Source organism: Ascaphus truei, chromosome 3, assembly GCF_040206685.1.
Source record: "Ascaphus truei isolate aAscTru1 chromosome 3, aAscTru1.hap1, whole genome shotgun sequence".
NCBI classification, from domain to species: domain Eukaryota; kingdom Metazoa; phylum Chordata; class Amphibia; order Anura; family Ascaphidae; genus Ascaphus; species Ascaphus truei.
This window is the reverse complement of record NC_134485.1, coordinates 421,397,436-421,469,524: the sequence shown is the minus strand read 5'-3', so window position 1 is coordinate 421,469,524 and position 72,089 is coordinate 421,397,436. Positions and strand designations below refer to the sequence as shown.

At 44.4% G+C, this 72,089-nt stretch overlaps 1 protein-coding gene across 1 annotated transcript; it reads right to left on the bottom strand.

Annotated features, from left to right (window-relative positions):
* Positions 1–26,045: 26,045 nt before the first annotated feature.
* LIPT2 (lipoyl(octanoyl) transferase 2) lies at positions 26,046–31,371 on the bottom strand. Its single transcript, XM_075592772.1, has 2 exons — positions 30,903–31,371; positions 26,046–27,184 (listed from the first exon to the last, which is right to left on the bottom strand). The coding sequence occupies exons 1-2, from the start codon at positions 31,369–31,371 to the stop codon at positions 26,913–26,915; spliced, it is 741 nt and encodes a 246-aa protein (XP_075448887.1). The 3' UTR covers positions 26,046–26,912.
* Between the last annotated feature and the right edge of the window lie 40,718 nt (positions 31,372–72,089).

The following is a 72,089-nucleotide window of genomic DNA, read 5'->3' as shown; positions in this document are numbered from 1 at the left end:
GTGTGTGGGATTATTCAGTCTTTGAGAGTGTGTGTCTGTGTGTGGGATTATTCAGTCTGTGAGAGTGTATGCCTGTGTGTGAAGTTATTCAGTCGGTGAGCGTGTGTGCCTGTGTGTGAAGTTATTCAGTCGGTGAGAGTGTGTGCCTGTGTGTGGAGTTATTCAGTCTATGAGAATTTGTGCCTGTGTGTGGAGTTATTCAGTATGTGAGAGTGAGTGCCTGTGTGTGGAGTTATTCGGTCTGTGAGAGTGTGTGCCTGTGTGTGGAGTTATTGTGACGGTGAAGGGTACCAAGGCCAGTAAATTAAGGTATTATGCCCGGCTGGGTGCCCCTGAGCCTTAATGGAGAAATGTAGATTGTCAGCTCTGCAACCCAGTTATGGCAGTAACACAGTGATTATAATAAAAATGTCTGTGTGTCTTCCACCAGGTATAAGGTGGCGAGAATAATATTATTTCTACTGTAAAATGTATTTCAATAGCAGTGTGTTCCTGTAACCAAGCAAAGGAAAAATGTTTTTAAAACCCAGCACCTCGCCGCACAGCACCCGGCATTTAGCTAACTTCTGCTAGGAAGGTCCTAGCGTGCTGAGATTTGCTGTGAGCGCTGGGGTAGTGAAATCATGGAAAAGGTTATAACGCAATTTTTATAATGTTTTATAAAAATTGGTGAATGAAAGTCCCCCTATTTTAATTGTTCCAAAATTATAGGCGTAATGGGATTTTCATTCAGACAGCCGGAACAGAGGGAAACACTCAAGTTGTAATTGCGGTTCTTTAGAAATGTATGGCAGGAAAACCCTGAGAGGTGAGCAATGCATATGCAACTAGGACTTCTAACCCACCCCGCTGGTTTGGTTCCCCGATGTCTGGAAAAGTCTGTAGTATAAAGCATTAGCTGACTAAAAGTGTGAAGTGGGGAGGGAAATGCAAGTATCCCCATCTTAGTAAATGTCCGGCCAGCTCAAACAAAATGTCGCCAGGTAAAGGGGCTTGGTCTGGTATGTTAAGCGGCAAAGGTGCAAGGTTAGCGCATGCCCTTAGCAAACTTAGAAAGCCCCTCTGCCATGTTTTGCCAAGTATGGGCAACGTGGGGATAGGTGGGAATATTATTCCCACAAATGCGATTGGCTGCAGAGGTTACAGATAGGGATTCTTACTGCATAAGAATCCCTGCATCCAATCGGGATTGAGATTCATCTAACCTGGATTTTAAACTTTGCAACATCGTAACCCAAGTCAAGAGTTCGTAAGAACTAAGGAATCCACAACCAATTCTACGGCGGTAGAACGAAGTAAGCAGCTTCGGAGGAGAAACAGGGATTGCGAGAGGCGCCCCGATCCAAAGACTGTTGTCGGCTCTATTTGTGCACAACTCCCGCTCCTGGGCAATTGTGCCTAAAGTCTCTATTTCTAAAGATTTTGTTTTGAGAATAGAAGATTTTGTTTTGCCCTGTCCCAGTAAGTGTATTTCAAGTTTTTTTTGCAAATAATCGTGTGTGTGTTAATTCTGTAATTAAATGACAATTTATTTTATCTCTTGCTTTGCTCAATCAAAGGATCGGCGTATTTTGGTGTTAAAATCACTGGTCTCCCTTGACGGACTTTTTTTCTGGTGGCAGCAGCGGAATCTGATTGAGCCTATGGTATGTCATCCTGCGGGATGACATAGCAGGAGACTCGAAAGTTGCAAGTTCCCAAAGCAAGAGGTAGCATTCACACAGTTTGCAATTGCGTGAGAAATACAGTCCCCTTTTGTTCCCATAACTGTTTGCCTGCGGGTGAAACATGGACAAGCGAGCAGGACAATTCCGGGCTTGGGATCGTGCTTGGATCGTTGTCTGTTGTGAGAGTTATGGACTACCGATAGCTGGTCGGTCAAAGGTGCAACTGGAGGAGTATTTGGAAGGGCATGAGAAGGCATTGCTTGTCCTGAGGGCATGGAGCCCATAGCTGCAGCCACAGTGATTACACGCCAGCCCAGGGTGCAGGAACTAAATCCAGCCCCAGGAGGAGATGGACAAGGGGAGGGAGGGGGTGCTCACCGGGTTAATGGTGAAGGAATGGGTCTGGGAGATACGGGAGAATTTGTCCCAACAGTTCCAATTGTCCCCGTGGCTACTGGACTGGCTAACTCTGGACTCACAGCACTTCTTGCCTCATGGGGGGGAAGGAGCTACAGCCGATGAGAGAATTCGCATGCTGGCAGCTCTACACAGACAAATGTCTCCTCACTCTATCTTGGTCAACGGAGAGCATGCTGTCCCTCAAGTTAATCACCAAAGCTTCAACAAGTTTGTCTGTGGCACAGACAAAATCGACGGTTTTCTATCAGACTTTGAAACTCAGTGTCTGAGATACCGGGTGCCACAATGGGACTGGGTGCTGCGGATGCACCCCTTGTTGCCTGGGATTGCACGAGAAGATCGGGATGACTATGAACACATAAATGTTTTGCTGCTGTTGCAGTATGTCCTCACCCCAGAAGCCTACCGGGGCAAGTTCAGGACAGGGGAATGTTATCCCAAGGAGTCTTATGTCAACTATGGTGCCCGCTTGGCAAGGCAGGGCACTCAGTGGGTGGAGGGTTGTGGTGCTACAAAATACCACACTTTACTAGACTTGAAAAGCTGCAGAGTTTAAGCACGAGAGGAGATGCTATCTCTGCAACAAAGTGGGTCACATCAGACCTGATTGTCCGGATCGTACCAAGTCCGGTGGACCCCATCAGGGGCAAGGTTCTCCAGCTGTGAGGCTGGTCGCCCGTGTGCGACTGGCACACACAGAAGAACCAAGTACAGCCGCGGAATCAACCCACAGAGGGACGTCCGTGGAGAGGTCTGCACTTGCCACCCCGGGACGAGTAGCGAAGACAGAGGGACATCAGGTTGCACCAGTCGGGTTCCAATCAAATGATGTCTGGCAGAAGCATCTGCGGAAGGTGACCATCAGAGACCGCCAAACAGACGTCTTGCTGGACTCCGGTGCCACTGTTACCTTGATCCGACCTAATATGGTCCGACCAGAGGATTTGCTCCCGGGCACCGGGATGCAAGTGACCATGCCAGATGGAGGACCGTGGTCACTCCAGGTTGCCCGGGTCTTTTTGGATTGGGGTGCCGGACGTGGCATGAGGGAGGTGGGGGTATTGCCTCGGTTAGATGCTGAAGTTTTGATCGGTAATGACCTGGGGCATGTAACCTGTGTGTTCAGAGCAGAGCTGGCTCCTGTTGCAGCGATTACTAGGAGCCAGTCAGCAAGGATCACAGCAGAATCATCCCGTCACCCTGCATTTGGGACAAACAGTTCCAGCAGTCTCTGCGGAGACCAGACAGGTAAGCCAGACTGAGTCACGACCAGGGACTGACTTACTTTCTTCTTTACCTGTTCCTGTTCTCCCTGAGTTAGAGACTAAGGGTGGGTGGCTAGTGTTAGGGACAGAGTTTAAGGATGCGGTGAAAGCTGACCCCATCCCAGTAAGTGTATTTCAAGTGGGTTTTTTTTGCAAATAATCATGTGTGTGTTAATTCTGTAAATAAATTAAAATTTATTTTATCTCTTGCTTTGCTCAATCAAAGGATCGGGGTATTTGGGTGTTAAAAGCGCTGGTCTCCCGTGACAGTTATTCAGTCTGGGAGATTGTGTGTCTGTGTGTGGAGTCATTCCGGCAAGGATGGTATAAGCCTCAAAGGAACTTGCAACAGTTGCGTAACATTTCCTGTTAAGCAATTGTAAGGCCAACTCTTCACTTATTGCTTGAATGATCGTTTCCTGTCACAATATGATCAGTCTGCTGATTCCCATATGAGAGCGGAGAGTTAGAGGCTCTCATAAAAGCTGAACCTTTGACCACTTTCTACAAAATGACCACATTTTTACCCTTTTCTTTTGCGATGTACTACAATGTGACAGTGAAAGGGTTCAAAGCATTGTGGTTAAATTCTAACGACATTTACATTGTTGGGTAATCTGACTCTGGTGGTCCTACACTTATGTTATTCTCTTCATTTGCATTGGGAGGTTATGTTAAATAAAGATGTAGGAAGACTTACTGCCTCTGGAGCCACCGCTGAAAAAGCGTAAACACGCGGGTCCAGAGATAGTGTGGTCGCGGTTGCACTGCGAGGGGGGGGGGGGGGTACATGTTTCGAGATCGGAAGTCCATGGTAAATCTAAAACGGATGTTGACTCGACGGCTCCTTAAGCTCAAATGAGACGGAACAGGCCTTATTAAAGGCCTGTGATGTCACATCTTAGAGTTAGATGGTCCCGGTCCAATCCGATTGGACGCTGTACCATGTGACAGGCTTTTAAAAAAAAAAATATGAATGTGACGTCATCTCCAAGGGATGGAAGTCACATCCTTAAAACCACATGTGTGCCATCACATAGTACAGAAGCCAATGGGATTGAATATCATTCCATAGGTTCATGTACCATGTGACATGTTCCATTTTTACAAAGGATGTGACATCATCCCGATGTTGGAGTATGGCATTGCGGATGGCGTCTTTGGTCGAGAGCTTCCAGATACCCCGGGATATCGAGGGTGAAGACTTCTAAAAGTAAGAAATGCTGCTAATGTATTAATCTATCCCCCTTAGGGTATAGATAAATACAGTGACAGATACTGCATTTTTTGGCAAATGGTCGTTTTGAATTAATTGTTATTTTTTCTATTTCTGTTTATTGTATTTGCAGGGCTTTGTTTATAAAAATTTTGGATTATTTAGACGTTTAATTTAATTATGTTTGTTAGGGGTTACATTTCTTTTATTGTTGTGTATTTTTGGGCCTGTTGATTTTTTTTTATGTTGCCCATTGACTGCTATAGTGGTTTATTATGCCCATATTATATGGGCATGATGTACCAATGTACCTATCAATGGGTAGAGGGTGGGGTACTTGTGCCGGGGTGGGTGGTTAGGCCTCCCGGGCGGGTAGTGGGGGAGGGTGGCTAACCCCTTAATTACTATAGCGGTTACTAATCGCTAAGGTGATTAAGGGGATAGGGGCCATTAGACTGTATTTTTTCTTCTTGTGTTCCTACCAAAAAACAACAACAGCCCATGTCTTTTACAACATTTTGCAGTGGTTTCTGAAAACAAAGACAACCCATCATTGAAGAATCGGTGCTACCAAAGCGTGGCCAGAAATAGCAAAGAGTTTTAAATTGTACTAGAATGATGAGGATGCCCTTCATCCTTACAGTGGTAAGTAGAAGTTTTATTTACTTTATCCTGCTGTATATTATTTTATTTAGAATGGGCAAATGCACTATTATCCATATCTGGATAACAGTAATTTTGCCTATTACTGTACTGTATGTGTTGGGGGGGGGGGTTGTTGGTGGTAGAAGAAGTGGGTATTAGGGTTGTTGTGTTTTTGAATGTTTATTGGGGGTTGAGGGATTGGGTGAAGGTGGTATTTGGCCCTTGGTGGGTGTTTATACCTACCGAGTGGGTAGCGGGAGGGGTTAACCCCTTCATTACCTTAGCGGTATGAACTGCTAAGGTAATGAAGGTGTTAACTCCTCCCGCAACACTCCCGCGAGGCCTAAACACCCACCATGGGCCAAATACCACCTTCACCCTCACCCACACCCGATACCCACAACAAACATGGCACTGGTATGTAACCCCTTCATTGCCATAGCGGGTAGCCGCTAAGGTAATGAAGCTGCCTGTAAATGCATTCTTATTGTATCTGGGATACACATTAATATCAGCTCCTGAGACTCCCAGCTTCAATCCGATGCAGGAAAAATGCATTTTTTTTTTTTCAAAGTCCTGCTCGCAGATCCCATTTGTCCACCCTTGGGCTGGCGAGATGAATCTTTGATAAACCCGCAATTCCAGAGCTCCAATTATCTAATCAGTGATACTAGAATAGTGTGATTTCTGAAAAAATGCCATTTGCAGAAGTTTTGCAGCTCCCGGTCGGTGACTTTGGGCAGGAGCAAGAAATCGCTAAAAAAAAGCCTTACCTGCATGATTTAACCAACTCATCGAAGCTTTCTAAACAGCTACCTAGCAAAATTTTGCGATAGTTGCTCAAAATCCTTGATGAGTTGGTTATCGAAGCTACTAGAATGAGTCCCTAAGTCTTACTACATCTGTGCACAATAAAAGAATGGAATCAGAATGCAAAATCATTAGAAAATCTTCTCTGAATTATTACTGGGTTTCTCCAAAGTTCTGAGATGTACCGGGCTACACTCCTCAGGCTGCTGGTCTGGAAATAAAACCCTGCCTTGAATATTGCCCCAAATCAAGAATGCTGGCTGTTTACAATGTATTTGTAATATCTGTGGCATTTCCTCCTTTATGCAAGGACATTCTTTGACAGAATTTGTCTTTCTGAGGATTGACTTATTGGTTAGACAGTTTCCTGCAAGGCATGACCAGCTAAACTCACTGTAACAAGCACAAACAGCATCACGATTCACTTTTGTGTGAGCAAATGTGCATTCTCAGTTAGTAAATATAGGAATACAAAACGGTTTGACACTTGAGACAAAGCTCACAGATCAGACCATTAGCAAAGTACAAGAGAAAATACATCATTACAAAGACCATTCTAGTGATCACTATGAATTGTTTGTGACACAAAGCTTGCATGGTTATTGTACCATTGAAGACTTAATAAACATGTTGGGAGAAATGTAATATCTGCCCAGTCTTCCAGGACACTCTCTCTTCCTATTGGCAACCTAAAAGGGGTGATGCAAATCTGCATGATATTATCAATCGATTAGAGGATGATGTGGGTTGCTGTCTGATATCAGATGTTTCTATGGCTATTGGATGTAATCGGTACTTAGTGAATATGAATACATCATTTTTAAATAACTGTTCATTTACATGGTCACAAATTGGAAAGACGTGAGTGATACAAAAAATATTAATATACTTGCTCCAGTATAGTTTCAACACTGGCTTCAGTAAATGCAGTGATGGTGTACAGTACATGCTCAATTTCACGTGTGGAGTAAGGTCCATCTGGAAATCCCTTGCTGCCTCGGATAATACAACATGGCAGATTGTATCACATGAAGCATAAATCCTGTCTGATGAAGTCCCTGCCCCTCACTCGGCGGGATAGGCGATAAAACGCTACCTGTTTTCATAAATACATCAACTCCTGCTTCATTAGCCAATCAAATACATTCGCATGGACCGCGCATAAAACATTTATGGGGAAGTCCATCTTGCACTTTTACATACGACGTTAATTGGCAGGTGTGTGATATTGTGTCCCGCTGGTTTAAATAACTGAGACCCTGCTTTAGAGTGAGATAGCCGGATTTGCAGGATCTAATTCTAATGCATTGATGTCTCTCTTAATGGAATGAAAGAATCCAGTTCTCACTTTGTCCTCTTCATTTTCAGGAATCCATCATGTTGGGGACTCCCTCCCACTAACACCATCTGTGTTCCACTAACACTATTCACTGATGCAGGGTTTGTAGCGCCATCTGGTGCTCTAATCTGGAAGTCACAGCTCGTCACTAGCATGGTGGGCACTGGACAGTATTTATTCTCTGGTATAAAGCTAATAGGATCATGGCCCCCGTAGCTTTCAGTTCAACTCTTTTAGTATGGCGACGTGGTGATCAAAGGGAAGCGCAAACATGTGGAAATATAAAAAATAAAACTGATGGTGCAGTATTGTGACAAATAAATGCGTATTCTTCTTTAAGTCTGCTGTTATTTATACTCACAAGTGTGAGGATGATGCTGTGTACATAAAGGTATCTTTGGGTATATGTCTGCAGTGATGATAAACTGGCTGGAACCTCGGTGTGGGAATGTATTCCTTAAATAGTTAAACACAGAAAAGCCAACATAGCGCGATCTGTTTAAAAACTGTATTTAAGTGGTTTAAAATATAACAATACACTCACATGATGTATGCTATTTAAAAGCATTTAGATACACAATGCATCTCGCCTCCGGTGTCTTAGTGCAGTTTTTCCTTCCCTCTTCTCGGCGTGCGTCTCACTCCTGCGTTCCAGCAGGGCGGATGTGACGTCAGTGAGACTTCGGGAGTTCCGGTTTGGCGGGCTGGCTGTGAATCACCTTCACTCTACGCGTTTCTTCCCTTAGGATTTCTTCAGGAGTGTTGGTGATGATACTGTGGCTAGATTATATACCCTAACATGTGTGCTGATAGGATCAACACTTAATTAGTGTCTTAAAGGGATATTCATTTATTTCTGGCTAAAGTGCAAACCGTGCTATTAAAAGTCTCAAGTGTCAGATATTCTAATTAGTTCTTGATTTAGATGTTATGCAAATTGTTATGAGTAAATGTGTATATATTGTTACAACATATTTCATAATTACATATATATTAATGTTATCTCCATATTACAACATATATGGAGTCCAAAACAGAAAAATTTATAAACTACAATTTATTTAAAACTTAGAACTTAGCGTCGCAGTAAAATTAATTAGAGTATAAATCTATAATAACATTCTACATAGCTTTCTAAAATTTAAAAACCTTGGTATATTGAGGATGGTCTAAATGGAGACAAGAAATGTATAATTAAAATCATGATAAATGACAAATGATATAAATTAACATTATGCATGAACGTTATAAAAAAGGCTTCACATCAAAGTCTAAATTTAAACCTAGAGGGGACATTGTTTGCAGTTCATACATCCAGTATGATTCTCTTTTTATTAATGCTAAATCTCTATTTCCCCCTCTCCAATGAGGCATAACTTGTTCAATGGCTTTATAGGTTAGACCTTGAGGATTGGAATTGTGAGCTATTAAAAAATGATTAGAGACACTGTGTGTGGTAAGTTTCCTTTTGATGTTACCAATATGCTCTAATATGCGCACTTTCAGGGGGCGTATTGTTTCTCCTATGTATTGGTATCCGCAACTGCATTCCAAAAGATAGATCACAAAATTGGACCTGCAGTTGAGATGTTGTTTTATTTTATAGGACTTCTGAGTGGCAGAAGAGATAAAACTATCTGTTGAGGCAGAACTAAAGTGACATGCTGTGCAAACTTTACAGTTGAAGAAACCTTTGGGTAAATTTAGCCAAGTGGAATGATTGGTTTGTTTTTTCTTTAATGCGCTAGGAGCCAATTTATTTTTAATATTTGGTGCTTTTTTAAAAATCATCTGTGCTCTGTCAGGTAAGTATGATCCTAAAATTGGATCATTTTTTAATATAGCCCAGTGTGTATTAATAATAGCTCCTATTTTTTTGGCATCCTTACTGTATTGTGTAATAAATGGCACTTTAATTTTTGTGTCTGCGTTTTTCTTAGATGCTGGTGTTAATAAAGATTCTCGAGTTTCCAGATTAATTCTTTCCAAAGCTTGCTCAATATTCTTAGACTTATAATTTCTTTCTTTAAATTTTTTGGTTAGAATAGTAGACTGTTCTATAAAAGCAGAATTGTCTGTACAATTGCGTTTAATTCTGCGATATTGGCCATATGGTATATTTGATATCCATTTGTCAAGATGGCAGCTGGACTGAAGAATAAAATTATTAGCGTCCACTTCTTTAAAATAATTTTTTGTTTTAATACAGTCATTTTCTAAATAAATTGTCAAGTCTAAGAAGTTGATACTGGATTTGCTTATATTAGACGTAAATTTAAGATTTAAATCATTGTGGTCCAAATATATGAGAAACATATTAAGGTCATCCTCTGTGCCCTTCCAAATAAAAATAATATCATCTATGAATCTCCGCCATGTGACCAAGTTCGCGTCCAGACCCTCCCATGACCATATGTATTGATCTTCCCACATGGCCATGAGAAGATTGGTGTAACTGGGCGTGAACTTCGTCCCCATGGCGGTTCCACATAACTGTAGGTAATTATACATTTCTTGTCTCCATTTAGACCATCCTCAATATACCAAGGTTTTTAAATTTTAGAAAGCTATGTAGAATGTTATTATAGATTTATACATAATTTAATACTCTAATTAATTTGACTGCGACGCTAAGTTCTAAGTTTTAAATAAATTGTAGTTTATAAATTTTTCTGTTTTGGACTCCATATATGTTGTAATATGGAGATAACATTAATATATATGTAATTATGAAATATGTTGTAACAATATATACACATTTACTCATAACAATTTGCATAACATCTAAATCAAGAACTAATTAGAATATCTGACACTTGAGACTTTTAATAGCACGGTTTGCACTTTAGCCAGAAATAAATGAATATCCCTTTAAGACACTAATTAAGTGTTGATCCTATCAGCACACATGTTAGGGTATATAATCTAGCCACAGTATCATCACCAACACTCCTGAAGAAATCCTAAGGGAAGAAACGCGTAGAGTGAAGGTGATTCACAGCCAGCCCGCCAAACCGGAACTCCCGAAGTCTCACTGACGTCACATCCGCCCTGCTGGAACGCAGGAGTGAGACGCACGCCGAGAAGAGGGAAGGAAAAACTGCACTAAGACACCGGAGGCGAGATGCATTGCGTATCTAAATGCTTTAAAATAGCATACATCATGTGAGTGTATTGTTATATTTTAAACCACTTAAATACAGTTTTTAAACAGATCGCGCTATGTTGGCTTTTCTGTGTTTAACTATTTAAGGAATACATTCCCACACCGAGGTTCCAGCCAGTTTATCATCACTGCAGACATATACCCAAAGATACCTTTATGTACACAGCATCATCCTCACACTTGTGAGTATAAATAACAGCAGACTTAAAGAAGAATACGCATTTATTTGTCACAATACTGCACCATCAGTTTTATTTTTTATATTTCCACATGTTTGCGCTTCCCTTTGATCTCCACGTCGCCATATTCACCTGGGATTGAGAGAGCAGTCCTGCACTGGGTCACAGCAGCATTCAAGGATTTGTTTGTATCACTTATATTTATTCAATTTAAGGTTTATATGTTAATATTGGATTAACACGTGTTTAAAGCTTATAATAGAGCGCCACTTTTGATATATCACGTTATGCAACTCTTTTAGTATGCCAGCTCTCAAAGAAGCAATCCATGCAATTATCCTACCTGTGTTTTTTTTTTAAAATAAATCAGTTCTGTAGTATTAAATAATACTTACAACAAAAGACAGGGCTGCCCAATGCTACATCAAATTGACAAAACATATATGGCAGGCCTGCACAACTTGTAAAGCGAGAAGGGCCGAACTGCTCCAAGGAAAACAGATTTGGGCCGCACGAGTAAAATCATCATCATCATCATCATCATATCTCCCCCAGCACCTCTCATCATCATCATCATCATCCTCATATCTCCTCCAGCACCCCTCATCAATCTCTCCCAGCACCCCTCATCATCCTCATATATCTGCCCCAGCAGCCCATCATCCTCATATCTCCTCCAGCACCCCTCATCATCCTCAAATCTCCCCAGGCACTCATCTTCATATATCTCCCCCAGAACCCCTCATCCTCATATCTCCCCCTGCACCCCTCATCATCAACCATTGCGAGACTCACCCTTTATCTCACACCCCCATCTCTCCCACTCACCCATATACAATACTCCCCCTCCACATAACACACAATACCCCCCTGCAGACCACACACATTCCACCCCCCTGCACCTCACATAACTCTCCCCCCTGCATATCACATCACTCCCCTGCACCTCACATCACCCCACTACACCTCCTCCCCTGCACCTCACCTCCCCCCTGCACCTCACCCCCCCCCTGCACCTCACCTCACTCACTCCCCTGCACCTCACCTCCCCCCCTGCACCTCACCTCACATCTCATCACTCCCCTGCACCTTACCTCCACCCCTCTGCACCTCACCTCCACCCCTGCACCTCACTCACTCCCCTGCACCTCACATCACATCACTATCCTGCATCTCACCCCTCTGCACCTCACCTCCACCCCTGCACCTCACCTCCCCCCCCCCTGCACCTCAGATAACTACCCCGCAACACACCTTCCCCCCCCCCCCCCGCACCTCGCGGCGGAGGAGCAGGCAGGACTAGCACACTTGTGCAGTCCTGAGAGCAGGCTCGAGGAGGGGGAGAGTGGGCTCGTGGCTCGCGGGGGGGGGAGAGCGGTTCGGGGGTGTCAGAGGAGGGGGAGAGCGGCTCGCGGGCATCAGAGGAGGGGGAGAGCAGCTCGCGGGCGTCAGAGGAGGGGGAGAGCGGCTCGCGGGCGTCAGAGGAGGGGGAGAGCAGCTCACGGGCATCAGAGGAGGGGGAGAGCGGCTTGCGGGTGGGAGAGGGGAGAGCGGCTTGCGGGCGTCAGAGGAGGGGGCGTGTTGGGCAGGCCTGATATATGGTAATGAGTATAAAGTTTAAATACTTCAATAATAATAATAATTACTTGTTTTTTTAGTTAAACCCTTTGGCCAAAGCGTCGTAAGCCTGCATACCAAACGTCAAGGTAAACCAAAAATGCAGGTCTTACACTGAAACTGTGAACCCTTCCTTTTACCTCTGGGAATGTGTGTGTGTTAAATAATACTTACTACATTTAATAAAAAAAAATTCAACTCAACACTATTTTTAATAAGTTTTAATAGTCTGAGCATCCTTTGATTTCTATAGCAGGTTTTAGCATACTTCCCCAGCAGTGCAAGTTCTTTATAACACTTTCCCATTTGTGATAATTTGTTGCCAATATTCTCTGCAGTTATTCTCTGCAGTTTTAGCTGCAAACGGTAAGAATAGATCATATTACCTTAGTAATATAAGAATACATTGTAGCTACTCTATTTTTCACGTAACATACGTCGTGGAGCTGGGAGCAGAGTGACGCGCCCGAGGACATTTCCCCTTTTCTACCTGTAGCTACTGAATTACACTGACTGAAAGATTGACTTGAAACTGAAAGGCAGCCATTTAGTGAACACTGGGAAGCAGGATATGTGCTGATGGATCATGGAAGAACAAATCAATGGGCAGCTTAGGTAATTCGTTTTCGATAAAGGTAATTAAACCCTTCTCACTGACTGCCCCACACCTCTGGAATGCCCGTCCCTCAATATTCGACTAGCACCCTCTCTATCCACATTTAAGACACACCTCAAAACACACCTGCTTAAGGAAGCATATGAGTAGCTCCATGACTGATAATTAACACCTCATACATAAACCTTGGAGCCCTGCAGACGCACTTACCAGTTTATATTATTTGTTATTTATATGATTGTCACGTGTATTACTGCTGTGAAGCGCTATGTACATTAATGGCGCTATATAAATAGACATAGACATATATACATACATACATACATACAAACATACATACATACATCAAAGGCTGCATATATTAAAAAAGAAAAGGAGCCTTTTTTGTTTTTTTTTAAGTGCCATTTGGATTGCCTCTTTAAGCACAAAGTTACATTGCAACTAAAAGTGTTGACAGGTTCCGTCCTAAACTGACATTTGGGAAGAGATTTCATTTCCTTAGCTCCTACCTAGAGGGATGTCAGTGTGTGTGGAGATATTAGCCTCTCCTTCTTCTGCATAGCTACTTGACTAAGAAGATATAGGCCGTCGGTGGAGGAAGCACGGGGGGTCATGTGATGTCACGTGCCATGGAGACGCGTCGCTGGAAGCCAAGGTAAGTACATTTACAGAGGCCTCGCGCGGTCCCCCGGCATTTAATTTAAATGCCTTCAGGGAAGCGCTGGGCCTCTGTAAATGCCTGTGCCCCCCCCCCTAGAACATCACACGCCCCCCAGTTTGCGCACCCCTACTCTATATCGTATGCCAGGTGTCCGGTATTGAACTGGACTGTCCGGTATTCGGACACTCTGTCCAGTAAAAAAAATTAGAGGTAATATTTGTATGTGTCCGGAATTACCTCTCTGGGCTTGTATGTGTATACCGGTATTACCTCTCTGTACATGTATGTGTATACCGGTATTACCTCTCTGTACATGTATGTGTATACCGGTATTACCTCTCTGTACATGTATGTGTATACCGGTATTACCTCTCTGTATATGTATGTGTATACCGGTATTACCGCTCTGTACATGTATGTGTGTACCGGTATTACCTCTCTGTACATGTATGTGTATACCGGTATTACCTCTCTGTACATGTATGTGTATACCCGTATTACCTCTATGGGCATGCATGTGTATATCGGTATTACCTCTCTGTACATGTATGTGTATACCGGTATTACCTCTCTGTACATGTATGTGTATACCGGTATTACCTCTCTGTACATGTATGTGTATACCGGTATTACCTCTCTGTACATGTATGTGTATACCGGTATTACCTCTCTGTACATTTATGTGAATTCCGGTATTACCTCTCTGTACATGTATGTGTATACCCGTATTACCTCTCTGTACATGTATGTGTATACCGGTGATTAGGCTAACTAAAATACACCTAAACTAACAGCGCTTGACCTATAACTAAAACTAGTGCTCTATAAGTGACAACAAAATTATCTAAACAATGTGACATTAATAAGCATATAAAATGTGCCGCAACACAAAATTGGAGCTACCAAGGTTTCCCACAGTGCAAGTTATCTCAACAACCTACACATAAGACATGGTAAGGGAAATAGAAGGATATCTGGCGCTCAATAAATAATTAGTCCATATGGTGCAGTTCTTGAATAGTCCAAATCAATAATCCAAATCAATAAACTGGGATGCTGATGATTCTGAAAGTTCCCCCTATATTGGGTTAAACAGAAACACACAAATTGCGCAGTATATCTGGACTGATGTGGTTTGGACAATGTGAACACAGTGCACCTACTTACACGATTTCTCTTGTTGCTTTCAATTGAGAGGATCTGTGCTTTAACCTCTTCTTCCCTGCTGCAGTCACGAATCCCACGTGAAATTCCTCAATCTTCCTTTTCTTTTGCCACTCCCGGATACCGGATGGTGGATGGCCCAAAAGGGGAGAGAATACAGCAAGGATAGTGTAGAGAGTATAACAATTTATTAAAAAACAACTAAAACAGCCAAATGGTAACTCACATGCGGATGTGGTATAAAATCAATATTAGGATGCCATCCGCTACTTGTTCTGGAGTCCCCTTCCTTGCCGCAACACAGACAGGGCGATATTGCCTCCTCTCTGCAGTAAACTCCAATTCGCAAACTCCCCTCACTGTCTGTGGTGTGCTCCAGCGCTAGTCCTGCCGACGTCACAACCTGTGCGTCGTCTGCATGACTGGGGACTTCCTCTGCCGACGGTTCCTCTAAGCTCCTCCCCCTAACGCGTTTCGTGACGTGGGGACGTCACTTTCTCAAAGGATAAGGAGCTGATGTGGATGATCACTATTTATACCCCAAGGAAGCTTTAACCCCTTAAAGTATATTACAGTGCATAATGACATATATAAAACATGTTAAAATTAATAATCTCCTGTTCCAAATGCATACCATTTAAACATGCCTCAAGAGACTAAGCCCTGGGATTAAGTGACACGTTAAATTGATGGCATAAATAAAATTCTTAAAGACATTAAATGCGCAGTAGATTAGATGTTATTAACCACTCAAGAAGGAGGCTAGATCAAATTCTATATTTAAGCCTTTAGGTGTCAGTGTCCTCAGTGTGTATATCCAGAAGCTTTCTCTTCTGGATAAACCTCTGAGTCTGTCACCTCCCCTCCAGTTGGTTTTAGGGCATTCTATCCCTTTGCATACTAGTCCTTCAGGGTTTTGACTATGAACTAATTTAAAATGGTTAGAAACACTATGATTTTCAAACCCTCTTGTTATATTATACACGTGCTCAGCTAGCCTATATTTGAGGGGTCTCCCTGTCCTGCCCACATATTGAAGTCCGCATGGACATTGTAGTAAATAAACAAAGTAGGTGCTTCTACAGCTAATGAATGTGTTAATCTCATAAATTTTGTTGGTAACCGTAGACTGGAATTTATCGCATTTTTTACTATAATTACATCCGATACACTTGCCACATAGAAAGTAGCCTTTTAAATTACCCAGCCATGTATTATTGCCCTGTTTGGGCCCACCAATGGGACAGCTAGGTGCTAAGGTCCTTTAGGTTCCTAGCTTTCTTGTACACAATTTGTGGATTCGAAGGTAAAACGGATTTTAAAATGGGGTCTCGTTGGAGAATTCCCCAATGCTTTTTAAAGGTTCTTAATATTTCGGGGCCATACTATTATACCTTGTGATGAAGGGTATAAACTCTCCCTCTTTATCTTTTTTGTTTTTCTTAACCATATTGACTAGTGTGGCTCTATCTAAATCATTAAGCCTTGCAATAGCTGTATTGACCTTTATCTGATTATAGTCACTGTAACAGGGGACTTACCCTGTTCAGAAAACTTGCCTCTAATTCAGCAGTGTGCTGGTTAATTGACCAGCACCTGGCTGATTAGAGGTGTTAGAAAAAGCCTGCCTTTGAGACATGAAGTAAGACTCCTTAGCTCACACCTGAGCTGAACTAGGAGACAGAGCAGAGATTCCTGAGTCGCACAATTGGGGAGACTGACCAGAGGAACTGCTGTCATGAGCTGCAAAAGGACTGGACTGTATACTGATAGTAAGACAAGGGGACCAGACCTCAAAACCTGGACAGACATTGCTATAGCACACAAAGGTGCTTACCCAGGAGAGCAGAGAGGACTTCCCCTACAGCTTCAAGAGAACAGATAAGACTTTCTTTTGGAACTGTAATATATCTGTATATATGTTTATATTTTGGGACTGGTAATTAGCTTAGCTAAGCAACCCAGTCAGAGAGGGCTGAGCTACATGTGTAGATAGTCTCCAAAGCAGAAATAGGTTTTTTGTTTGGCTTATTTTCATATATTTTTGCTGTGTTTAAAGCTACAGGCACAATAAAGCCTTGTTTTATTTTCACCTTAAAACAGTCTCCATTGTGTACCTCTGCACATGTCCTCCTACATATGGTGTCAGAAGTGGGATGAGAGGTGGCCTTTGAAGTTAAAAGGGCCCAGAGATTGCCTGTGGAATTTTTTTTAATGCTTTTTGCCTACAAACAGCCTGAGCAACATAAACAATCACATGCAGCAGAAATCACAGTTAAAGCGACACACCCAGGTAGGAAATCTACACTGCATTGAAACTCACAAAACCACAGATGGACTCTTTTTCCGAATCCCAAGAGGAGAGAGACTGCTGAAGCAGGTAAACCTTATTTGCCTATCACAATTAAGTGTAATATGGTCATTGAAATAGGGGTTTTGCCTTCCAGCCGTAGTCAGGGTTCAAGAAGTGAATTAGCCCTTAAAAGGGATAGGTGTTTGTTGTTTTCAAATGTTTCGCTGAAGCAGTGAATACAGATGGTGACCCACGAGCGGTACTGATTCTGCAAATAAAGGTTGCCACATGGCATAGGACTACCAGCTGTGAATGGAGTATATGCAGAAAAGTGTGAAAATTGATGCAAGACTGTGCTGAAGCAGGGGAATTTTCAGCAAACAAATGCTGAGTGTAAAATTGCCCTACCGGGGAAAAAGGAATTGCTGAACTGTGTAAAGGTATCCCAAAGCCAATTGCTGAGTGTTAAGTCACCCTGCCGGGAGTGAAAGAAATATTCCACTGCAAAGAAATAGAACCCTGGGAATTTAAAATGGCCACCCAGCTGACGTCAAATACAGACTCTGTAAAAATACGGAAAAAAAATTGTTCCTGGTGTAAAGAACCCCACCACACGGAGCAGTGTCCCTTCAGGCCTTATTCAGACGATGAGAGTGAATGCATGCACAGCACTGCTAATATTGTCAAACTTACCCAAGGGAAGAAAAAGTCTACAGAGAAGCCTGTGAGAGCTACAACCTCTACAAGCAAAATATGCCCACCTGTAGGACTACAACCATTTGGGGTTCTAGCAAATACAGTGGCAACAGCTACAATAGCGCCTCCTGAGGTCAGGAAGAAATTTACACCTGATAGCCCTAAAATGGAAGACAAGATGCAGCGTTCCTGTAATGAACCCTACCCCACGGAATAGTGGCCCTTCCAGTCCGATGAGGAGGAAGACATCTCTTATGGGGAACCCAAACTGAGTCACACCCACAAAACACCCCAAGAATGGTGGAGGTGCCTGAACTCGGTACGAACCGAAAAGACCGCTCCATATGATGACAAATATGATCAGCAGGAGAAAGAGCGGGAGCAGTGGATCACCGAATATTTCTGTCAGCTGTTACAGTTGCAAGAAAAGCCAGGTGGATCCAGTGACGCTGCTAAAATTTTAAATGAAGATGGAGACCCCAGTATCCCTGAGGGGACGGTGTCATCCAAAACAAAAAGGCGAAACAAGAAAAAGAAAAGCGGTTCTTCACTTACCGTGGAAGGAACAGACACATCTGCAGATCTTGCGGAGGAAAAGGGGGTCCGAAATGCCCTGCAGCCTAGAGAAAATGGAGAAGTCATCCCGCGGATGACCGAATATCCAGAGGACCCAAGGCAGAAGTCGTGTACCCCAAATAAGTGTCTGTCTGGTGCTAATAGTGAGAAACCCTCAACCAACCATCCCAGGGAAGCGGAGCTGGAACCGCTGAGTGACGATCCCTTAACCAGCCCTGGGGATGCCCTGAAGGTTGCCAGGCGTGACTGGGATCGGCTCCGGGAAAATAACGTGAAGCTACAGAAAGATGTGCTCACAATGTACTCTTTGGCCAGGACAGAATTGGACGATCTCAAGACTGAGCTAGATACTGCAAACGCTACGATTACCGCCATGGATGAAAAGCAGAGCCAATCTGATAAAATGATGGCTAAGCTGAAGCGGAATTATGAGGAGGCACTGAAGGAGATGACAGTCTTCCAGCAAGAGGTTCACACTCTTTGCATAGAGCTGAATGCCTCACAACAGGAGGTCAACAGTGTCCGGACAGACGTAGACGTATCTCAGAAGGAGGTTCATACACTCTGCAGAGCACTGGATGCCTCACATCATGAGATCAACAGCTGCTGCACAGAACTGGAAGTCTCCAGAAAGGAACTTCACAGTCTCAGTGAGGAGCTGGACATTTCAAAGAAAACTATCCTACATCTTAACTTAGATTTCAAAGTCTCTCAGAAGGAGCTTCAGAACCTAAACCTGGAGATGGAAGTCTCATGCCAGGAGACAGCCCACCTCCAAGCAGATGTGCAAAAATGGAAGGTGGACTGCAAGGAGGCCCTGAATAGTACAAAGACTGAAAAAGAAGAAAATTTAAGATTAAAAAAAGAAAATTCGGAGTTGACAAACCATGTCAATGGAAAGAATGAAAAGCTGCATGAGCTTGAAAAAATAAAGAAACGGTTGGAAGAAGAGAAATTTGAAGCGGAGCACAGACTGCAGAACCAACTGCAAGGTCTGCGTACACACCTCAAGAATGTCGAAGAGAAGCAGCGAACTCTGCAGGAAGAAAATCTGCAGGCTGCTAAGGAAATACAAGTGCTGCAGGAACGTCTGATTACCCAGTGCATCCTCGCAAAGCAGCAGGATAAACTGAAGGCTACCCTGACCATCACCAAAGCATCGCTAGAGGCTAAGCTTAGAGACCATGTGACTTGTTACAAGGGTGAGCGCAAAAAGGTCCAGAAACTGAGATGAGTATCTGCAGCCCAAGCGAAGAAGTTCACAGTGCTCCACAAAATAAAGAATGATAGGTGGAAGCAAGCTCGGAGAAAGCACAGGGAAGAAATATAGAGCCTGAAAGGAGAATGGCAGGAAACACTCAGAAAACAGAGTGAGACTCTGCAGTCCACTAACTTACAGATGCCTCCAATACAGGAAAAGGTATTGGCTCTGTCCAAGCGTCGGTATCCCACAGTAACTAAGGCCCGTGAGGACAAGTGTACAGTGAGAGCTGGGGACACCACTCACCTTCAAAACAAGATTACGAAGTTTGAGCCACCTAAGAAAGCACTAGCCAAACCTGCAATCGCCCAACAGGCAACAAACAGAGGCTGGACTACAGGATCTAAGCCAGAAGAATCCTTAGCTGAGGAAGCTGAAAAGATAGGACATTCTCTGGAAATGGAGCTGGAATCGCAACTCAATCCCAAAGAAGCTGAAATGGCGACTACATTGTATGGGAAAAGTGCAGGAAGACAGCTTCAAGAACTGAGGGCTCAAATGGCTGTTATAGGGTGCTCTGGACATTTTGTGCTAAAGTGGAGCACATGGGAAGGATGGCGAGAGAGAGCGATTTGCATAGGCGCTCTGCGACTGTCGCCATACAGTCTGCCTACAAAAAGAGGAGTGCCCGACACAGGGGAAAGCTCAGGACCACATGGTCAGTAGAAAGACTGTACTTGGGAAAAGTTCTCCTTGAGCGACTGAGGACTGCTGAACTCAAACACCTTCTGGAGGAGACACTACTAAACTGGAGGAAGGGCTCCAATCCCAGCAGGACTGAGGGTTCTCCTCCATCCACTCGCATTCAAGTCCCAGAGATATCTCGAGTGAGAGTGGAAGGATGGGCTTTGGCCGTGGCAAGCCCGAGCTTCCCACAAACAGGGGAGGTATGTAACAGGGGTCTTCCCCTGTTCAGAAAACTTGCCTATAATCCAGCAGTGTGCTGGTTAATTGACCAGCACCTTGCTGATTAGAGGTGTTAGAAAAAGCCTGCCTTTGAGACGGGAAGTAAGACTCCTTAGCTCACACCTGAGCTGAACTAGGAGACAGAGCAGAGATTCCTGAGTCACACAATTGGGGAGACTGACCAGAGGAACTGCTGTCATGAGCTGCAGAAGGACTGGACTGTATGCTGATAGAAAGACAAGGGGACCAGACCTCAAAACCTGGACAGACATTGCTGTAGCACACAAAGTTGCTTACCCAGGAGAGCAGAGAGGACTTCCCCTACAGCTTCAGGAGAACAGATAAGACTTTCTTTTGGAACTGTAATATATCTGTATATATGTTTATATTTTGGGGCTGGTAATTAGCTTAGCTAAGCAACCCAGTCAGAGAGGGCTGAGCTACATGTGTAGATAGTCTCCAAAGCAGAAATAGGTTTTTTGTTTGGCTTATTTTCATATATTTTTGCTGTGTTTAAAGCTACAGGCACAATAAAGCCTTGTTTTAATTTCACCTTAAAACAGTCTCCATTGTGTACCACTGCACATGTCCTCCTACAGTCACGCTCTTGGAACTTGTCTTTTAGTTCAAGTATTTGTTGGTCATAAATGTGCTTTTGGGAACTGTTCCTTTTTATCCTTAATGCCTGGCCTTGTGGGATATTTTTAATCCACATGGGATGGTGGTGGCTAGACCCAAGAGGTACGTGTTGGTGTCTACCTCTTTATAATACGTTTTAGTATGCACCATCCCATTTTCTACATACAAGATAAGGTCAAGGAAATTTATGGATGTTGTATCACTATTCGAAGTGAACCTAATATTGTACGGATTATTATTAAGATATAATAGGAAAAGGGCTTGTTCCTCTGGAGTTCCTCTTCAGACGCACAGCACATCGTCACTCCTTATGGCTCTGCAGCTTGATAGTCCTGAATATCTCCAGACACCTTGGCAACAAAGCCACTGGATGCCCTTTGAAGTCAGGGACTCCCAAAGCTCCCAGCTCATCCTCAATGCACATTTATCTGCAGGACCTTCACCTGATTAAATCAGAGGCCCCTCCATACAAATGTAACACACATGCAAATCCCATTACAAGTCTGCTATCTGAAAAATTAGTACATACAGTCACATAATCCAATGAACACTTTACAGGGCTGACTCCCAAATTACATCACAGTGCTTACCCATAGATCACAAAACACTTTACCTCATTTGCCTGCTTAACTAGACTTGGGAATTGAATTCACAGGGAATAAAAGTGCTTTGGAATACACATACATAGTACATTATACATTAACCCTTTCTCTCCCCACACGAATTAGGGGTAACTAGCCGGGTATAACCCCTTTATTACAGGCCAGATTACCCCTTATCATCATAATTGCATACCCTGTTGGCACTATATAAATTTAAAAAAATAGAAACATATATACATCTGTTTAAGAAAGACAAATTATTGTTGTGGTTATTTGTGTACCGGTCCCTTTCATTCTGTAGCCCCTTCAAAAAGGTTGGTCTACTTGCGCCTTGATTCTCTCACAAAGTAAAACAATCAGGCCCCTTTATTTCCCTGCTTGCTGGCATCTACCTGGGGTTATATTATATTCACAGTATAGCGTATGTAAGAATGCATGAGGAATAGTCCGTTATTCATGGAATGGGACCATTAGCCACGACTAAAGAACCGCCGGCGGTCCGCCCGCCACTACAACTCACCACCCGACAGGTCACCCGTTGTACAATTCACCGCAATTCTTCCGACCGTCACTCTTAGTCCCATGGCCGCTGCTCTGTTAAACTAGGAATGCCGGGTGGCCGAACTTCAGCGAATTGTACAGCGGCGATCTGCCTGGCGGTGAGTGTCACGATGACATCAACTTTTATCAACACATTTATATTTCTGGGTACTTGATTGAACAGAATAAGTTGCAAAATAAATTGTGATTTATTTCCTTCATAGATAAACTCACAACATCTGCAGAATACACTTAAAACCACACTCACTGGGATCAGGAAACGAAATAAATTGTCCTTGGAACGAAAGAAATGGTCCTTTGCTTGCCAGTGCAAGAAATGCAACCTTGGTTTTAAAAGTCCTGTGGTTATGTGGTTATTAACCCCTTCACTCCTGGACTGGTTGCTGCTGTACTGGAACAAAGTCTTGCATCTTTACATCATGGATTAAAATTCAGGAATCACACTGGGAAATACCTAGGAGTCCACAGTTATAGACTGGCCAAAGCTATCTTTAACATGTGGATCCAATTCCCTCGTGGGAACAAAAAAAACCACGAATAGCCAAGTGACCCACAGTTCATAAGACCGGTCAAAAGGGCTGTCCGGTGGGCAGGGCGCATGGGTCAGGTTGACGCCCATGCCACTTAGCATACCTGGGCTACACCCATTTCTTGAGGCCACTGTGGCTGGTCTCTTGACTTAAAGGTGTCATTAGCCTGACATCTGCTGTGCATCAGTATGCCAGTATTGTATACATTATGGGCCTCTGGGTCTTGTCATAATTGACACTCTTTTAGACAGGGGGACTCTAAATCTGTGGGAGCATTTTGAGGCTCCATCATAAAAATAATTACAACCCTTTGAGGCTTGGTCATAAAAATACCGAAGCTCATTCACCCATATCACAGCTGGAGGTCCAAGTAATTCCTGCTTTACATTTAAGATCTGCTATCATGTGTTGGTTAGAGGGTATGACAAGCCATGCATCTTGTCTTTTACCCTCGCAGACAGGGAATGGCCTGCACATGGGGGAATAGAAATGGCGGGGACAGGCCAACAACAGTAATGCGTGGCAAATCAGGTATTAACCCTTTCCTCCCTGTCACAGTGAGTTGTAGTGGCGGAGGGCCACCGGCGGTGCTTTGGACGCTGCCAATTAGCCGCGGCCAAAGGTCCTAGACCAGTTTATTCAGTGCACACCGGGGGAGTGGTCAAGTCTATAATATGGAAGGATTCCTTCAAAGACTAAAGAGTTGTTGAAATGGAAATGATATCTTTGTGTTGACCACCGCCGGGCTGACAGCGAAGTACCTGAAGCTTCATATGACTGTGAAACAACCAGGGGAGCTATGCAGCCTTTTGATATTAGTTGCATAGTACTTACTTTCATTTTTATAATATTTTCAATGTTTTTTTCTTATCAAAGTGCTACAAGAGAAAAACACATGTCCCTATCTTTGCTTAACTGTCACAGCAGTCCGCTACATCAGAGTCGTAAGGAAGTGCCGCTTGGATGCTTTATATAGCAGCCGGCACAAAGCAAACTGCACAAGATGTTCTGTGCTTTCCGTCTCACTGTCATATTTCATTCCCCCTGACAGCAGGTAAGGGTGAGTCATGGAGACGTGGGAATTTAATCTGCTGCATCAGGTCTGAAACCATGCCACAGAATTTAGGGACGTGACGGCACAGAAAGTCAGCGAGGATTATTTTTCTCTGGAGAGTCGTGAATTGCTGAACGTCCGGTCACCGTTGGTCAACGTCTCAACGGCTAGTCAAAGCAGAGCAAGATAGGAGATTTATCGAGCCTATTCTAGAGCAGAACTGGACCACGGATCATGAGTTCCTTTGTATCAGTGTCTCAGTGCACATGGCCCTAATATTTATCTGTGTGTGCTCGTTCCTTGAGATGGGGCGTGTTACCAGAGTGAGTTATCGGTATAACGTTTTGCATCGCTGTGCACCATTGTTTCCAATTTATGTGCTAAAAAAATGGTTTGTTCTGTGGTTCTTCCTAACAATGTTTCTGTATTTAGGAAACTCTAATAACAAAGATACGCCCTTTCCTCTGTTGCTCGACTGCTAAAACTCTGACTCAGGCCCTCATTCTCTCACATCTTGATTACTGTAACCTCCTGCTGTCCGGCCTTCCTGCCTCTCACCTGTCTCCCCTACAATCTATCCTAAATGCTGCTGCCAGAATCACTCTACTCTTTCCTAGATCTGTCTCAGCATCTCCCCTCATGAAATCCCTCTCCTGGCTTCTGATCAAATCCCGCATCTCACACTCCATTCTTCTCCTCACTTTTAAAGCTTCACACTCTTCTGCCCCTCCTTACATCTCAGCCCTAATTTCTCGTTATGCACCATCCCGACTCTTGCGTTCTTCTCAAGGATGTCTTCTTTCTACCCCCTTTGTATCTAAAGCCCTCTCCCGCCTTAAACCTTTTTCACTGACTGCCCCACACCTCTGGAATGCCCTTCCCCTCAGTACCCGCCTAGCACCCTCTCTATCCACCTTTAAGACCCACCTTAAGACACACTTGCTTAAAGAAGCATATGAATAGCACTGTGGATATTCTGAACACATGATACATAAAGCTTGGCCCCCTGCAGACGCACTTACCAGAGCTCCCTCCTACTGTCTCTGTACGTTCTCCCTACCTACCAATTAGACTGTAAGCTCTTCGGGGCAGGGACTCCACGTCCTTAATGTTACTTTTATGTCTAAAGCACTTATTCCCATGATCTGTTATTTATATTATCTGTTATTTATTCGTGTATTACTACTGGGAAGCGCTATGTACATTAATGGCACTATATAAATAAAGACATACAATACAATACAACCACTTCAGCACACTTGGTGCAATCAGGGCCTGATTGATTTTCTGAGCAATGTCAAATGTATGATGCCCCAAAAATTAGAAATAGATTTATTATTCTGACTGAAAAGATCATTGAAAATCTAAACATGAAACTGAAACGAAGGAAAGGATTTAGAGATAGATGAATTTTGGGGGCGGATTTGGATCCGCGGCGGATCGGCCGGTTCCTTTGGTCTGCGGATTTCAGCGGATCAATCTCAAAAAGGGCGACTCACGTTTTATTTTATTATTATTGCCAATCCGCTCCTCGGATTCTGCAACCCGTTGATGCATTTGTGGAATGGATTGTAGTCAGTGGCGGTTTCAGAGGAATCCGTGCGGATTAAAACTGACCAAATCCGTTTTTGCGGATTTTACAATGCAAAACGGATTATGGGGGGGATGCAAGAAAATCCAGGAAACGGTTTTGGGCGGATTCGTCCATCTCTAAAAGCATTATACAGCTCAACCCCCTTATAACACTGTGCTTGGGGTCTAAAGAATCGCATCGCGTTATAAGCGGATCGCGTTAGAAATAATGTACAATTGTATGCATTGTACAATAAAGTATTTAAGATACCAATAATCGTGTTGTAAAGTATTCATAAATATAAAAATTGGGAGCCACGCTTACATCTGGTTATAAGCGGATTCGCGTTGTAACGGATCGCGTTATAACAGGTTTCGAGCTGTACTAGCATTGTTATATATAAAGATGACGGTGGCAAGATAAAATGAACAGTGTTTGCACATCCCATTCATTTTAATATTAAAACATTTTCTTTCGGGATTTTGGGAGTCATTGATGATGTCTTCAGGTGATAAGCTACAAAGTTTGTCACTTCCGATGCACGTGATGGTTAGATTCATATTTAAACCAAAATGCCAATAATTATAGAGAATCTTCTTTTTCCCATATTTTCTTTATTTATCATCCGATTTTAAATCTTAAAATGCATAAATGTTGTTCTATTTTGGAGGCCTTAAGCTGTAGCTTTGTTAGCTGATGTGTAAATCCGGTACTGGGTGCAATGCTTCAAAGCAAATTAGCACTGATGCATCTCCTCATATTGTTTAATGAAATCTTCCATGAAACAGCAGCATGTAGGAAAACTAGAAGGCTAATAACAAGGAAATACAGTTTGTGCTGTGGTTACTCCTATTTCCCCTCTGAGAGTACCGTTTGGCAAGGAAATTAGTCAAAGCTTCTTGGTCAACCATTTTAAATATTTTCTTTTGCCAAACTTATGGTATAACAAATAAAAAACAGAATTAAAGTGCTTTGGCTGCAAAGGTTTTTATCAAGTGCTTCAGTAAGTGACAGAAAAAAAAGTATATTTTTATATATATATATATATATATCATATATGGATCACATTCACTTAGAGTCAAATCCCCTGAGATCTGACTCCAAAAGACTGTTCACGGTCCCAAGGTTCAACAAGGAATCATATTCTCTAAGAAGAGGTGGAAGAGTGGCAACTTATGTTGAGTTTCCCCCCCTATTTCTATCTAAATAGAAACTATGGTTTAGCCAAATCTTACTTAACAAAACCAAATTAGCAAAGTTAATTCAATTGTAAGCTTTTTGGCTCAGGAATTCCGTCAAAACTTATTTTTTTATAATGCAATTCTTCCTGCCTTGTACGTGTACGTCATAGTATTTACATTTCCTGAATTTGCCTGCTATAAAGCACTCAGTACATTGTGGGAGCTATCAGAAAATAATACATTTGGTAGAAAACAAAAGGCAAAATCCTGCATTTTTATTGAAATAACGATGTTGATGCTAAGATAGTCTTTCTCTGCTCTGCTTTTCCTTCTTCTACGACTAAAGTGCATTTAAATTCCTCTTCAAAGGCTTCCAGAAAGAGGGGGATGACTTCCTCTACAGTGACATCTCTGCCCAGTTCCTGAGTCAGAGAAGTGACTCCTTTGCCCACGATTCCGCATGGGACGATGTGATCAAACCACGCGAGGTCCGTGTTACAGTTCAGAGCCAGGCCGTGGGAGGTAACGTGTCTCGCACAATGAACTCCTGCAACACAGAGCACAGCCCACCGCAGTGAAACTCAAAGCTTAGGGGGGTTATCTGTCAACTCCCTACAACATGTTTCTTAAGGAAATATAGGGGATCGGAACATCAGGTTTGCATCGTTTTAACCCATTCACTGCTAAAGTGTTGCAAAGAGCACTTAGTATGCACTCTATTAAATTACCCTGTACATATATTGGGGTATACGCATCAGAATTTCCCAGCAGAAAAAACATACTAATTGCAGTATTGGATCTGGTGGTTGATACATTTCAGCGGATCAACAGTCTATAGTTCTGTATATAACTATGAAGAGTTCTTCATACACAGTGCCCTTAGTTGGCACATATTGTACACATTATACAATGTATTCAATAAAGTGCAATAGTGCTGATTCGGCACTAAGACAAGGAAGACTTAATCGGGAGTGTGGTGGTGCAAAGTGCATGATCACACTATTAAATAAGCCCGTGAAATCGCTGAGCAACTGTCTTGTTGGTCCATTAAAACGTTTCACAACCTGCAACACATCTACACTAAACCTGGTGCTGTTTTAGGCGGCAGTTTTGCAGCCCGGAGCATTCTATAAATGGCATCTATTGTGTAGAAGCTGTATACTCTCAGGCACCTCAAACCTGGTTTCCCACACACTGGCCCTGGTGAGTTATTGTGTATATAAAATGACACTCCTGTCATTGTATGTACCCTATCCTGACTCCGGTATGTCAATGTATATAAGTTTCGTTCAGGGCTATCAGAGCCTGCTTGGCATTATTGGCTTGAATATCAGTTATCATGTTCGAGCTGTGACATTCCTTATCGGAGCTCAGTAAATCCGCCCACCAGTGCCTAATTGCATTTATATGTGGTATAGATTTATTTCTCTAGCTTGAAAGCTGGGGCAGGGATCTTGTTCCTATTGTCTCAGTTTGTCTTAACTTACATGCGCTATTATTGTTACATATTGTTACTGTCTTCCCTCTCACATTGGAGCCATACAGATGAAATATAATCAGAATAATACCACGCGTCACACCTTTAGCAGGATTGTCCCAAAGCTGCCCTACTTAAGGCCTCATTCAGGGTGCCAGAGGCATGAGTTGGAGGGCGGGCGTTCGCGAGGGCGGCAGTCTGCTGGGCGATGTGTGTTCATCCTCCCCAGGAGACTTTTTCAGGAGTTGAGGAGGGGGCGGGGCTACAGACAGCAGCTTAGGGATCCAAGTTGCAGTCTTGAAATCATTCTCAAGAATGATTTCATTGGCTGCCGAGGTTCCAGTGACGCTGCTGCAGCTTCAAAAAACGACTTGGGTTGTTTATTGAAACTGTAGAAAGCGTCAACTCCTGGCTTCGGAGACAGGGCAGCTGCTACCCTGACAACCAGTATTCAATTTGAATACATTGTGTCCCACGGCAGCTCGCACGTCAGCACGCCCTCCCTCCGAAGCCAGCACCCTGAACGAGGCCTTAATTTGGCTGCACGACAAACTGTCTCAAATATATAGAGTCTGTTTTTCTGCACTTTTGACCAGACGTAGAAGTGACTCGCTGTGCCCCATTTAAAAAAAGAAAGATCTACATTTCTTAAAACATTTAGCCAAAGGTTTTGAGATTGTATGTTAGAATGTTGCAATACTTATATTATTTATGCTTTCAAAATAGGAATGGGGTAGGGGGGGTTCCCCTTTTCTACAAGAGAAAGTAGAATGTTTAGCTTACAAAAAAAGTGGTGTGAAAATAAAAATAATATAGTGGTAACCCAGTACCCGTGTAACGTCACAGTTTGAGCACGGCTTCACACAATGTTTCAAAACATATGGACTGCAGGTCTACTGCACACAGGACAGGGTGAGAGGGGAGACATGCAAAGGAATGCAGGTGCCCTGCTGCTGAAGTCAGTGACCTACAGTATGCTACTCTGCACAGTGATGGCTGCAACGAAGAAGTGCCTGGTCATTCACAGCCATCAATAGTAGTCGTGTTTTACAGTGGACATCAGTATTGAGGAGTGGTCCTAAATCCCTTAAGTGAAAGGTGGTAACCCCAGATGTATTAGCTGTGTGTAACAGTAATGCAGAACTTATTCCACAACAAGACCTGAGGACTGCAGTTGAACACCCCTGTTCTAACTGGCACGGCAGATTCGTGTGTCCCAGTGTTCACTATACATACAGTATGTTGTGTGTATGTTGTATTATTTTGTGGCTTATTGTGATATATTCTCCTGATTGTTGAACAATGAGATCTGCACTCTCAGGGGAATATGTATAAATATAAAACCGGTGTATCAAAGAAATAATGCTACTGATTTAAAGTTTTATTTTCTGCTATGATACACGTGGTGCTTTAGGTTATCCCAATATTGCATAATTTCCGCCTTAATTCTGTATATGGGTCCTCAGTATTATCGGGTAAATTGTGGCACTGCATATACTGCATTGTGTGTAATTATATCAATGTGTATTTCATATATACACAGTACTCTGTGTGTTTTATCACTCTGTCATTCTGCATATACAGTGTGTACTGTATCATAGTGTCATTCTGCATATACTGTGTGTTGTATCATTGTGTCACTGCATATACTGTGTGTGTGTGTGTGTTGCATAAAAGCATATACTGTTTGTGTGTTGTATCATCATTTGTTACTTTTCATATATTGTATGCATTGTATTGTGTCACTTTTCATACTGTGTGTATGTTGTATCATTGTGTGTCACTGACTCACTACATATAGTGTATGCTGTATCATTGTATTTTACTTTTCATATACTGTGTGTTGTATCCTTGTGTGTCACTTCATATACTGTGTGTTGTATCTTCATGTGTCACTGCATATACTGTGTTGTATCATTGTGTGCCACTGCATATACTGTGTGTTGTATCCTTGTGTGTCACTGCATATATTGTGTATATCTTGTATCCTTGTCTGTTAGTGCACATACTTTATCCCTGTGTGTTACTGCTTATACTGTATCATTGTGTGTGTGTGTGTGTGTGTGTGTGTGTGTGTGTGTGTGTGTGTGTGTGTGTGTCACAGTCACTGCATATAGTGAGTGTGTGTGTGTGTGTGTGTGTGTGTGTGTGTGTGTGTGTGTGTGCCTGCCGGTCACTGCATATAGTGTGTCTGTCTGTCACTGCATATAGTGTGTGTGTGTCTGTGTGTGTGTCGCTGCATATAGTGTGTGTGTGTGTGTGTGTCACTGCATATAGTGTGTGTGTGTGTGTGTGTGACTGCATATAGTGTGTGTGTGTGTGTGTGTGTGTGTGTGTGTGTGTGTGTGTGTGTGTGTGTGTGTGTGTGTGTGTGTGTGTGTGTGTGTGTGTGTGCCCGTCTGTCACTGCATATAGTGTGTGTGTCACTGTCACTGCATATAGTGTGTGTGTTACTGCATATAGTGTGTGTGTGTGTGTGTGTGTGTGTGTGTGTGTGTGTGTGTGTGTGTGTGTGTGTGTGTGTGTGTGTGTGTGTGTCGCTGCATAGTGTGTGTGTGTGTGTGTGTGTGTGTGTGTGTGTGTGTGTGTGTGTCGCTGCATAGTGTGTGTGTGTGTGTGTGTGTGTGTGTGTGTGTGTGTGTGTGTGTGTCGCTGCATATAGTGTGTGTGTGTGTGTGTGTGTGTGTGTGTGTGTGTGTGTGTGTGTGTGTGTCGCTGCATATAGTGTGTGTGTGTGTGTGTGTGTGTGTGTGTGTGTCCCTGCATATAGTGTGTGTACTGGTCTCACCGATGGCGCAGATCTTGTTGCCCAGGACCCACACCCCGGTCTCCGGCGCTGTGCTGGCGGTGACTCCCAGCCTCCGGCACAGCCCGATCCCCGCGGCCTCCAGGCCGCTCACATACCCGCGCAGGGAGCGGCGCAGGTGGCGCAGGTCCAGCACCGGGTAACACAGCAGCTGCCCGGGCCCATGGAAGGTGACCAGCCCCCCGCGGTCTGTGCGCTGGAAGCCGGCCCCGAGCTCCCGCAGCCGGGCCTCCTCCTCCGCCGGGGCCGGGGGCCGCCGGATCCCCACGGTGTATACCGCCTGGTGCTCGCACAGCAGCAGCGTGTCCCGAGGCAATGCCTGTACCCCCGCGGCGGCCTGTCCCCCCTGCACTGCCCGCACACAGCGCTGCTGCTCCCGCAGGGCCTCGGCGTAAGGCAGGAGACCGAGCCGGACAACTCTCAACATGGGCCGGCTGCCCGTACCGGACATCCCGGGGACTGAGACCCGGAGCTGGGGACTGAGGCCCAGCACCGGGAGGGGGAGCCGGGGACTGAGGCCCAGCACCGGGAGGGAGAGTCGGGGACTGAGGCCCAGCACCGGGGACTGAGGCCCAGCACCGGGAGGGGGAGCCGGGGACTGAGGCCCAGCACCGGGAGGGGGAGCCGGGAACTGAGGCCCAGCGCCGGGAGGGGGAGCCGGGAACTGAGGCCCAGCGCCGGGAGGGGGAGCCGGGGACTGAGGCCCAGCACCGGGAGGGGGAGCCGGGGACTGAGGCCCAGCACCGGGAGGGGGAGCCGGGGACTGAGGCCCAGCGCCGGGAGGGGGAGCCGGGGACTGAGGCCCAGCACCGGGACGGGGAGCCGGGGACTGAGGCCCAGCACCGGGAGGGAGAGTCGGGGACTGAGGCCCAGCACCGGGAGGGGGAGCCGGGGACTGAGGCCCAGCACCGAGAGGAGGAGCCGGGGACTGAGGCCCAGCACCGGGAGGGGGAGCCGGGGACTGAGGCCCAGCACCGGGAGGGGGAGCCGGGGCCTGGAGTTCGAGCTCTTCCCGGGGATGTGGAAGCTGCTCTCTGCCCGGAGAGGTGATGTGGGTCGGAGTGTGGAGCTGGTCTCTGGCCTGGGAGGGGATTTGGGGGAGTGGAGCTGCTCTCTGGCCAGGGAGGGGATGTGGGTCGGAGAATGGAGCTGCTCTCTGCCCGGGGAGGGGATGTGGGTCGGAGAGTGGAGCTGCTCTCTGCCCGGGGAGGGGATGTGGGGTAGTGGAGCTGCTCTGCCCGGGGAGGGGATGTGGTTTGGAGAGTGGAGCTAATGTCTGCCCGGTGAGGGGGTGTGGGATCGGAGAGTGGAGCTGATCTCTGTCTGGGGAGGGGATGTGGGTCAGAGAGTGGCGCTGATCTCTGCCCGGGGAGAGGATGTGGGTTCGGGGAGTGGAGCTGCTCTCTGCCCGGGGAGGGGATGTGGGGTCGGGAGTGGATGTGGGGTCGGGGAGTGGAGCTGCTCTCTGCCCGGGGAGGGGATGTGGGGTCGGGGAGTGGATGTGGGGTCGGGGAGTGGAGCTGCTCTCTGCCTGGGGAGGGGATGTTGGGTCGGGGAGTGGAGCTGCTCTCTGGCCAGGGAGGGGATGTGGGGTAGGGGAGTGGAGCTGCTCTCGGCCCGGGGAGGGGATGTGGGTCGGAGAGTGGAGCTGCTCTCTGGCCAGGGAGTGATGTGGGGTAGGGGAGTGGAGCAGCTCTCAGCCCAGGGAAGGGATGTGGGTCGGAGAGTGGAGCTGCTCTCAGCCCGGGGAAGGGATGTGGGTCGGAGAGTGGAGCTGCTCTCTGCCCAGGGAGGGTATGTGGGACTGGGGAGTGGAGCTCCTCTCTGGCCAGGGAGGGGATGTGGGGTATGGGAGTGGAGCTGCTCTCTGCCCGGGGAGGGGATGTGGGTCGGAGAGTGGAGCTACTCTCTGCCCGGGGAGGGGATGTGGGGTAGTGGAGCTGCTCTCTGCCCGGGGAGGGGATATGGTTTGGAGAGTGGAGCTAATCTCTGCCCGGGGAGGGGATGTGGGGGTGGAGAGTGGAGCTGATCTCTGCCCAGGGAGGGGATGTGGAGCTGCTCTCTGCCCGGGGAGGAGATGTGGGTCGGAGAGTGGAGCTGATCTTTGTCAAGGGAGGGGATGTGGGTCAGAGAGTGGCGCTGATCTCTGCCCGGGGAGAGGATGTGGGTTCGGGGAGTTGAGCTGCTCTCTGCCCGGGGAGGGGATGTGGGGTCGGGGAGTGGATGTGGGGTCGGGGAGTGGAGCTGCTCTCTGCCTGGGGAGAATATGTGAGGCTCAGGGAGTGGAGCTGCTCTCTGCCTGGGGAGGGGATGTTGGGTCGGGGAGTGGAGCTGCTCGGTGCCCGGGGAGGGGATGTGGGTTAGGGGAGTTGAGCTGCTCTCTGCCCGGAGGGGATGTGGGTTCGGGGAGTGGAGCTTCTCTCTGCCTATGGAGGGGGATGTGGGGTTCGGAGAGTGGGGTTGCTCTCTGCCCGGGGAGGGGATGTGGGTTCGGGGAGTTGAGCTGCTCTCTGCCTGGGGAGAATATGTGAGGCTCAGGGAGTGGAGCTGCTCTCTGCCTGGGGAGGGGATGTTGGGTTGGGGAGTGGAGCTGCTCGGTGCCCGGGGAGGGGATGTGGGTTAGGGGAGTTGAGCTGCTCTCTGCCCGGAGGGGATGTGGGTTCGGGGAGTGGAGCTTCTCTCTGCCTATGGAGGGGATGTGGGGTTCGGAGAGTGGAGTTGCTCTCTGCCCGGGGAGGGGATGTGGGTTCGGGGAGTTGAGCTGCTCTCTGCCCGGGGAGTGGATGTGGGGTTGGAGAGTGGAGCTGCTCTCTGGCCGGGGAGGGGATGTGGGTCGGGGTGTTGGTTACCTGTCTGTGCTGCTGTAGGTTAATGCCAGAGCTGTAAGACAACAGGTAAAAAAAATAACAATATGTTTTCTTTACCATCTTAGATTGTAAGCTCTTCGGGGCAGGGTCATGTCTAAAGCGCGTATTCCCATTATGCGATATAATATTGCCACGTGTATTGTTAATGTACCTGGATGGCGCTATATAAAGATATACATACAATAAGAAGACGTCAAGCTCATGTCACTGCCGCCCGATCAACTCAACTTGTTATTTGCTTTTTAGTTTTGTACTCCCACAAAACCCCGTGGTACATGGAAATATTAGCTGTCAGTAAAGGATAGAGGCGGGGCCCAAGGCAGCATGCCGGCAGCGGGCCCCTCCTCCTGCGTAACGACATGACGCTTTCATGGCAACACGGCGCTGCAGAAGGAAGGCCACTCCGCATAAGGCCAAGTTCAGGGGGGCTGCTACGAATGCTTGCGCAAAAGTGTCACGGAGCTGGTTCACTGAACAAGCTCACGTGACGCAACTGCCGCCCCAAATATAATTTCGGGTTGTAGCGGCAAAGTGTAGCAGCGTCAACGCTGCACTTTGCCGCCGGTGGAGTTTTCAGTTTGAACACTCCCACCAAAAAACCCGAACTTGCTACGTACGTGCACGCTCAAGTGCGTAGCAGCCACCCTGAACTCGGCCTAAGGCAAGACCTTTCCCAGCTATATACACATGGACGCACACGCACACACCTTCCTCCCCCGTCCCTACCATGAGGTAAGCAGCGGTACGGTCCTGCGCCATATTTGGGACTCTCCAGCTCTCCCCTCTGCTGTCGGGCGGAATTTGGATCCTAGCACCGATAGGAGGAGGGAGCGCGGGGTCCAAGGCAATCACCTGGCTCGCCTTGCTCTAAGGCCGGCCCTATTTAGCTGAAATTGGCAGAAATAGGTGCAGTACCGCTGGTTATAATACAGCTACAGGACATCAAAACCAGGTCTGGTACCTGCTAAAAAGATGATCCAGTTGGAGGGTATGGTACTACATTTATCACAGGTTATAAACCACAAGAATTTGATGTTTTTCCTGTAATTTGGTTTTGTTCTCTAACCATTGGCAGAAACGTACAAAACAGTATAACGTTATTATTATTATGAACCAATTTTGCAGCCAGGAGATTGATAAATAGACCTCACGTTATGCTGTATTTAACCTGAGCACTAACCTCTGTGAAATGAATGTTGCAGTTTGTTCAGATCACCCCTTCAGGGGCAGAACGTGTTGTTTTTTTTTTAGCAGTAAAATGTGAAAACCTGAAACTGGGGGTCTCATTACAGAGCGGTGACCCACCGGTCAAGAGATTTACAGTATAACACAGAAGAGGGGTTTGCTGCAGCTCACTTCTTTGTTTATGTTTTGCCCCCCACTGCATTGTACAGTTAGTTTGCAAAATGTCTTACATCTGCCACAGATTAAACGTGGAGGTTTTTATGCAACCTCGGACCCGATTAATTTTTTTGTATGCACATAAAATGTAACAAAAAAGGCACAGGGGAGTTATACACGCCATTAATATGCGGACCTGGACGCTTATCATGTTGACACTCCCCAAATCCTATACAGGAGCAGCAGGGTAGTATGGATGCAAATGAAACATTTCTCTTTCCCCTACCTTTGCTATGGAATTATCTTGATACATCTCCCCCATGTTGTTATCTGACATTTATATTATAGAGGACTAATATGAAGGGTTATAATAATAGGGTTGTTATTTAATAACACAAGTACTGTAAGTGGTATGTCATCAACCCATAACTGCATTGCCTTGTGTCATGCCTCAGGGAGACCTTCGGTATATAATTTCTCTGACACATTTTATAAGTACAGGCACACCCCGCATTAACGTACGTAATGGGTCCAGAGCATGTATGTAAAGTGAAAATGTACTTAAAGTGAAGCACTACCTTTTTTCCACTTATCAATGCATGTACTGTACTGCAATCATCATATACGTGCATAACTGATGTAAATAAGGCATTTGTAACAGCCTCTATAGTCTCCCCGCTTGCGCACTGCGATGGTACAGGTAGGGAGCCGGTATTGCAGTTCAGGACGTGCAGACCGGCACATGCGTGAGTTGCCGTTTGCCTATTGGGCGATATGTCCTTACTCACGAGTGCACTTAAAGTGAGTGTCCGTAAACCGGTGTATGTCTGTACCTCCAGTGCATTATACAGTATATAAAAAGTTAGTTTGCAAAGCACTGTATTGCTTTGCAGGCCCATATACAGTATGTGTCATTCAGGCCTCAATCCCGAAAAACAACTGGCTCCACTTTATGCCAGCTCCTTCTACCCAATCCAGCTATTGTGCACCCTCAGTCTTCCCCTATTCTATCATGATGTGCTTGGGGGATACGATGTACTGTACTTAAATTTCAATCCCCACCCAGATAAACAGGTACACACACACACACACACACACACATATACACACACACACACACACTGAGAGAAATAAGAGAAATCTTTCAAATGTCAGCACATACAGTAACATGGTCAATAATAATCAGAAAATATATCAATGTACTATGTAGCAAACCAGAAAACCATGACTGCGCAAATGTTGAACTAGAAGTAAATCACACTATGACGAGGACGAGGTATCTGGTAATAATCACATCCTATGTAAAGGGCAATCTATAATAAGGGGAAGAGATAACATAGGGACACTGACTCCATAACTGAACCAAAACTAATACCCGGTGTTAGGGACATTAGGGAAGGCTAGAAGCTGCATTTGTGTTAAACCATCCATTTTGTCTGTACTGGCCTGCTAAGATTATGTAGTCAGCCTTTTGCTGAAATATAATTTCTTGTGTATTCAGCTTCTGCTAAGATACATTTTCTCTTTACTCAGCTTTTTGCTGAGATACATTTTTCTATGCTGTCAGCTTTCTGCTGTTTTAATCAAGTAAGCAATAGACTAGTTGTCTGGGAAAGGCAATATCACCTCACATATTTGCTAGAGAAATTCAAGGTTTTTGATAACGTGGACAATGAAAGGGCTATGTCTCTCAGACAGTGCCTGTCTTGGGAGAATTACGCCCCAAGATCATTCCATTAATATGTCCTGCCCCTAAATCACACTTCTAATCTAAATTATGCCCAGGTTACGCCACTAACCAATACTTTCTTTTTTCTGTATAAAAATCTTTACCCTATGCTTAATAAACTGAGGCGGAAGGATTGAAACACTGTGTGTCGGTTCTATCGTTTTCCCGGGCCCGAATGTTTTACCAGACCGGAGATCAACAGTGCCAGGGTGTGGTGCCAAAGCTACCCGGGAAGTCAGCAGTGTGGTACTGCTCTGTATGTGTCCAGTCCAGTCACAAGGCCTCCAGCCCTTTTTCCAATTGGCAGGGCAAGTTCTTACACCCGGGTACATAATAAATGGAGCATTTCTATTCTTAACATAATTAAGTACACTCTAAGCATAGCGTCATACAGTAAGTACATATATCTAAAAAATGGTGTAAACCACACACAAATTTTTATATATATATATATATATACATACACACACACACGTAGAGGTATCAGTACCGTGTTAGCCGAGCTTCAATAATCAAAAATGAATAGACAATACCGTTCTATATATTATATGTGTAAAAAAGCAGCAAGCACTCCAATATAGATAGCCAGAAAGGCCTGGTGCTAGTTCCATAAATAATGTAAAGAGTATGTTACCATCCAGCAAGGCAGCAGAACAGCAAAGAGAGACAGCACTCAGAGGTAAGCGAGTTGCAGGGGGAGACACAGGAGTTTGAGGGAGAGACGCAAGAGAATGCCGGGAGACTTGACAGTGGGTAAAATGCACTCGCCACCAGGCGAGTGGGCAAGTGCATTTGTCGAGCCCTGCATATTACTAAATGTAACACATTGTTGTCGCAGCTTTCAGAGCAATCTGTTTGTGATACTTTGTTGCCAAAGGGCAGAGCTAAAAAAAAGATGTGTGTGAAACTGTTTCAAAAGAGGAAGTGGATATGATTTTCTAAATGGTTGCTGTAAAAACCAAAGGAAGACCAGTACATTAAAAAAAAGAATTAAAAATGGCATTAGGAGTTAAACAAAATGCAGACAGTGTTATCTACAGTAATACTACCGAACTAACTGATTTATTTTAAAAAAAATAGGATTTTTCACGTTTTGCTGCTTTAAGGAGTAATTCAGTATGCACCAAAGTGACAGATCAACCCCTATTGACTTGAATAAGCCTTTTAGAAGACAATAACTTATAAGTCCAGTGTCCACATGAAGAAAAAAAGACCGTACACATGAAGAAGAGACCGGTGAAGTTCGAGAAGCTTTCTAGGGCAGTGGTTAACAACTCCAGTCCTCAAGAACGCCCAACAGGTCAGGGTTTAAGGATATCCCGGCTTCAGCACTGGTGTTTCAGTCATTTTGACTGAGCCACCGGTGCTCAACCAGGGATATCATTAAAACCTGGCTAGTTGGGGGTTCTTGAGGACTGGAGTTGGGAACCACTGCTCCCAGAGTTTGAACACCTCTTACATTGTTATTAAGTCCTTTAAACTATCTACACTTCTCCTGAACCAGTATGGCTACTAGAACCTTTAACTAGATTCGCCTGTTCTTTATTTTTCATAGTGCATATTGTAGGACCATTACAGCCACTTGAGTTTTTCAGTTAAATCTCATCAGCCCATAAATAAATTAAATAACACATATCCAGTTGATATTTAAGATTAACTTTTTTGTGCTGCTCTCTGCCGAAATTAACCCTTGTAATGCCAGAGGGGCAGCAAACACAGCTAGTGAAACACAAGCGAGTGTACAACAAGCTTGTTTCAAAATAACACACATAATATCCTCCCAAGTATTTGTAAGATTAAACCCTCTGAAATGCAAGACTACCAAACCTTGTAATAAGTTATTTCCCTCAGTCACGTCATGGCCACTTGCTTTTGTGCTAACATTTCCGCGGATGCTGTTGGCTTTATCAGCTGTTTTTGCTTTGTCTTTGTGCCTCGAAAAACAAAATATATCAAACTAGAAGTAGCTCAAAACAGGATGTATTCCTGCATTTTGACATCAATAGAAATGTTTTTAAAGCAGCATCCATTTGGTAAAAGATTTCTTGTTTTGGAAACCAAGTAAACTGCTTTGTCGAAAAAGGTTTATGGAGGGCAGTCCACGAAACGAGGCAGGTTTAACAGACAATGGGCTATTCTAATCAGATCAATTTGATGTCAATAAGGCAGTGTAACGCTCGGCCTGCCCACAAGCCCCCGGGACTGAGGTGGAAAGGGTAAAACCACACACCTAGCAGCAAACGGGGTCACGGCCGGAGTGTGGAAGTAGCGTAGGTGGTCCGGTTAACTAGAATGTAAATGATACCGTACTTGACAGCTCCGGCGTAGAAGGGTTAAGTTCGTATGCCAAGGGTCGTGGGTTGGAGAGGGCAGCGTAATCGATTGTCCGTAAGCCTGGGTCGTGGAGTGGAGAGAGCAGTGTAGTAGATTGTCAGTGAGCCGTGTCCAAGGGTTGTAGAAGTCTGCAGCGTAGAAAGTCTAAAGCGAGGTCCAAAGGGTTCCAGAGAGCAGCGTAGTAGAGTCCAAAGCAAAAGGTCAAATCCAGGGAGGTCAGCAAGGATTCCAGGGACAGGAGCAGCACTGAAAAGACAAGAGAGGCCAGGCAACAGCAGACAGCCCCAAGGTACAGAAGCTATGCAGAGCAAAGAGGAAATGGTGAAAGGGAATTATATAGGGAGCTAGGACCAATCAGAGAAAGGGGAGTGACGGAGGATGGGCCCGAAGAAGGACTTAATAGGAGAGCAGAGTGTGAAAGTCTGGGACCAATGGGAGTGAGGGGAGGAACAGAGGAGTGACCTAGGTAAGACCCAGAAAGAGGAGAATTGCTAGAGGCAAAGGGAGTGGTTAGAGTAAGGGGAGGAGCAGAGGGACGGACAAGGGAAGGGACAGAAAGGGAATGAGAACCTGAGAGGCAAGGCTGATGGTGAAGGGGCATGCAGGGCATGTGCGTGACGTTCGAGGAGGCGGAGAATGGGGAAGGCACACCGGAGGGTCCAGGAGCAGACAGAAGATGGGGAGGAGCAGAGGGACGGACAGGGGAAGGGTCAGGTAAGGAAGAAGAAGCGGGGAGGTGGAGCTGACGGGACCAAGACGGAGACACGCAAGGAATGTGTGCCGCGCCAGCGGAGGCAGAGTCAGGTGCCCGGCGCCAACTAATGGCGGCTTGGGTGTGCGCGCGCCCGTAGGGCTGACGCGCGTGAGCTGGAGGTGCGGGGACAGCAGCCAGGAGCGGGGAATGCCGCCGGGGAGCCTGAATGGCCTGGAAAAAGGTAAGGATGCGCTGGACGCGGGTATACCCGCAGCGCGGATCCTTACAGTACCCCCCCCTCCTCAAGGGTCGGACTCCGGACAAACCAATCACGTTTTGTGGGGAAATTTTTGGTGGAAACGTCTGAGTAGGGAAGGAGCATGAAAATCCGTATGTGAAACCCATGAACGATCTTGAAGTTCGTATCCCTTCCAGTGGACCAAAAATTGGAGTTTGCCCCTGGAGATGCGAGAGTCAATGATAGACTGAATTTCAAAGTCCTGTTGTCCAGGTACAATGGGAGGAGGAGGTCGAAGGGAGGGGTGAGCGAACCGTTTGCCTTGAATAAACGGTTTCAAAAGGGAAATGTGGAAGACGGGTGAAATCTTCATAGAGGGAGGCAGTTGAAGTTGATAGGCCACAGGGTTAATCTGTCTCAGGATAGAAAAAGGGCCCAAGAACCTGGGAGACAATTTAAGGGTTGGGGCCTTCAATTTGATATTTTTTGAAGAAAGCCAGACCTTCTCTCCAGGGATGAACTTATGTCCCTCCTGATGGAGCCTATCTGCTTGTTTCTTCTGCCTTAACACGGATTTTTGAAGAACTGATTTAATCCTTGTCCATGACTCCTGTAAGGAAGATACCCTCATCTGCTGCCGGAACTCCGGACTTGGAAGGATGCATGGGAAGACGAGTAGGGTGAAATCCGTAGTTTATAAAAAACGGTGATTTTTGGGTAGACTCGTTTTTTAGAGAGTTGATCGCGAATTCAGCACAAGGGAGTAACTCAGCCCAATTATCCTGAGAGTCCGAAGAAAAACAACGTAAATACTGTTCCAGGGACTGGTTCATACATTCGGTCTGCCCATTTGTTTGGGGGTGGAAGCCTGAGGAAAAAAGAAGGGTAATACCCAACATCTGGGAAAATGCACGCCAGAATTTAGAAACAAATTGCGTACCCCGATCTGAAACAAACAATGGACCACAGGACACCATGAATACGGAAGATTTCCTTTACAAAAATGTCGGCCAAAGTACTGGAATTGGGTAGGCCCTTGAGGGGGAAAAAATGAGCTTGCTTAGAAAATCTGACGACAATTACAAGAATGGTAGTCATTACATTAGATGGGGGAAGATCCACGATGAAGTCCATAGAAATGTGACTCCACGGACGATCCGGTACCGGGAGAGGTTGAAGAAGACTGAAAGGTTTTTGACGGACAGATTTATTTTGTGCACAGACTGGGCACGAAGAGGTGAAAGCTCTGATGTCCTTCGACATGTTGGGCCACCAGAACGTTCGCCGAATCAAATCATTGGTCTTCTTAAAGCCGGGATGGCCAGCAGATCTGGAGGAATGGCCCCATTCCAGAATTTTGAGATGAAAACGTGGAGCCTCGTAAAGACGACCATCAGGAACTTCCAACCCTTCGGGAACCTGAGTCTGAGATTCCAAAATTTTGTCTAGAATGTCAAAGGAAGCGGCAGAAATAAACAATTGGGGAGATAGAATATTCTCCGGGATATCTTGTGACTTTTCCTCAGTGATGAACTGGCGGAAAAGTGCATCCGCTTTGATACTCTTTGTCCCAGGAATATAAGAGATGGTGAAGTTAAACCTAGAAAAGAACAGCGCGCTTGAAAAGAAACGAGCTTGACTAGGACCAAGGCGACGAGCACCTTCAATGTAAGAGAGATTTTTGTGGTCCGTCAGGATCGAAATGGGTTCTTTGGTTCCTTCCAGGAGATGTCTCCACTCTTGTAAAGCCATCTTGATGGCTAACAATTCCCTATTCCCTACGTCATAATTTCTTTCTGCAGAAGAATTTTTTTTAGAAAAAAACCCACAGGGGTGTAATTTGTCTTCGGGAATAGTCCTTTGAGAGAGAACCGCATCAGCTCCTACGTCGGAGGCGTCAACTTCCAAAGTAAAGGGGGCGGTGGGGACGGGATGTCGCAGGATAGGAGCTGAGACAAAGGCTTTTTTAAGAGATTCAAAGGCCCGGGTGGCTTCCAATAGCCATGAGGACAGATCGGCCCCCTTTTTGGTAAGAGCCGTAATGGGTGCCACAAAGTAGAAAAGCCAGCAATAAACTTCCTATAATAGTTTGCGAAGCCGAGGAAACGCTGAATTGCTTTAAAGGAGTTAGGTTGAGGCCATTCGAGTACGGAATTGAGCTTCTCCGGATCCATGGTGAAGCCTTGATCCGAGACAATGTAGCCCAGGAAGGTAGTAGAGGATTGATGAAAGACACACTTCTCCATCTTGGCATAGATTTTGATGGCTCGTAAACGAGAGAGCACAATCTTGGTATGAAGAATGTGTTCTTCGAGGGTCTTTGAAAAAATGACGATATCATCCAAGTAGATAATTACACAAGAGTTCAATAGGTCACAGAAAACCTCGTTCATAAAGTCTTGGAAGACTGCAGGGGCATTGCACAACCCAAACGGCATCACCAGGTACTCATAATGACTGCTGCGTGTGTTGAACGCGCTCTTCCATTCATCTCCACTGCGAATGCGAATAAGGTTGTATGCTCCTCGTAGGTCAAGTTTGGAGAAAATGATCACGCCTTGGAGCCTATCGAAGAGTTCAGGGATAAGAGGCAAAGGGTAACGATTTTTTATGGTAATTTTGTTCAAGCCACGGAAATCGATGCAGGGGCGAAGTGTCCCATCCTATTTCTTTACAAAAAAGAATCCTGCTCCAGCGGGAGAACTAGATTTCCGAATGAAGCCCTTTGCAAGGTTTTCTAAGATATACTCGGACATGGCCTCAGTCTCAGGTAATGACAACAGATAGGACCTGGCTTTGGGAAATCGAGCACCCGGAATTAAGTCTATCGGGCAGTCGAAAGGGCGATGAGGGGGAAGCTCCTCGGATTTGGCCTTACTGAAGACACCCAGGAACTCCGAGTAGACGTCCGGAAGGGTGACGTCTTGTGGGGATGTGGTCTCTAGGACGGCAAATACCGCTGCGGATGGAGCAGACACTCCTACTTGAGAGGATCTCCATAGAACAGGAACCTCGGCCGTCCAATTGATGATGGGATTGTGTAATTGCAGCCTTGGTAAGCCCAGAATGATATGAACCGAGGAGAGTGAATGACAAACAAGATAATTTCAAAATGTCCATCATCCATAGAAAGTTCATGACAACTGCCAAATTGGATGCCACTGGCAGCATTATTCAACTATCAGTTCACGTTAAAATACAAACCCGGGCCTCTAAACATAGGAGCGGACGCGCTATCCAGAAGACCGGGGCTAAACCCCATGTCGGATGACGGGCAGTGGGAGGAAATCTCTGTACCCGGAATGAAGGCGATGTGCTCTACCGCAGCGGTAGTGGAGAATAAGGTGGCGTTCTCAGAGTTGCGAGTGATATATTCATTGGGATGCCGACCCCACGAATGCATACTGCCACCTGGGTGGCATAGGTCTTACTCAAAATGTCATCTTCACTTGGAAAGAACTGGTCCTAGCTCAAACCGGTGAGTCAGTGGTTAATGCGGTTCGCAAGGCTCACCACAAGAATGATCCCTCTATGATGAGAATGTTCCCCAAAGACATATTTGCAATTCTTATGAGAGAATGGGAAAAATTTGAAATGGACAACGGCCTCCTTTATCAGATTGTCTCATATCACAACCACCCGGATCGACGTCAATTGTTCTTGCCTAAACATCTACAACGACTTGTCTTACGATCCTTGCATGATGATCACGGGCACCTAGGAGTAGATAAGACTCTAGGATTAGTAAGAGATCAGTTCTTCTGGCCTAAAATGCGAGAGTCAGTGGAACAACATTGCCAGAAGTGCCTACGCTGCGTACAAAGAAAGACAGTGCCCACCCGTGCTGCCCAATGGGCCATCTTAAAAGCTCTGGCCCGATGGATTTAGTATGCATGGATTTCTTGTGTATAGAGCCGGATTCAAAAGGCATAGGAAACGTGCTAGTAGTGACTGACCATTATACTCGTTATGCCCACGCTTTTCCAACTAAGGATCAGAAAGCTACCACAGTGGCCAAAGTGCGGTGGGAGAAGTATTTCGTGCACTATGGTCTACTGTAACAGGGGACTAATCCCTGTTCAAGTAATGTGCCTTTAATCTAGCAGTGTGGTGGTTAACTGCTGGTAGTCAATTAATAAACACCACCTGCCTGATCTAGTTTGCTTACAAAAGCCTGTCTGTTGAGACAGGAAGTGACTCCTTAGCTCTGAATGAGAGCTGACCTTTGGAGACAGAGGAGTGTTCCTGAGTCTCCCAGGAGAGACTGACCAAGAGAACACACATCTCTGGAGCTGACCGGTCTTGAGCTCTGCCCAGCATAGCTGATTGCAAGACACCAAATAAGACTTCTAAACCTGGATGCTGATATTTTCTGTGCACACACGGGTGCGGTTCCAGGAGAGCAGAGAAGCTTACTCTACAGCAAGAAACAGATAAGACTTTCATTATTAAGAGACTGCTTATATCTGCTTATTTCATGCTATATGTTTTGGGGCTGCGAAACATGCTTTACTAAGGGAGATATTAATTAATTGCATAGGATTTCACTAGAACTACTCCCAATTGAATAGAAGCTTTGTTCCCCGCCCTGTGTTTGGATGGTTTCCTGATGAAAAGGAAAAGGCACAATAAAGCCTATTATAATTTCACCATATAATGTCTCCAATTGTGTACCTCTCTGAACGCCGGTCTACATCTACCCAATAGGATGCACTTCGACCAGGGGCGAGATTTCGAGAGCAAGCTGATTAAAGAATTGCTAACGCTGTTAAATATCCAGAAATCCCAGACCACTCGCCACCACCCTGAGGGAGATGCGCTCCCGGAAAGATTCAATCGAACATTGCTGGATATGCTAGGTACTCTAAAGGATACACAAAAAGGAGAATGGAGCAAGCATGTGGAGGCTTTGGTGCAATCATACAATTGCACTTGGCACAAGTCCACCGGATACACTCCCTACTTCATGATGTTTGGGAGAGAAGCCAGATTGCCGGTCGACATTCGCCTGCGGGTATCTACCGATGGGGTACCTAATATGGCTCATTATTAATATGTGAGAAGACTCCAGGATAGTCTATATTGTATTTATCAGTTGGCAGAAAGAGCCACGGCGAGACTGAATGCAAATAATAATAGAAAGTACGATCACAAAGTCCGTTTCCGAGAGCTCAAACCGGGAGACGCAGTTCTCCTACGCATTTTAGGGATTCCTGGAAAGCATAAGCTGGCTGATCGTTGGAGAGAGGGGCCTTTCCAAGTAGAGTCTCAAATGCCGGGCCTCCATGTCTATCGCATACATGACGTGAATGGCAGGGTAAAGGTCTGGCACCGAAACCATTTGTTGCCTATCCCACAACTGGGAGAAAGTGACCCTGAAGCAGAAACAGTAGAAAGTGATAGTGAACCTGAAGAGACTACGGAGAATTCAAGTTCAACAGCAGAGACAATTCAAGATCCTCTGGAAGGTCCTTCCAACAGAGATTGGTGGGCACCTCCCGAAGGAGCAACGGTTAATGGGCCTGAACCTCAAGTGCCAATAAGCGGCGAGTCTTCAAGCTCACAGTTAAATCTGAATAGCCCGAGTTTTGTGCTCAACAGAGACAATGTTCAGTCACAAAGAGACTTATCCGAAACTCGCTCACCTTTCGCTCAAGAGTCCAGGCCTCAAGCCTATGAGGGACCCTTGCAAGATGAAGAGATGGAGACTGAGACTCTCAAAAGTCAGCGAGTGAGATGCCCTCCCAATAGAGTGGCTTATGATTCAATAGGGGCATCTCACTATGAGTCTCAGCAGCCAGCAAAAGCCAAGCTAGCCTATGTGATTAATGTTTGTAGAAATGTACAATCTCGTTTAAAGTTCATCGTTATGTTGTACACTGAACTGCATTTTTATTATATAATGTTGTTGTGTGGTGTTGGTTCAAGCGGGTTCGTTGAGGTTTTCACCAGGGTGAGGATATAGCCAGTACCCTCCGGTCTCCCCACGCTTCCGGTTCCCCCCTCCTACCCTCAGTGTATGCAGGGCAAATAGAATTGCCGGTATTTCTCACCTCCAGGGCGCCGCCATGTTAGACGTGCGCACGCGCGAGCGAAGAGTCGCGCATGCGCAGAAGCTGCGAGAGTCGGGAAGAGTCCTGAAAGGTTGCGCATGAGTCATGGAAGACTACAACTTCCATGATGCTTAGGGAGGAAGCTGCCTGGTGACACACGAGAGCCAATGGGATGGCTGGACTGCTTCTAAAGGAAGGAAAGACTACTGCCTGCTGGGACAGGAAGTGAAGAGTGCAGACCAGGAACCTGAAGGAGCAGGTTAGGTCCACGGAGCAGTGCTCCAGGGGCTAGGCCAGCGGTATACCCCCAGGGCCCAGTAAGTCCCCTAAGACACTGTAGATAAGTGACTGTTTGGTGTAGGGAACTGCCTTATGACAGGGACTCCTTCACTTACTCATAGAGAGCTGCTGCAGGACAGTGCCTGACTGTCTGTACAGCGTGTAGCTGAAAAAGTATCTGACTCCATAGCAGAGACTATTGGACAAGGGATCATCCGGCTGGGGATCCCTCCCCTGGGGAGTCATCGTGTATATCCAGTTCTGCAGAGAGCAGCGTAGATCATCGTGGGTTCACGTTGCAGATCGGTTAATTGTTCAAGGATTATCCTGGTTAGGACAATAACCAGGAAGGTAGTATTTTAAGTGCACCAACGAGCCCCAACACAGGGAAGTGCTATCCCCACATTCACAAAGCAGGGAAGTGGGAGTGAGCACCGCATTCAGGAACAGGCTGGAGGCTTGTGCTAAACAAAAAAACTTTATTGCGGCATGAAAGCCAAAAAGGTAAAATCACATGAGGAGGATCCTCTGACGCGTTTCGTCCGCAGATCAGGATGGATGCATGCTATTGAGCAGGACCCACCCCCAACCTAACAACACACCGGAGAAGGAAGTACACCGGTTGTGTTAGTATGCTTTAATCCAACAGGATACCCTGAAGCGTGGAGAGTTAATGGAGCCACGGGAGATTTGAAAACCCACCCAGAGAGGGACCGCCGGACTGGAGTAGTCACTCACCGGACAGGTTAGAAGTTTTTTCCTGATACTTTGGAGCTCCCTACCACACATTATCTTCATTATTATATGTTGGGACACCTATGACGGTTAAGACTAAGTGTTATATACACTAGGGGTTGTGACCCTGCTCATATTCTACACAATAATCAGGACTGGATTTTCCACAGCACCACCGGTATTAGAGCACCCAATTAGGGAGTTTCCCTTATCCCCACATTCACATTAATTCTATAGCTGGTGGACACTCAGAGGTTAAGTGCCCCGGGCACACATATTGCTACTCAAGGACTAATGGTGATGCAAGGACTGATATGTGATGTAATGCCATGACTGACATGCAGGGTGATGTTCTGATGTAATGATGTTATGCAATGATAAGTTTGCCTAAGTAAAATATATGTTCAGTAAATACTGTTCTCATACAGCCGTGTGTGTATTTACTGTATGGTTGTTCTGGTGAGGGCACACTCCCACCACGTTGGGATCCCTCATCAGTGGAGGCGCTGCACCGAGTGTAAGTACACCCCAGGTTCCAAGTGGCAGAGGCTCAGGCCTCTTGTTAGCCTCACAGGTGACAGCAGTACCAGTAGTTATAGTATCCTAGGGGTACACCCGCTACAAGTAAATGAAAGAAATTTTACATTAACCTTTGGTGAACTAAAGACAAAATGTGCTTAAGAAGTAATAAATGTATTATATAAAAAATGCTAAAAATACAAGGTGTACAGAGTAACCGGGAGAACAATAAAAGTAAATCTAAAATTGATGAGAACTCCAATGAGTTTACTCCAAATGTTCAGTGCCAGTTTTTTAATTGTTACCAACATATCTTTTTTGAAAGCTCTATTTGTGTAATGTTTACAAACTCCATAAATGATAGTTATGAAGAGAATTTGGATATTTAGGGCTTTAGGGCCTAGCATAGAAGGAGCTCATTGAATATAATAGAGAAATTAGGGCAAGTGGGCCACCTTGGCCTTGCGCCTTCCGGGGCCCCACTCTACCCCCTCTCTCTCCTCCTTTTGGCACCGGGATCCAACTTGTGCCCGACCGGAGGGAGGAGCTGAAGGAGGGAGCGCGCCGCTCAATGCGGGGCCCCCCTGGCCGGAAGGACCACTTCTCACCGAGAGGTAGGTGTGTGTTTTTTTTTTTCTTTGAGAGCGGAGGGGGGGGGCTTACCCTTTCCAGTGCAGGCCGCCTCATGTGGCATCGCGTTGCCATGGTTACTGACTTCATATAATGTCGCAACGGCATATGTCGATGCGTTGCCATGGCAATGTGACATCACATGCCTCCGTGATGCCATGACGCCGGGACGCTGCTGGAGGAGAGACGCTCTTCAAGGTAAGTCCCCTTAACATTTTTCATAGGGTGGGCCCTGCTGCCAGTGTGCCCAGGCTGAGGATTATGCAGCTATAGAGAGAGAATCCTGTTTAAAATGGATAGAAAGCTAAATGGCAACACAACCCGCTTAACTGCATGCCATTACCCAGAATCCTTGTCTGCAGGGTAACCACCGTAGGACGCGTGTAAATATATTTATTTAGCAAATGTAATTTATTATAAAATGTTTTACCAGGAAGTACTACATTGAGAGTTACCTCTCGTTTTCAAGTGTGTCCTGGGCACAGAGTTATAACGATACATGGTTACATTAAATGAACATAGTTTTTACATTATATTTACCAATGTTTCATGGAAATTTAGAGATCATATATGATTATGGAAGTAGGTAACTTATACAGGGGACATAGTACTGTATATAGCTCAGCACCCCTAATTTTAGGGCTTGACTTGGGTGGTTTGATTTTCCTTATGCTGTCTATTATCGACAGGTCACTGAAAATGTCAGGTAGCATAACCAGAGAATTGGATTATATTGTGAAAAATGGATAGAATCAAATCTAGCAAGGAATGGTGCCATTTTTTAGGATTGTCCGTTTGCATTGGGAAATTAGTTGGGTTAAATTTAGTGACTTGAATTGTGTTCAGATTTTGTTGTTTTTAGGATCAAAACAATTGTGGTTGAAACTCCAAGAAACAGCTCACTCTTCCCATTCAGAGAGGAAATTGGGAGGAAGCCGTTTTTAGGGGCCCGTGGGAGGTGACAGATGCTGTCGTTGTTTCTTATTGTTGCTGGGAAAGTGAAGGAAAAGCGAAACGACTCTGTAATGCATTGCATCCCCGAAGGGGTTAATGTTTATTTCAAGCGAGTACTTCCTTCGAGCACCTATTTCCTGTACCAGTCACATCATTAGGATTTTCTTGTTTTCTTGTTTTCTTATTTATAATCTTGACATGTCCAATATAGTCCTTTTAGTTTTCCATCCCTTTCCTGCTTCTCTCCTTTCCAGGATGTGCCTACTTTTGCTTATCTGGAGAGGTATGATTTAAGTGACAGAGTTATTAAAGTGAAACCCAATCTGTCGCACATGGACCAGTCTAACTATAGAATATTCTCCAAACAGCCAAGATTTGCGAAAGTTAGTGCAAACAAACTGCCTCCTTTGTAAATGTCGGCACTTAATCTGAACCCTTTCAGTGTTCATCTGCGTCACCCCAAAGGTGGACAGCCTTTGGTACAGCCAAAGGGTGTGAGCCATTTGCTTCTGTTCGCTGATGTTTGGTGATGTTAATCTCTATTTCAATCTGAAACTCACCAGCACTTTTACCCCTGTACCCAATTCTCTAACTCTATCTGTCCATGAAATGTCTATGAATTGACTGTATGTCACGGGAGACCAGGTATTTACACCTTTTCACCGGGATCATTCACTGAGCAAAAGAAGTTAGTAAAACAAATTGTCATTTATTCCATTGAAACAGACGTACACACAGTGGATTACAAAATATAGAAGAAAAAACACTTACTGGGGGTCTGGCCTAAAACATTGGGCTTTCCTAAGTGAAATGGAACATAAAAGAAAGTCTTTAGGTTTACCGGAACGGTCCCCAGATGTCCTGGAACTCAAATTGGCATGAAGTTCCTGATGCCACCGCTGTGTCCACTCCGGAGGTGCTGAAATAGTTTGACCGCGACCTAGCTCCAAACGTCCTGGTACTATATTTGGCTTACAATCCCAGCCGCAACCGCTACGTTCTATTCTGAGAACTTGGCCACAAAAGCTGGGAGTTTCTCGACCTGACATTTCTGAAGCCGGCTCGCTGCTAATTCTCTCTGAGTATCTTTTGGTGATTTTGAATTTGCCGCTGCTGTCTTGGCGCTCAGAATCTGTGAGAATCTCTTGTCCTGATTGGCTGAGGGTTTCTTATAGTATTTCAGAGTTCATTCATGAAATACAATAGCCAATCCGAGCGTGTGAAGAGTCCTACCAGCCTATCAGAGCGCTGCCAGTCTATCTAAGCCGGGCAATCGTGGATTCAGATTCTGACAAGGGAATGTGCCAACCTCGCACCTCTGCTACTTGTCAGGCAGAAACCCCCCGCTGAGTTAGGCTCCTCAAAGTCTAGGGCTGGGGATAATTACTTGAGGCTAACTCCGCTGCCCAAATGGCTTTCACACCTTGGCAACCTCTGAGGCTTTCATGTCCGGGACCCAAGCAGACTTGATTGCCCCAAGCTTGGTAGCTACATAGTCTCTCGGAACCGTGGACCTGGAAGTCCTCAGCTTATGTACTGTGCACAAGCATATATACACTTTAAATACACTGGTTTAATAAAATATATACTTATAACATTTCTAAGTCCTATGGCCATGGGGAATAGAATAAGAATCCTGCACTTTTATTCCTACTAGCGATATTCCCCATACACTATACAGGCATACCCCGCATTAACGTACGCAATGGATCCAGAGCATGTATGTAAAGCAAAAATGTACTTAAAGTGAAGCAATAACTTTTTTCCACTTATCAATGCTTGGGTACAGGTTGGGAGCTGGTATTGCTGTTCAGGACGTGCTGACAGGCGCATGCGTGAGCTGGCGTTTGCCTATTGGGCGAGGGGAATCAGCGCATCACTACTACGGTGGTCTGTAGGGCAGATTAAGTGTCCGTACTCGCAAAGCAAGCGTACGTACACAGGGGAATAGTGCTATTGAAAATATGTCCTTACTCGCGAGTGTCCTTAAAGTGAGTGTCCTTAAACCGGGGTACGCCTGTACTTAAATGTAAAAACTCCTTGCAACCTTATAAATGGTTGGAGTAACCCCAGAACCTCTGTACCAGGTTCTGGGTGGTCAGGGGATTAACTTGGCATCCCCCCTTATACTAGGGACCCCTTTACCGTTTCAGGGATACCACATTCCTATGCCCCATTTACCATTCTGGTTTGTGCTGAAGCAAGGAATCCTAGGGGTGAGTCACGCAAGCGTTTTCAAGGGGGAATTTTGCTGGAGCAATGTGCCTCAATGTATCCGAGAATCTGACCTGATTCCCGGGCCCATTTTTGGGGTCTCCAGCAACTCTGGAACCCCGCTACCTAGAGCCTTTCTGACAAGACTTTCTCCATAAACCCCCCCTTGAAACTCATAGCCTAGCAATCTCTGCTTGCTGGCACAACTGGAAAGGTAAAAACACAAAAATTCTTTATTGTCGCATAATTTTATACAATGCATAGACAAACACTGGGCTCAAGAGCGGACACTCCCAAACTCCAAAACATGGATCAGAGGTAACCAGACGGACTTAGCCTTTATTGTTGAGCCTGGTTACCGCCTCACCGTCACACTGTATAACCTCTAGTAAAAAGTATGTCTGTTAGGTTAGGTTAGGTTAGGTAGGTGAATTGGTGCACTGAAGCAGGGTGAACCTCTATCACCCCAAGGTGAATAGAGATATATACATACGGCCCCAGCACGCAACAGTAGAAGCAATGAACAATAGTCAATTGGAATAAGTCAAAAGTGTATTTGAAAATTTATTTAAGCAGCCATACATGGAACCCAATAGCAGTGAATGGAGACAACCTCTCCTGTAGAGACAACCACACCAAGGAGAGAGAGGGTTTTCACAAGGGGAAAAGAATAAAAACACAAAAGGGGGAGAAAACAATATATACGTACAATACACGGAATGGATGGGATAATAAAATAATAGGGGGGCAACGTTAACATTTCGAGGCCATACAGTGGCGACCAACTTTATTCTAACTCGGCTAGCTCCGCGAATTTCAGAATATCCCGGTGATGTGCGGTTTTGTGTTGTTTTCGCCCGGATTGTATTGCGTTATTTTCGCGGCTGTGATTTAAGCATTTTATTCCCGCTGGCTGCAATACTGCATTGCCGTGTAAAAACGCATGGGGGCGTTTGCGAGCTGTTGTCTTTGAAGTCTAATACCTTCGCGGTTCAACCTACAGTACACAGTCTGTGCGTGCACGCGCAGTAATAGTAAAAATGCATATTTAATTTATTTTAAAGTACAGTACTGTACTGTACATGCTCGGACCCTGTTGGGGTGAAGTGAGGGGGTTCCTAACATCTGGGGGCAAAATTAATTTTAATTCTATGGTGAGTACTGTCTTGTTGCCGTATTATTTTGGTGGGGCTGGCTGGGTACTTCTTTAGGGGGCTGACCATTACTGTACATTAAAACTTTTCTTTTTGTTTTTCCTCAGAAAAGAAAACGGCTAATGGGGGGATTTCGATGGATAATATTGTACTGTATGCTGATGTTTTCCGGCCGTACAGTATACTGTGTAATAAACCCGTAAAAATAAAACTATGCATTTATTCTACATGTTCAGTATCGTGTCATTATGTGTCTTCTACAGTATACTGTACAGTGGTATACAGTACCTAACATCTATGGGCAAAAATAATTTTATTTCTAGGTGCCCTAGAACAGAAGTTCCCACGCCAATTGCCCGTAAACTTGACCGAGGTCCTAAGTAGTTCCACGCCAATAGCGCAAATATAATGTAAAATAATCCGTTCTGTGGGTCTGAGCGGGTTGAAATTTGCCTGGTCCTCATGCAGAAGGACCCTTGCCATAGTGGCAAAATAAAAATATCAGCCCTGCACGACCCCCGGAACTGGAGATACCAAAAGACAATTTAAAAGCACATTACCAAAGTGGCTTTTTTTCTGCCATGCAAGTCAATGGCAGAAACCTGAACTTTAACATCACCCTGACTCTGTTTTGTTGCCACGAGAGGGTCGCAATTTGCCATGCAATCCTGCTGCAACTAGGACTACATGGTGACCGAATCTGAGCCCTCTAGGTCGAACAGAAACGGAGTTGTGGGTTCCAGGTTTCTGCTCATTCAAAGCTTTTTCAGCCATTACGCTCAATGGTAGGACCCTCCTCACCGGCGTGACCCTTTCTCGCCGCCATTACTGCTCGGACCCTGTTGGGGTCAAGTCAGGGGGTTCCAAACATTTAGGGGCAAAATTGTTATACAGTGCCTAACATCTATGGGCAAAAATAATTTTATTTCTAGGTGCCCTAGAACAGAAGTTCCCACACCAATTGACCTAGTTCCCATGCCAATTGCGCGCTCATTGCTCTTTTTTTACAATGTTGCCGATCTTGCGGCTCAATGGTAGGACCCTCCTCGACGGCGTGACCCTTTCTCGTCGCCATTACTGCTCGGACCCTGTTGGCAATATGCAGAAGGTTAACGACCCAGTGGAGAGAGGGGGTTGGTAGGATAGGGTGACTCAGCCTATTGATGCTTGGCTAGGGAGGGATTAAAAACTCTGGAGGTTTGTGGCTGAAATAGTTAACAGCACTGTAATTTCAAAAGGCAGTTCATCATAATAATTTGATGAATAAACCCCCAAAGACAACCCCCAAATACAGTACATAAAAAGCAAGTCACTTTAACTCCCTTTGCCCCATGCACCAAAAATGTTTTGTGGCAGAAGAATTTAATAAAGGCTGCAGAATGTATTATTGTGTGTTGATGGTTAGAATTGCTGTGCACTTTAAATGTTTCAACATTGTACAGTATTTGTAAATAAATGTTTTTGTACTGACTCCACCAATAAAAGAAAATGTTGAATTGCCTCACATTGTTTCCATTTGCTCCTTTGACAGTGTAACAAATGTCGAGGCTTGCTGCACTGTTTTTTTACTGCCTGGTCGCGCAATTGGCGTAGGAACTAGGGCAATTGGCGTGTGAACTAGGTCAATTGGCATGGGAACTTCTGTTTTAGGGCAAAATTCATTTTGCCCCTAGATGTTAGGAACCCCCTCACTTGACCCCATCAGGGTCCGAGCAGTAATGGTGGCGAGAAAGGGTCACGCCGGCGAGGAGGGTCCTACCATTGAGCGTAATGGCGGAGAAAGCTTTGAACCGGCTAAGTCAGAATGAGCAGAAACCTGGAACCCACAACTCCGTTTCTGTTCTACCTAGAGGGCTCAGATTCGGTCACCATGTAGTCCTAGTTGCGGCAGGATTGCATGGCAAATTGCGACCCTCTCGTGGCAACAAAACGGAGTCAGGGTAATGTTAAATTTCAGGTTTCTGCCATTGACTTACATGGCAGAAAAAAAGCCACTTTGGTAATGTGCTTTTAAACTGTCTTTTGGTACCTCTGGTTCCGGGGGTCTTGGAAGACTGATATTTTGCCACTATGGCAAGGGTCCTTCCACATGAGGACCAGGCAAATTTCAACCCGCTCAGACCCACAGAACGGATTATTTTACATTATATTCTCGCTATTGGCGTGGGAACTACTTAGGGCCTCGGTCAAGTTCACGGGCAATTGGCGTGGGAACTTCTGTTCTAGGGCACCTAGAAATAAAATTATTTTTGCCCATAGATGTTAGGCACTGTATACCACTGTACAGTATACTGTAGAAGACACATAATGACACGATACTGAACATGTAGAATAAATGCATAGTTTTATTTTTACGGGTTTATTACACAGTATACTGTACGGCCGGAAAACATCAGCATACAGTACAATATTATCCATCGAAATCCCCCTATTAGCCATTTTTTTCTGAGGAAAAACAAAAAGAAAAGTTTTAATGCACGGTAATGGTCAGCCCCCTAAAGAAGTACCCAGCCAGCCCCACCAAAATAATACGGCAACAAGACTGTACTCGCCATAGAACTTCCCATTCAGCTGGTGCCGGCGCCGGTCCACTGCCAGTCCAGCTTTCTTCATCATTCACGTCGATAGTTTGCAGCGGGACTAGTCCACCTGTAGGCTGGAAATCGCTTTGGTACATGCAAGCTTCATCAAAACTGCACACGAAATCCGACTCAGGCTCAGGGTTGTCACTGACAGTGGGACCGTCATTGGAAGCCGGTGCTGGTGCTGGTGCTTGTGCACTGCTTGGCAGCGACTGTCGCTTCTTAGTTGGTTTTAACACGACCCTTTGCCTTTTGCCGCCTCCATGATCATAGATACGGGAAAAATCTGGTGACACACACCAATACCCTGCAACAAATTGGGGCTCAATACGGTGAAAACAGGGGTCGCTACATAACCTTTTCCTTAAGCAAATAGAGAAAAAAAGAAGTAAGAAGCGCAGTCAAGAACAGGGTAGTGGTCAAACTAATCTCCTTTAATCTTGATATACATAAAAAACACATATGTCCCAGAGGTAATCTTGGTGGGACAACGCAAGCATAAAAATCAAATATAACAATAAATGGTGTTTAAAAGTATTTGTGCAGATGAAGTTTCCGTGCAGTTGCACTCAATGGGTCTCCAAGGTGTTAATAGGGGAAAATCCCTGTGAAAAGTCTGAGTCTTGTAGGCTGTGCACTGCCCGGGTATATTTAAGTGTAGAGGGGTACCCCAGAGTAGAGCCACTGCTCAATGTGCTCACCTTGAATTCACTCCTGGTACGTGGGGGTCCTGTAGCTTTAGTCAGCCCCAAAATCTCATCCGGTACACGCTATACAGGTGCTGATGAGACCTGAATTGTCTCCTGGTCCGTGGGACTCCTGCAGCTTCAATCAACCCAAAGGCTCCTCCGGTACACGTTGCACAGATGTTTGATAGCCCACTATGCCACACGACCACAAGACAAACTTGGTCACGTGATGACGGCTTGGACCCAATGTGAGATGTTCCTTGCTCCGCTCCTTTGCACAGAATGAGAGCAATCACCCTATGCTCCTCCTCCTACGCGTTTCACCAATAGGCTTCGTCAGGGATGTCTTGGCACCAGTCACATACATATTTATAGCATTGCTAATTGTTTTACCATAATTGATAAAAATAAAAACCCTTATCTCAAGGTACTCATGCTGATGACAATGTTGGCTGGTTCATGTCACATGAAAACAATGATATATACAGAAGATACATGATATGATAAAAATAAATATAAATAACATACAATATTAGTATTTAATTGGTTAATTATGAAAAAAGTTGATAAAGCATATTTCTTTAAAGATCGAAAAATACTAATGAATATTGTGTAAACAACAAGTATATTATAATAACAAACAATATTAATATTTGATAAAAAAAATTATGTAAAAAATTTCATAGAGCATATTTCTTAAAGATTGAGAGACATTGATGGATGATGACTAAACAGGTATATTATGTATATGATTAGATAGAAATAAAGTGTAACTGAACAATTATAACATATTTATTACCCTTCATATATATTTAATAAAACATTTTTTATTAAAACCTCTATAACTAAAAAATGAAAGAATTTATTAATTTATTGAAAAGCTAAAAGATCCAACTCCTCATTGAGACCCACTGGACTCATGGTTTGTAATTTGAATATCCAGTAAGTCTCCTTTTTTCTCAGCTTTAAAAGTCTATCCCCCCTCAATGTTGTTTGACTGATGTGTTCAATACCCACAATGGATAATCCTCCTATATCCTTATTGTGGGCTATTGAAAAGTGTCTTGAAACCCCATGTCCAAGAAAACCTTTTAAGATGTTTCTCCTGTGCTCAGTAAAGCGTTCCTTCAGACTTCTCTTGGTGCGGCCTATATAATACAGGCCGCAGGGACAGCTGAGCAGATAAACCACATATATCGTATTACAGTTAATGAACTCTTTAATTCTAAATTTCTCTCCTGTTACATTTGATATAAACTCAGTACATTTATTTGCAATGTGTTTACAGGTTAAACAGTTAGAACGTCCACATTTGTAGCAGCCACCTGGGCATGAAGGTAACCATGTGATTTGATCGGATGTTGTATCATTAAGTCTGGTTTTATTACTCTTTAAAATAGTGGGGGCAATTAAGGTAAAACAATTAGCAATGCTATAAATATGTATGTGACTGGTGCCAAGACATCCCTGACGAAGCCTATTGGTGAAACTTAATAAATTCTTTCATTTTTTAGTTATAGAGGTTTTAATAAAAAATGTTTTATTAAATATATATGAAGGGTAATAAATATGTTATAATTGTTCAGTTACACTTTATTTCTATCTAATCATATACATAATATACCTGTTTAGTCATCATCCATCAATGTCTCTCAATCTTTAAGAAATATGCTCTATGAAATTTTTTACATAATTTTTTTTATCAAATATTAATATTGTTTGTTATTATATTATACTTGTTGTTTACACAATATTCATTAGTATTTTTCGATCTTTAAAGAAATATGCTTTATCAACTTTTTTCATAATTAACCAATTAAATACTAATATTGTATGTTATTTATATTTATTTTTATCATATCATGTATCTTCTGTATATATCATTGTTTTCATGTGACATGAACCAGCCAACATTGTCATCAGCACGAGTACCTTGAGATAAGGGTTTTTATTTTTATCAATTAAGGTAAAACAATTAGCAATGCTATAAATATGTATGTGACTGGTGCCAAGACATCCCTGACGAAGCCTATTGGTGAAACGCGTAGGAGGAGGAGCATAGGGTGATTGCTCTCATTCTGTGCAGAGGAGCGGAGCAAGGAACATCTCACATTGGGTCCAAGCCGTCATCACGTGACCAAGTTTGTCTTGCCTGTGCGTTGGCAACCACCAGGAGGAGGAGAGCCTACACACGCAGCCCAGATACTACCGGGAAGGGTCTGTACGTCACAACCGGAAGTGACATCAGACCCGGACACCCGGAGGGTCGTGTGGCATTGTGGGCTATCAAACATCTGTGCAACGTGTACCGGAGGAGCCTTTGGGGTTGATTGAAGCTGCAGGAGTCCCACGGACCAGGAGACAATTCAGGTCTCATCAGCACCTGTATAGCGTGTACCAGATGAGATTTTGTGGCTGACTAAAGCTACTGGACCCCCACGTACCAGGAGTGAATTCAAGGTGAGCACATTGAGCAGTGGCTCTACTCTGGGGTACCCCTCTACACTTAAATATACCCGGGCAGTGCACAGCCTACAAGACTGAGACTTTTCACAGGGATTTTCCCCTATTAACACCTTGGAGACCCATTGAGTGCAACTGCACGGAAGCTTCATCTGCACAAATACTTTTAAACACCATTTATTGTTATATTTGATTTTTATGCTTGCGTTGTCCCACCAAGATTACCTCTGGGACATATGTGTTTTTTATGTATATCAAGATTAAAGGAGATTAGTTTGACCACTACCCTGTTCTTGACTGCGCTTCTTACTTCTTTTTTTCTCTATTTGCTTTCTCAGTCTCATCAGGGACTGGGGTTCCCTATTTTAAGAAGCTGCGTCATCTACTGGGTTGTGGCTAATTTCCCAAAATCACTTTTAATAGCAACACCCTATATGCGCCGGACTGGTTCATGTCACATATATTCTTTTTGTTTTATTTTATTTGTATATATTTTTTTTTTTTTTTTTTTTTTTTTTTTTTTTTACTTTTAGCATTTGCTCAACAACACAGCCCATATTCACAGTTATATCCCATTTGGCGCACTTTATTTTTATTTTTTGTTTTTTCTTGTATGTTTCCATTACCTCTAGTGCTGCCATATGGGTTGTTAAATTTGAATATTTGGTTCATTGTTCTAATTGGAACACTAGTTTTCAATTGTTTTTAAAAAAAATTGTATATATCAATTGTTCTATATACAGTCTTCTTTGTCACTATCCCACTGACCAATGGCGAGCTTCAGAACAGGAAGCGATAGATTAACTAGAAGAAATAAACATCTCATTGGTGAAAAACATATAAATACCACGACTATTGTAGAGGAAGATGTATGTGATCTCTCTTCTGAATTTGTCAGATTAGAGAACCTCCTGAAATTGGAGGCTCGACACTGGTGGGATGTATATTTCCTCAAAAAGTATTTACAAGAGGGAAGGGCACCGAGAGGCCTAAGGCTTTTGAAGGACCCTACATTCGATGATTTGGAATTTACCAAATCTTGGAATGAAATCCTAGATGTTAGTACATTCGCCCTTATGAGATTACTCATCACATATAGGGAAAAAGTGTTGCAAAATCTGGCTGAGGAAATTGATCAGTTACAGAGCGAATTAAAATTGTTCAGTGATACTATTGAATTCAACGATCTGATGGAAACTACAGATTTGAAACTTGAGAAATTTGAAGAAGAATTAATATCTTCTAAAAATAAAAAGTTTGAAAGGGATTATATAGATTATTCCACCAATAAACAAAGAAACTGGGCAAAGAATTTTGAGAGGAAAAAAAAGGAGAGCTATAGACCGCAGAGGCATATGAAGAACCTATATCAAACTCAGGGTAGGTCCTACCAAACCTCTATTGGAGGGACCAACATTGATACTGAACATTCATATAGAAATCCTATAGACCCAGGGAGGAAATCTATTGCCCTACCAAAAACTAAGAGTAGAGAATTTGTGAAATCAAACTATAGGCCCTTGAATGTTAATTCTATAGTACCCAATAAGGGAGGTTATTCAACGCCTAAAAAACCAGGCCATAATTTACTTAGACCAGCCTCGGATACATTTCAGATCAATGAAGTTTCAAACATTGAAGGTAATTTGGGAGCGAGACCTAAAATAAGGCCTGGTTTTTTGGAAAGCTTTAGAAACACACCTAGTGGGTCTTTTTTAGAGAAAGGAAGGAGTGGAAAGAAGGTAACCCACCCAAATCAAAAACAGAAAAAAGACCCAGATTTAAAAGAAGCTCGGGAGAAAGAAATACTACTCCTAGAAAAGAGGAAGAAGCAATTAGTACAAACACAGAAAGATCTAAAAAAGCTAGAAAGAGAGGTAGCAGAGGGGCCAAGGAAGTTCAAAGAAAGAGACAATATAAGATAGCCAGGGAAACTAAACAAGGGAGTATCTTCAATTTGTCCAGTTTTCCCCTCACAACAGACCAAACTAGAGTATTAGAGAAGGGTCTCTCATTTGCGCCAACGAGTCGACCGGTTCTATTTGACTTATTCATTGATTTACACAGGTTTACAAGAAAATTAACATTGAAACGACACTTTTTAAAGAACGGTACTAAAAATGTTCCTATTTATGATAGTTCTGTGCATGAGAAAGAAATCGAATGCATAGCATCCATGGTTGCACTCTTGGAGGAAAATTAGGACCCTTTAGAAACGGAACTCACATTGGATCCGTTTGGAATCCAAAATAGAACAATCCACTCTAATTTCAAACCCAGGTCCAATTTTAACCCTACTCAATCTAAGGGTCCCAACGTAGAGGTGTTTTTTGATCTTGTTTTGAAAGATTTGGAGACCCTTTGTGAGCACCCCCCTAAAACAAAATCCAATCTAACATCGGCAGAAGTTAAAGCTGTTGATGATTTGAAAAATAATCCTAATATTATCATCCGTCAGGCGGATATAGGAGGAGGGATAGTAATACAAGATAGATCTGATTATGTGTCTGAAGCACTCAGGATTTTAGGGGAGGGGGGGTCATATTCCATCCTCAAAACAGATCCATTTATTAATTTTCAAAAAAACTTATTAAAATTATTAAAGGATGGAAAAGAACAAGGGGTACTAAACCAATCAGAATTCAAATTCCTGTATGTGGAAAACCCAAGTACACCAATAATGTACCACTTACCAAAGATTCATAAAAGTCTGACGAACCCGCCAGGTCGCCCAATTATATCGGGAATTAATTCTCTGACTTCAAATCTGTCCGAATACGTCGACTCATTTCTTCAGACACATGTAAAGAGTCTAAAATCATATACAAGGGATACCAAACATATTTTAGATATTTTAGGGAATATGAAATGGGCTGACGACTTTATATGGGTAACGTGTGACGTCACTGCATTATATACAAATATTATTCATGAGAAGGGAATAGAAGCAGTTGAATATTTTTTAAAAGAGGACCCTTATATGAGTAACGAGCAACGATCATTCATTATAAAAAGCATTGAGTTTATTTTAAAAAATAACTATTTTTTATTTGATGACAAATTTTATATTCAAAAAATCGGAACGGCTATGGGGACAAAATTTGCCCCCAGCTTCGCCAATCTTTTTATGGGTAAATGGGAGATAGAGAATATATGGCAGAACAATCCCTTTTTTAATAATATTTATTTTTATAAACGGTTCATAGATGACCTTTTAATAATATGGAAGGGTACACAAGAAGAGCTTTTACAATTTTATATTTATTTAAATATTAATGAAGTTAATCTCCAGTTCACTCATGAGCATCATCCAGTTACTATTAATTTTTTGGACTTAGTTTTATTCAGTGAGGGTGATCAGATTTTAACCAAAACGTTTTTTTAAAAAGTAGATGCCAACAGTTATCTAGAGCGGACCAGCAATCATTTAAAGGCCTGGATTAACAATATACCCTACGGGCAATTTTTAAGAATTTTTAGGAATTGCTCTAAAGAGTCCGATTTTAAGGAACAGGCAGATGCACTTTACAATAAGTTTTTAGCAAAAGGGTATAATAAGGATAGATTGGATGCAGCACTCTTTAAGGTGAGGGGACAAAATAGACTGTGTCTGACACAAGACAAACAAACACCTAGAAGACCTGACCAAAGAGTGAGTACTGATCCAAAGGATGGAGAAAACTGCCTATTTATTACGAAATATAATGGGGCTTGTAATGAAATTAAGAAGATCCTCACAAAACATTGGGGTATCATTCTAAATGATCCGATTATAGGGAAAACACTACAGAACAGACCAGGGATTGTTTTTAGAAGAGCAAGAAATCTGAAGAATGTTTTAGCCCCCACTATTTTAAAGAGTAATAAAACCAGACTTAATGATACAACATCCGATCAAATCACATGGTTACCTTCATGCCCAGGTGGCTGCTACAAATGTGGACGTTCTAACTGTTTAACCTGTAAACACATTGCAAATAAATGTACTGAGTTTATATCAAATGTAACAGGAGAGAAATTTAGAATTAAAGAGTTCATTAACTGTAATACGATATATGTGGTTTATCTGCTCAGCTGTCCCTGCGGCCTGTATTATATAGGCCGCACCAAGAAAAGTCTGAAGGAACGCTTTACTGAGCACAGGAGAAACATCTTAAAAGGTTTTCTTGGACACGGGGTTTCAAGACACTTTTCAATAGCCCACAATAAGGATATAGGAGGATTATCCATTGTGGGTATTGAACACATCAGTCAAACAACATTGAGGGGGGATAGACTTTTAAAGCTGAGAAAACAGGAGACTTACTGGATATTCAAATTACAAACCATGAGTCCAGTGGGTCTCAATGAGGAGTTGGATCTTTTAGCTTTTCAATAAATTAATAAATTCTTTCAATTTTTAGTTATAGAGGTTTTAATAAAAAATGTTTTATTAAATATATATGAAGGGTAATAAATATGTTATAATTGTTCAGTTACACTTTATTTCTATCTAATCATATACATAATATACCTGTTTAGTCATCATCCATCAATGTCTCTCAATCTTTAAGAAATATGCTCTATGAAATATTTTACATAATTTTTTTTATCAAATATTAATATTGTTTGTTATTATATTATACTTGTTGTTTACACAATATTCATTAGTATTTTTCGATCTTTAAAGAAATATGCTTTATCAACTTTTTTCATAATTAACCAATTAAATACTAATATTGTATGTTATTTATATTTATTTTTATCATATCATGTATCTTCTGTATATATCATTGTTTTCATGTGACATGAACCAACCAACATTGTCATCAGCACGAGTACCTTGAGATAAGGGTTTTTATTTTTATCAATTAAGGTAAAACAATTAGCAATGCTATAAATATGTATGTGACTGGTGCCAAGACATCCCTGACGAAGCCTATTGGTGAAAAGCGTAGGAGGAGGAGCATAGGGTGATTGCTCTCATTCTGTGCAGAGGAGCGGAGCAAGGAACATCTCACATTGGGTCCAAGCCGTCATCACGTGACCAAGTTTGTCTTGCCTGTGCGTTGGCAACCACCAGGAGGAGGAGAGCCTACACACGCAGCCCAGATACTACCGGGAAGGGTCTGTACGTCACAACCGGAAGTGACATCAGACACGGACACCCGGAGGGTCGTGTGGCATAGTGGGCTATCAAACATCTGTGCAACGTGTACCGGAGGAGCCTTTGGGTTGATTGAAGCTGCAGGAGTCCCACGGACCAGGAGACAATTCAGGTCTCATCAGCACCTGTATAGCGTGTACCGGATGAGATTTTGGGGCTGACTAAAGCTACAGGACCCCCACGTACCAGGAGTGAATTCAAGGTGAGCACATTGAGCAGTGGCTCTACTCTGGGGTACCCCTCTACACTTAAATATACCCGGGCAGTGCACAGCTACAAGACTCAGACTTTTCACAGGGATTTTCCCCTATTAACACCTTGGAGACCCATTGAGTGCAACTGCACGGAAGCTTCATCTGCACAAATACTTTCAAACACCATTTATTGTTATATTTGATTTTTATGCTTGCGTTGTCCCACCAAGATTACCTCTGGGACATATGTGTTTTTTATGTATATCAAGATTAAAGGAGATTAGTTTGACCAATACCCTGTTCTTGACTGCGCTTCTTACTTTTTTTTTCTCTATTTGCTTTCTCAGTCTCATCAGGGACTGGGGTTCCCTGTTTTAAGAAGCTGCGTCATCTACTGGGTTGTGGCTAATTTCCCAAAATCACTTTTAATAGCAACACCCTATATGCGCCGGACTGGTTCATGTCACATATATTCTTTTTGTTTTATTTTATTTGTATATTTTTTTTTTTTTTTTTTTTTTTTTACTTTTAGCTTTTGCTCAACAACACAGCCCATATTCACAGTTATATCCCATTTGGCGCACTTTATTTTTATTTTTTGTTTTTTCTTGTATATAACCTTTTCCTTACTGCACTCTTCCACGTATGAGGAGTTGACGAAAATTTGTAAAAGTCATAGTTTTCGATAAAATAATGATAAATTTGAGCAACTGTTGCCATCTTATCAACTGTTGCATTAATCGCGGCCCATATCAAATACGCATAACTTCTGTCGGGTTTTTGGAAAGCGGGCTGCACTTGAACACTCATGGTGGGTCTCTGCAGAATAGTGTAACACAAACTGAAACTGGTCTTTATCTTTCTTTAATATGAAAAGCCTGAATTGATACATTTTTGCAACCTCTTCCTTCAGTCTCAAGGCCAAGGCCAAGTTACAATAGCACTCTGTGGTACAGTATCTTTTTTAAATGAAACACCTGCAAGCCGACACATTACTGATTCGGCGCATTACAATTCATGAATTTCTGCCATCTGGCGGACACGCGAAGCATTGCAGCCTATTAAAATCTGAACCATTATCAATAAACGCATCAGCAGGGCATGACCCGTGGCTGGGAATGCAAGGTGAACGCGGCATTCGCCAGTTGAACAGCGTCGCATTCCAGGCACCAGCCAGGGACAAACCGGTGATTTGTTAGAATAAACGCTGCCGCAACAGTAGATGCCTCTTCTTCAAGCCCATTCCCACAGATGTAATATATCTCAGGTACTTCCCTAATTGTATTGTATGTCTTTAATTATATAGCGCCATTAATGTACATAGCGCTTCACAGTAGTAATACATGTGGTAATCAAATAAATAACAGATAATATAAATAACAGATCATGGGAATAAGTGCTTTAGACATAAAAGTAACACTAAGGAAGAGGAGTCCCTGCCCTGAGGAGCTTACAGTCTAATTGGTAGGTAGGGAGAACGTACAGAGACAGTAGGAGGGAGTTCTGGTAAGTGCGTCTGCAGGGGGCCAAGCTTTATGTATCATGTGTTCAGAATATCCACAGTGCTATTCACATGCTTCTTTAAGCAAGTGTGTCTTAAGGTGGGTCTTAAAGGTAGATAGAGAGGGTGCTAGTCGGGCACTGAGGGGAAGGGCATTCCAGAGGTGTGAGGCAGTCAGTGAAAAAGGTTTAAGGTGGGCTTTAGATACAAAGCGGGTAGAAAGAAGACATCCTTGAAATAACGCAAGAGTCTGGATGGTGCATAACGAGAAATTAGGGCTGAGATGTAAGGAGGGGCAGAAGAGTGTAAAGCTTTAAAAGTGAGGAGAAGAATGGAGTGTGAGATGCGGGATTTGATCAGAAGCCAGGAGAGGGATTTCATGAGGGGAGATGCTGAGACAGATCTAGGAAAGAGCGGAGCGATTCTGGCAGCAGCATTTAGGATAGATTGTAGGGGAGACTTGTGAGAGGCAGGAAGGCCGGACAGCAGGAGGTTACAGTAATCAAGACGGGAGAGAATGAGGGCCTGAGTCAGCGTTTTAGCAGTCGAGCAACAGAGGAAAGGGCGTATCTTTGCTATATTGCGGAGGAAAAAGCGACAAGTTTTAGAAATGTTTTGAATGTGAGGGGCGAATGTGAGAGAGGAGTCGAGTGTGACCCCTAGGCAGCGTGCTTGGGCTACTGGGTAAATGATCGTAGTTCCAACAGTAATGTGGAAGGAGGTAGTAGGGCCAGGTTTGGGAGGAAGTATGAGGAGCTCTGTTTTAGCCATGTTGAGTTTAAGGCGGCGGGGGGCCATCCAGGATGATATAGCAGAGAGACATTCCTGAACTTTGGTTTGTACAGCAGGTGTAAGGTCTGGTGTTGAAAAGTATATTTGTGTGTCGTCAGCATAGAGGTGATATTTAAACCCAAAAGATGTTATTAGGTCACCTAGAGAGAGTGTGTACAGAGAAAAGAGAAGAGGTCCCAGGACAGAGCCCTGGGGTACCCTCACAGAGAGATCAATAGAGGGGGAGGAAGTGTTAGCAGAAGAGACACTGAAAGTACGATGGGAGAGGTAGGATGAGATCCAGGATAGAGCTTTGTTCCGAATACCAAGAGTATGGAGAATATGAAGGAGAAGAGGGTGGTCCACGGTGTCAAATGCTGCAGAGAGGTCGAGTAATATGAGCAGAGTGTAATGATCTCTGTCTTTGGCAGCATGGAGGTCGTAAGTTATTTTAGTGAGGGCTGTTTCCGTGGAGTGAGCAGTGCGGAAGCCAGATTGTAGAGGGTCTTGGAGAGAATAGGTGTTGAGAAAATGGAGCAATCGAGAGAATACAAGACGTTCAAGGAGTTTTGAGGCAAAAGGCAGGAAGGAGACAGGTCAATAGTTAGAGAGACAGGTAGGGTCAAGCTTGCTGTTTTTGAGTAATGGTATGACTGTTGCATGTTTGAAGGAGGATGGAAAGGTTCCAGAGCAGAGGGAGGAGTTAAAAATATGTGTGAGCGTAGGGATTATAGTAGGAGCAAGAGGTTTTAGGAGATGGGAGGGAATGGGGTCAAGAGGGCAAGTGGTAGAGGGAGAAGAGGCGATCAACAGAGACACATCCTCCTCTGAGAAAGTGGAAAAAGAGTCAAGGAAGGCAGGAGGAGAGTTGGGAAGAGGTGTAGGATTGGAGGAAGAAACAGAGGGGATGTTCTGACGTATGGATTCCACCTTTTCCTTAAAATAGTCAGCAAAGTCTTGAGGAAGGAGAGGCAGCTGAGGGTGGTTTGAGTAGAGTATCAAAGACAGAGAACAGTCGGCGTGGGTTAGACTTGTGCATGTTGATTAGTGAAGAAAAGTAGGCTTGTTTAGCTTGCGAGAGATCAGAGTTGAAACAGGATAGCATAAATTTGTAGTGAAGGAAGTCTGCGAGAGTGTGAGACTTCCTCCAGAGGCGTTCAGAGGAACGAGTGGAGGAATGCAGCATGCGCGCATGGGAATTTAGCCAGGGTTAGAAGGGCGAGGGCGGCAGAGAGAAAGCGGGGCATGAAGATCAAGAGACGAGGACAAGACAGAGTTGTAGGTTCCTGACCAGGTTGTCAGGGTCTGTAGCAGCGCTGAGAGAGGAGAGGGAGGAGCGTAAAGTGGACTCAAAGTCAAGTAAGTGAATAGAGCGCCGGTTTCTGCAGAACCTTGGGGGTAGATGGAGGTGGAGAAGGGGAGAAGCGAGATAGAGAGAATGAGATGAGGTGATGGTCAGAGAGAGGAAAAGGGGAAATGGAGAAATCGGAGAGAGAGAAGTTTTTAGTGAAAACCAGGTCTAAGTAGTGGCCATCCTTGTGGGTGCTGGCTGCAGTCCACTGTCGAAGGCCAAAAGAAGAGGTTAGAGAAAGAAAGCGGGAAGCCCAAGGGAGAGAGGGGTCATCAATGTGGCAATTGAAGTCCCCAAGGAGAAGAACAGGAGAGTTTGAGGAGAGAAAGAAAGAGAGCCAGGATTCAAAGTGAGAGAGAAAGGCAAAAGGGGGATGAGTAGAGGTAGGTGGGCGATAGATGACCGCCACATGGACAGAGAGAGGAGAGAAGATCTGGACAGTGTGAGCCTCAAAGAAGGGAAAAACAAGAGATGGAGGAATAGGAAGGGTTCGGTAACGGCAGAGAGAGGAGAGCAGGAGCCCCACGCCTCCACCCCTGCCATCAGTGTGCGGAGTGTGGAAGAAGGAAAGGCCACCATAGGAGAGGACAGCTTCCAGAACAGTGTCAGACTGAGTGAGCCAGGTCTCAGTTATAGCAAATAGGAGCAGAGAGTGAGAGAGAAAAAAGTCATGTACAGAGAGGAACTTGTTAGAAAGGGAGCGAGCATTCCAAAGGGCACAGGAGAAAGGGGGAGAGGAGGGAGGGTGGCAGGGGATGGGTATGAGGTTGGAGGGGTTGACACCAGAAGGAGTAGAGGTTGCAATTGGCAGGCAAGGATGAGCGCATGTAGAAATAAGGCAGAGACCAGGATTGGGAGAGATATCCCCAGATGCAAGGAGGAGAAGCATGGATAGAAAGAGAATGTGTGAGGATGATTTGTAGGGGTGTTTTTTATTGCAGGGGATATAGCTGTGTGGTGTCAGAGGACGCAGGTAAGAAAGAAGTTCATGTGAACTGAGAAGTGGGGAAGGAAGGAGAGATGGAGATATATGAATAGAGTTAGAGACATACTGAGGCTGGTAAAAAGAAGTGCAATATTTGAGAAGAAGTGAAGTCACAGCAAATATAAATGGTAAAGGCAGCATCACAGCAGTAATGATGCAGTCTGGTATAGATGATATCCTCCTTTCCAGCGTTGTTCAAATGCAGGAATCAGGGACAGACGGGGTGTCCACTTCTTCTTCACTTCTTTTGTCCTTCCTTTTAAACTTGAGTTTTTCAGTAGTCCTGCCACTTATAATGGGCCACTTTGAATGTGGGCTGCAGGCAGCATAAGGCTGTTCTATCTGGGGTTATATAGACCTAAAAAGTCACCTGATAGTGTGGTTCTGTCTGCTTAATTAGCACATCTGAGTCACATTCAAACAGATGGTTTTCTACACAGGGTGTTCCCTGCCTAGGTGTCAATACTTAATTTGATTAGGGGTAGACAGAAAACAACATTCAAATATGTTTTTTACCTAGCATTGGGTCACTTGCATATATATAATACACACAGCAAAGGCTTCAATGAGGATATAGAGATGGTTTTTACCTGTGTAGAGAAGAAGGATAAGATCCATTAGGGTAAGAGTTCCTTCCTTATAAACTTGAGTTGTACAGTAGTCCTGCCACTTATAATGGGCCACTTTGAATGTGGGCTGCACCTCCATTCAAATATATCTCAATGGAGACAGCCCAGGAAGAGCACAATATGCTAATACAAAAGAAAGAATGGTTCTAAGCACCTAAAGCCGGCCCTTTCTGAGGGATCACTGGCAAGCCAACAATTAGCATAAACCAAACTATAGCTAGTGAAAGCCCAAGCATCAGACAGCTAGAGGTAGTGAAAGCCCAAGCATCAGACAGCTAGAGGTAGTGAGAGCCCAAGCATCAGGCAGCTAGAGGTAGTGAAAGCCCAAGCATCAGGTAGCTAGAGGTAGTGAGAGCCCAAGCATCAAACAGCTAGAGGTAGTGAGAGCCCAAGCATCAAACAGCTAGAGGTAGTGAGAGCCCAAGCATCAAACAGCCAGAGGTAGTGAGAGCCCAAGCATCAGACAGCTAGAGGTAGTGAGAGCCCAAGCATCAGGCAGCTAGAGGTAGTGAGAGCCCAAGCATCAGGCAGCTAGAGGTAGTGAGAGCCCAAGCATCAGACAGCTAGAGGTAGTGAGAGCCCAAGCATCAGACAGCTAGAGGTAGTGAGAGCTCAAGCATCAGGCAGCTAGAGGTAGTGAGAGCCCAAGCATCAGACAGCTAGAGGTAGTGAGATCCCAAGCATCAGGCAGCCAGAGGTAGTGACAGCCCAAGCATCAGACAGCTAGAGGTAGTGAGAGCCCAAGCATCAGGCAGCTAGAGGTAGTGAGAGCCCAAGCATCAGGCAGCCAGAGGTAGTGAGAGCCCAAGCATCAGACAGCCAGAGGTAGTGACATCCCAAGCATCAGACAGCTAGAGGTAGTGAGAGTCCAAGCATCAGACAGCTAGAGGTAGTGAGAGCCCAAGCATCAGACAGCTAGAGGTAGTGAGAGCCCAAGCATCAGACAGCTAGAGGTAGTGAAAGCTCAAGCATCAGGCAGCTAGAGGTAGTGAGAGCCCAAGCATCAGACAGCTAGAGGTAGTGAGAGCCCAAGCATCAGACAGCTATAGGTAGTGAAAGCCCAAGCATCAGGCAGCTAGAGGTAGTGAGAGCCCAAGCATCAGACAGCTATAGGTAGACAAAATGAAGAAAAAATGCAGTATACAAATCCGCTGCTGTAATAGGCGTCAGTGTGTCTCCTGGGGTGGTCTGCAACAGTCCCTGTGTCACAAAGAAAGGGCTATCGTTAGGCGGTAGGGCCATATTTACTTTTGTATTAGCATATTGTGCTCTTCCTGGGCTGTTTCCATTAGTAAGACCACACCTTGAATATGGAGTACAACTTTGGGCAACACTCCTTAGAAAAGAGATTATGGAACTAGAGATAGTGCAGATAAGAGCCACCAAATGAATAAAGGGAATGAACAATCTAACTTATGAGAGGCCTAATAAATTAGATTTATTTACATTAGAAAAGGTGTCTAAGAGGGGATATGATAACTATATACAAATATATTCGGGACAGTACAAAGAGCTTTTAAAAGAACTATTCCTCCCAAGGGAAGTACAAAGGACTCGGGGGCATCCCTTTAGGTTGGAGGAAAGGAGATTTCACCAGCAACAAAGGAAAGGGTTCTTTACAATAAGGGCAGTAAAAATGTGGAATTAATTACCCATGGAGACTGTGATGGCAGATACAATAGATTTGTTCAAAAAAAGGTTGTACATCTTTTTAGAAAGGAAAGGTATACAGGGATATACCAAATAAGTAAACATGGGAAGGATGTTGATACAGGGAGTAATCCGATTGCCAATTCTTGGAGTCAGGAAGGAATTTATTTTTCCCCTTATGAGATATCATTGGATGATATGACACTGGGGTTTTTTTTGCTTGCCTTCCTCTGGATCAATAAGTAAGTACAGCTCAACCCGTGATCCGCTTATAACTGTAAGGAATCGGGGGCCACGTCCCTTGCGGCGTGACCCCTCCTTACCCACTACCAGTACTACAGCAGCTGCTGCCTCTGCCCCCCGTCGCTACCCATGCCGCCGCCAAGTGCATACCTTGAACTCTGCCGTCGCCATCTTGGATTCTGGCACTGGTGTTACAGACTCTCAGCTGTGCTCTACTACTTCCTGGTCTCTCAGCCACTCACGAGCAGCTCCTCGACACGCCTCCGCCATACCCCTCATCTGGATTGGTCACTGTCGCTTTAAATATCCTGCTTTGCCTTCACTTCCTTGCTCTGCATAGCTCCTTGCTACCTGTGTTGCCTGGAACCTGTGTCGTGCTCTCTTTGTGTTTATTCCTTACAGCTACTGACCCGGCTCGTCTGAATACCCCCTCTGGCTCCTGAACTCGGCTTTCCTACAGACTACTCTAACCTCTAAGACCCTCGGACTCTGCTACGGATTTTGACTACGGAACTTTCTATATCCTCGGACTCAGCAAGTACTTGACCATTCTTTATCTACATCCAGGCCTGGCTACGCTACTACACCACATCCCGGACACGCCCCCTCTGCTGTCGGTGCGTATACTCTACATCCCACCTCAACACAGGGGACTGGTCTGGTCTGCGGGCTGCACAGCGTGTCAATAACACGGTGTTAGCGTGTCGATAACGCGGTGTTAGCGTGTCTCCCGTTTAAAAAAAAAATAATTATCCCTGAATCACAGAGCCAATAGGAAGCTGTCGCGTCTACCTGGGTTGGTGGCAGATTTAAACCTCCATTTTGTTTCCCCTAGAGGGGATGCTACCGGTGGCACCTACTCCGGTTCCCAGAGCTGGAATTAACGTGCTCCATATCCGGGGACTGCCCCTTTACTTTACCGTAAGGGTTAAAATACATTGGGTTAGAGCACAGAAAAGGTAATGATGTATTTTTTCCATCCAGAATTTCTAATTATAATTTGTGTCCTTGGACATGAATAGCTTATTATCTAAAGTGACGTGTCTTTTTTTTGCATTCCCACATCCCATGTACTGACTCTTTCTTAAGACCTCTTAGTCCAACACCTGCTGTTATATTTTTTTTCGCCAGCGTTTCCTCCCCGTGATGAAGTATCAAAGGTTAGCCAGCTGCACATCCTCTGTAACCTGCTCCAAGTGGAAGTGTCCGCGTGACATCAGGAAA

Excerpts from the sequence above, each read along its gene's own strand:
- LIPT2 (XM_075592772.1), bottom strand. The coding sequence starts at position 31,371 with ATGTCCGGTACGGGCAGCCGGCCCATGTTGAGAGTTGTCCGGCTCGGT. Across the intron at positions 27,185-30,902 it reads CAACAAGATCTGCGCCATCG|GAGTTCATTGTGCGAGACAC; the intron begins GTGAGACCAGTA and ends TCTGTGTTGCAG.